We start from the raw sequence: 72,089 nt of genomic DNA, 5'->3' as shown, positions 1-72,089 counted from the left end.
AAAAGGTTATATATGATTTATTAATATAATATAAGTTATAATATATTAATATGAAATCATATGTGTTAATTAGTATTGATCAAGAATTAATTTGGAATTAATTTAATGATCAAAAGAGACTAATTTAATCTATGGGGACTAATTATGGTAATTAGTTATATTTATATGTGTTGGGCTTATGATCCATGTTGGACCAAGTTTATGTATGGATACAAAAAGAGTTAGGACAGATGAACCATGGATCATAACACCCATGGGTATGGATTTGGGTTATACCCTTGACCCTTGGAATCCAACATATAAATATGTTATTTCATGACCAAAAATGCTAACACTTGTACTTGGAGTTCATGGAGGTGTTGTTGGTGTGGAAGGAATTCTCTCTCAAGTTCCACCTTTGTTCATGATGTGTTGTGACTTCATTTGAGGCTTCCACATTATTGGGGCTAAGATCTTAAGGCCAAATACATCAAGACTTCAAGCTACACAAAATGTATGTCACCCTAACTAGTATCTTGTATGGTATATGAAAATTGCATGCTAGTTGTAGGATTAATACCTTGGAAACATCATTGCATGTATAATTAGTGAAAACATAGATCCAAGGTATTTAGGGTTGTATGTGCACCATATGATGTTATAGTATACAAAACCCATCAGTGGTATCAGAGCCTAGGCTTGGTTTTCAGTTATACTTGATGCAATGCTGTCAAAATCAAATTTTGGCTTTCTGGACTGTTGACTCGCCGAGTCCACTGGGGGGCCTCGCCGAGTCAAAGAGTAAAATCATCCTACTCGTCGAGTAGGTTCATACACTCGACGAGTAGGAGGCCCTGAGTGCAGATTTTCGACTTTTAAGGATGGAATTGGACTAGAATCATTACCCTGAGCTGTTTTTGAACTTATAAACCTGTTTTTGATGTGGTAATGATCATTCTAATCCAATTGAAAATATAATTGTCAAAAGTTTCATGTTTTGTATTAGTTTGATGGGTAGGCTAATTACATGAAAATTATTTGATTTGAATTGTCTTGATCATATGAGTTTAATCTAGATCATAGTTTTTATTGACATGTTTGTTTGTTTATTAGATGATCTTAATGGCCTTTAATGGATTCCATAACTTGTCCTCAAGTTATGGAAAACCAAAATCTTTCTTGTTAATGAGCTTTTAAAAGTCATGAGTTATGTATTTGAAGAGTTTTTTTTTCATAAATTGTTTTATGATATCCATAACTTGTCCTCAAGTTATGGATTTTCAAGATTCTTGTCATTAAAATCCATATTAAACACATATGTTAGAGATTCCAAAAGTTTTTGAATTGTTCAAAATTAGCCCTCAAGTTTTGGAATTTGTAAAGTTACCCCCCATGTATACTTTAATTCTAACCCTTAGAATTTTAAATAGTTTAAAGTTCAACCCTTATACTATTATAATATTATAGGTTTAATATATATATATATATATATATATATATATATATATATATATATATATGTATGTATGTATAAGAGTAAGTCAGTCTTACCGTTAGTAGGCCTCATTCACGAAGCCGGTCTATAATGGGGGGGGGGGGGGGTATAAGGTTACTGCCTATAAAATGGCAGTTTAATGGGTGTCCACTCTCACTCACCGCTTCCTTGACTGGTGGAGGGTCGTTAGCCGAACGGGTTTGAAAGGACATTATTTCTCCTTTCATTAAAAGTATAATGATAAATATAAAGTAACTAAACCTTATTAAATACCCAATATTAGTTACTTTAGGAAAATGTGAATATGGTGCTAACCCATGGAATTACACTTTGTACCTTACCAAGTCGTTGGTGGAGCGTGTGTGGTTAACCGATACTAACATGGACTAGTAAAAGTAGCAAAGGGTAACTTAATGTTTATCATAGATTGGTGGAGTGTGTGTGGTTAACCGACACATCGCTTAGGTGATAAAAATTAAGGGTACCAAGTTAATTTGCATGGTTATTCACACCTTGTTTGTGATCATCGGCATCCCAGTCACAAACTTGAGAAGGCACAATCGAGATTTAAACATGCGATTGAAAATTGTAATGAATCTCAAAGGATCTAGGTGTTTCAATCCAATTAAAACCTAGTACCTATTTCATTTTTCATGGTGGAAATTAGTGAATCGTCATTCGCCTACCTTCAAATATTTTATAGCTTGGATTACGACATCTCTCTTCCAATTTATAAAATATTGTATTGGGTCCCAGCCTTAATATTTCAGATTGGGTGTTATATGAAGGACATAAATCAAGTAACTTGAATTTCTCCCATTTTAGATGTCTGGTTCAGACAACTATGGTCTTTCCCAAATCCCTAGGAACCAACTTTCCTAATGAAGATGATGTCCCACGATTGGATCATGGAAATCATACTTCTCTTGCTCCACCTCCTCTAATTATTCTCCCTAACCCACAAGTTCTTGAAAAGTTCAAGTTCACTCAATCCCTATTGGCAAGCAAAGTCTATATGTTCTTTCATCTTGGAGAAGAAGTTACATATTGACAGGCTGGGAGATTTGGGTGTCGAATTCTCGAGGTAGCTGGCTGTGGACATGGTTCTTCAGTCACTTCCTGATGACAGATCACGTCATGACCCATATTGATCTTATCTATTTGCTTGTTGCTGCTGAATCAACAATGATTTAGGGCACTGGTAAAGCAAATTTGGTTGGAAGATCTACTTCCCAAACTTTCATGGACATTGACAATGGAAATATTGGAAGTCCAAAAAAGTCTTCTCTTCCCAATGGAAAGGGATCGGCCATAGTCAACCCGGTTGACCAAATGGTAAAGAGGAAGGCTAAGTCTGAGATAGTCCCATGTATAATTACCTAAGAGTCCATATGTTTCTATTGCCAAAGGAAGGGGCATTGGTTGCGAAGCTGCCCAAATTACCTGAAAGCTCATAAGAATGGTAACAGTCGACAAATTTGACTGTGCTTCAGATAAAGTCCATTATCTGACTCCATTAAGTTCCTATTTGGAGATTCTTATTACATGATGTGACTAGGTCACATTTTGATGTTTTGTAGAATCGAAGAAAGGAAGCTTAAAGGAAGACTAAAGTAATTATGATCGTGAAGAGATGGATTTCAATCGCGTGACCTGAAGATCAAAATTTTGAGCTGCTACTTAAGAGTTATGATATATTGCTTAGGAATAGATAAAAACATGTTTTTCATATGCATTTGCATTGTAAGGATAAGTTTTATTCCGCAAGTTTTAAAAAAAAAAGTTTTGATTTTGTTTATTTTAAATTTCCTTACAATGGCATTTGTGAAAAATTGTTGTTTATATGATTCCATTGATAGTAGCATTGTAAAATGGATTTGATTCTTTCGTTTGTGGTAGTGTCATAATTTACCAAATAACGAAAGATTTTCATCACCCAAGTTTCAGTTGGATAGAAACTTGGAATCATGCAACTTGTATTGTATGTTGAATGAGAATTTTCATCTTTGGGAAATTAAGACTAATGTCTTGTTCACATGTATATGTGAGTCAAGTGAAGGACTAGGAAATCGGGTACACTTGGTTGTGCGCTGATCAGGTCCACCACGAAGAACGATAAGGCTATTCATCATGATTTACTAAAGTTTAGTAAATATGGTTGTGCTTACAAGTTTAAGTATAATTCTGAAACATTGGAAAATTTTCAATGTATAGCAGGAGGAATGAGAAGAATCAAATTAGGCAGAAAGATAAAACTTTCTCCAATCTGAAAATATGGGAGAGTACTTTAGTATCGTGTTTTATGATTATCTTAGTGATTATGAAACCATTTCACAATTGATCCTCTAAGGACATCTTAGTGCATTCGTATGAATAAGAAGACGAATTGTGAATTATTGAAATGGTTAAATCAAAAGATGAATCATACTTCGTTCCAAAAACTGAGTCTTAGAGTAATACTCCAAGATTGTAACTTGAGTGATATAATTTTAAGAAGTTTTATAACACTTGTCAAATGTAGAGTAAAATGTTTTCTTACTCTAAAGACCAACTAAGACCAATTGTGTGCATTGTTTATCTTGATAAGTATCCACACTAACTCTTGAATATTTGTTTTGTCAAGGAATGGTTCTAGACAAGAGAATCTTATATGTCAAGAAGTCAGTGGGAGTCTTAAAGATCTTGAAAAGTTTCAAGAAACTAATCTAGAATAAAACCTGTTGTTTATCACTAGCACACGACTTGAGGTTTATAGCTTATCGTGTTGTCATATTCTTGTTTCTGTGCCCATTCCAGTTAAAGTTGACTATGCATATGAGTTCTCTGAGTTCTCAGTTGTTTGCATAACTACTTGGAAGCAATGGTAGGCCCTTGTGCTTCCAGGTGGCAAGAAGTTAAGATTGAACAAGTTCAGTCCATGAGAGTTTGGATTTGTCACTAACCTTATGACAAATTCACATGGATAGGAACACATACACCATAAAATCTAAGTGTCATAAGGTTTGTCTTCGATTCATGAAAATTATGGTGAGGAAACGCTTTCACTAAGTAGATTTTAACTAGATAGCAATTGTCATATTTGCATTCTCAAAGTTGTTAGTGAAGCGTGTGTGGTTAAACGACACCCTACATGGACTTGTGAGAAATGGTAAAGGTCTAAACAATTGAGACTATAATTACGACATCCTTTTTCATAGTTCTAAAAAATTATTTAGGCACACATGTGAGCTATCTAAGGAAAGGTGTATGATTTTGATAAAGTCTTATCAAAGCATCTTGTATCAGAAATCTAAACTTCGTTAAGAAAGTCAATAAAGTATTGATTTCTAGAAGTCCAGCTGATTTCTGGATACATGTCGAAGCTAGTGGGAGCATAAGTGTTATGCTAATAATTATCATGTTAGTGGGAGCATGATTATTATGTTAGGTATTGCAAGTTAGCAATGTTAATTATTGAAAACAAAAGTTTAATTTGCAAAATGTACTTTGCAGGGTTTGAAAAGTTGTTTTGCTATAACTAAGGGAGGAAATTATACGTCATTCTAATTCTAAAAGCTTAGATTGAGATTTTTAATAAAATTTAGTCAAGTATATATATATATATATATATATATATATATATATATATATATATATATATATATGAATGTTTTGTTGGAATGGTTCAACATAAGGAAATTCTATATATAGAAATGTTTATTGCGTTCTCAAAACTCGATTATGATTACGGCATCCCTCAACGTAGTCTGAATTGTGAGAACATGGAAAATAGAAACATTATAGCAAAAGTCTGGTCAAGTATCATGTGTTTATGTGAGACATTATGAATCGTATCCCATATGCTTCAGGTGTAGTATCGATTACATATGCTATAATATTTTCACGTGCTCCGAATTTTCCAAATGCCTAGTGCATTAAGAGGGAAAAAGGACTAGAACTGTATCTGACTAAAATGATTAAGCAATTGTCAAGGACAATTTGAGGTCTACCAAAGATTGGTTGCTCATGGACAATTGGAAGTATAGTGTTAATTTTGGAAGGACCATATTGACATATTCTGAAAGGAGGCAACTCTTGTTCATAAGTAATAGTCAAAATGGGAATGTGGAAATGTTTCTATAGGTGGAAGTTACTCATTAAATATGTGTAAGATTAGAAAACTTAATGCAAGAAGGATATTCAAAGGAATGTACTTTGAATTTGAGACTTCATTTCCATGGAATTACTCTCCATTGGAATACTTTGTAAATGTCTGTTGCCAAGTCTTTGTGACTTTTGTGCATAGTCATTACAAGAGGATCAATGCATATAAGTTTAGAATCTAACAGATTTCAGTAAATGGAAAAGAATATTGTATTCTTACATTTGCGGTAAGGATTTGGGATTATGAAATGAGCATCGTTGGAATCATGTTCAAATGGTCTATTTCACAAAGTAAGGATCATAGACAAACATAGTGTGCATACTTAGAGTATGGCATGACTATTGTTTGGACAAACATAGTGTGCATGTTTGGAGCATGGCATAACTATTGTTTCAGTTCAAGTATTAAGTTGATTATTCGAAACATTATACAATGAATAATGTGTAATCAATATGGAGATTAAATAAAAGGTGTTTTATTTATATTCATAAGTTCTGAGACCATATTGGATTCGATTATTCTTGTTTCACCTTGTGTGTTTTGACTTACCAAATAACTAGGTTATTCAAACTCTCCAAAGTCAATCATACTTTAGAAGTAGGTATGAATCAAGATTTTCATGAATTGGGCTTGTAGATGTCTAAAGTCTTTAGACATAGCAAAAGTTGTTGCAACATTCATGAGTGCTCCTGGAATGAGATTTGAGCATTGGATTAAACCCACGCTCATTTGAATCACTTCATGGATTTTATCATAAGTGATCATGAGATGATAATATCTTATATTCTTCAAACGGAGATGTGTGATTTGTAGTTGCGAGTTGGTTTCACATTGACATATGTAAATGCAACCAGTAACTTGGTTGTTATAAAACATATTGTGTGATTTGATGATTAAGTACAAGCGAGCATTTGGGTCGAAGTTTATCCATTCCTTTTACCCTTGGAGGGATAAAAGCGATATCTGTGGTCCCCTCGATGATTTAGTAATGACAAACGTACATGCTCAGCCGGGCCAGGACTAATTTGATTTGTTTAATTAGTTAGTCGTCAGAAATTGGAAATCAGGAAACAACAGATGGACATACAGAATGATTATAATCCATGTCTCAGTCCATACGATATGTAGAGTGGAGGAATATATGATCCCTTATCTAATAGACATGTCACTGACTAGGTTAGAGTTCGACAACGACTTTTAAGAGCTACGATTGCTAGTCGGGTTTTGGAGTCGTACTTGCAATAATAGTTTTAGACTTATCCAAGTGGGAGACTGTTGGATTAGATGTCTAAGCCCATAACTATTATTGATATGTACTTGACCCGAGAGTAGCATGGTCTATTTGGGTTGCATATCATCAGGACCATTTGTTAGGATGGACTCTTGAGAGAAGGTTATATATGATTTATTAATATAATATAGGTTATAATATGTTAATACGAAATCATATGTTTTAATTAGTATTGATCAAGAATTAATTTAGAATTAGTTTACTGATCAAAAGAGACTAATTTAAATCTATGGGGACTAATTATGGTAATTAGTTATATTTATATGTGTTGGGCTTATGATCTATGTTGGACCAAGTTTAATTATAGATACATAAAGAGTTGGGACGCATGAACCATGGATCATAACACCCATGGGTATGGATTTGGGTCATACCCATGACCCTTGGAATCCAACATATAAATATGTTATTTCATGACCAAAAACACTAAGACTTGTACATGGAGTTCATGGATGTGTTTTTGGTGTGGAAGGAATTCTCTCTCAAGTTCCACCTTTGTTAATGATGTGTTGTGACTTTAGTTGAGGCTTTCACACTATTGGGGCTAAACTCTTAAGGCCAAATACATCAAGACTTCAAGCTACACAAAAGGTATGTTACACTAAATAGTATCTTGTATGGTATATGAAATTCATGCTAGTTGTAGGCTTAATACCTTGGAAACATCTATAAGTAGTGAAAACATAGATCCAAGGTATTTAGGGTTGTATGTGCACCATAGGATGTTGTAGTATACAAAACCCATCATAAAATACATCATTGTACATTTATATAGTAACGCCAGATTCATCATCTGGTTTATATGTCAACTATCATATGTTACATATATCACTATAACACAATAATACTCACAATAATATACAATTTATTAATAGCACAATATAAATTGATATAATATGAAAAAAACACACACGCCAACAAAATCCAGTGTTAAAGTAGAGTTACTCGCCTAAGTAGTTGGTAAGCCTTACTCCTGATTTGGTCTTTGGCTTCCACTACTTCTTAACTTTTCACTTTTACAACACAAATTCACAATCCATTACGAGCTAAACTATATGAGAATTTGTTACTAATGTAACTTGGATAATTTTCACAAGGCTGATCATGTCGAGATATTGGATATGTTCTTCGATGCCACTAGTGAGCCTCACGGTGTTTCCTATGATACTCATCGAAAATCTAGTTAGATTCGCCCTAGGACTTGCATCCTGAAACAAGCCTTCGACGATGAAGTGAGTATTGATACAAAAATTTGGGTCAGATCCTTCGAGCAGAAGGAAACCGATTATATGTTTGTGCGTTGTGGGTGATAGAGATTTTGATCTTACTCTGGGATGTGTGTTAAGAGGTGTATATATAGGTGGGACCTTCTACCTTGGGGAGAAAGCAAATAAATGTACGTGAGGTGACTAGTGTAGCTCTTATCTTCGAAAGGAACAAACCTTATTATCTAACAAAACCATCATGAGAAGACCGAACTGAACCGTCATGAGAATACTAAACTAAACCATCATGAGAATACGAAACTGAACCATCATGAGAAGACTGAACCGAATCATCCTGATAAGACGTAACTGAATAATGTTTGGCAAAATGGACAAATCTGGTTGACCAAATGGCTGAACTTTGTTTGCTCGTACTCGAAAAAAAGGTCTGGGTGATATATATATATATATATATATATATATATATATATATATTGATTCATACATACATACATACATACATACATACATACATACATACATACATACATACATACATACATATCAATAAGACCCCCAAGTCTGAAGTAGCTGCGAGTAGATTTCCTATCCTACTTTATACTTATCCTATCACACATACACAACCGAATGTCTTCATTGAATTGTGTTAAGAGAAGAGACATAATCATGCCTTTTTTCTATAAGTTTATGTGAATGATATTAGAGTTGTGAGGTAGTCTATCCATGTTGTAATTTATTCGACATGCTTTTGTATGATCATGAAGTTTAAATAAATCAAAGGTGTTATATGTAACCAATAATCATTGATCACATTATCTTATAATTGGAACTATCCAATAAGTCACCCAAGTTTAAAGTGGGAGGAGTCGATGTTTAGTCCTACTTCAAACTTATATTATGATGAATTATAATGTGATTAAGGTTTTTGGTTAGTTACTATGCTAACTCTTAATTTTAATTTATTATTTAACAAATGACAAACATGTATGTTTTTATTGTATATGGGCCCATTAAGTGTTTACACTAATGTGTTTTTGGGATGGACGTCGTTTTGGTAGCTGTTGTTTACTGTCGATTCAAAAAGTATTGTTTCACTAAATCTTTCTTCAAAAAGTGTCATTTCGATAAATATCATCTTCGCGTTTTGTATGAATGTTGCAAAACAATAAACTAATGTTGGTTTACACATACTATCACCATTTATTTTTTATGGTTCCTATGAAGCACGATGTTCATTTACACAAGTATAATTCGACGATATTTGTCACATGTTGTATCGATAAATGTCATTTCGATAATTGTCCTTTTCAGTACATGTTGTTTTAATAAATTTATGACTTTAGGCGTAATCCGAGGTTATTCGATAAATTTTGTTTCGAAAAGTGTCATTTTGATAAATATCGTTTTTGCATTTTTTTATGAATGTTGCAAAGCAATAAACTGATGTTGGTTTACACATACTATCACCATTCGCTTTTTATGGTTCCTATGAAGCACGATGTTTACTTATACAAGTATAACTCGACGATATTCGTCACATGTATCGATAAATGTCATTTCGATAATTGTCCTTTTCAGTACATGTTGTTTTAATAAATTTATGACTTTGGGCGTAATCCGAGGTTATTCGATAAATTTTGTTTCGAAAAGTGTCATTTTGATAAATATCGTTTTTGCGTTTTATATAGATGTTGCAAAGCAATAAATGATGTTGGTTTACACACAATATTACCATTCAATTTTTATGGATTCTACAAAGCACATTTTTTGTTTAAACATGTGTAGTTCGTCGAACCATGTTGACCGAATGGTGAACCATTTTGGCCGAATGGCCAAACCATATTGATCGAACCATATTTGTCCGAACCATATTGGTAGAACCAAATTTGGCCGAACCATGTTTACTCGTACTCAGAAAAAATGTCTAATGACATATATATATATATATATATATATATATATATATATATATATATATATATATATATATATTCACCAAACAACATAAAACTCCATAATACAACTACTAAATAACTTAATCTCGTAAGTTGTTAGCTAAATCTCACATTTCTAACAATTCAACATTTTTGGGTTGATAACCCTCATTAACCAATATGTGGAATTCATCGTCACGTTTACAGCAGAGTTTGCAAGAGAAACATCTTATGAATTACAAAAACTAACTTTGGTTCTAATAACACTACATAATTACACTATAAGACACGATAACGTAATAACAGAATATAAGGATACTTAGCCCGATTGACAACATGTACCCTCACGTTTTAGTATCAACTCTGTGACCAACATCCCGAGAACTACATCACTCTAGCTCTCTTCTGAATCCATTTTCTCAAAACTCTTCAAATGAACCACACAACATCGTTTATATAGACGATACTACTAGTGAGTCGCACTACATCCCTCTATAACCACGCCAAATCTATGTAGACATTTAGAGGTGCCATGTGCCCTAATTACCTGCCACATGTCCTCTAATTTTTCCATGTGTCTCGCCCTCACTACAAATGTTTACCACAAGACACCTCAATGCGTTGCGACAAACTACACTCACACCACAACCTTGGTCGTGAACTAAGGTTGACCCTGACTTTGGCCACGATGCGTCGCACGTATACAAGGTCATGCTACACCTTTCCAAAAATAAAAGTCTACTTATAATAGTGTCACATATTCTCCCTCTACTCCACAATGATACATTATAACACCTTTTATACACACCTTCAAGAAAGATTCGTTCCTTATTTCTCCTACTTAGGATATAAACAAGTTACACCCTTTTAAATTACACATGTTATGAAAAATGGCTATTACAAGTTCTCCCATCCTTAAAGATATTCCATCACCGAAATCACCTTTAACGAATGAGATATTATTATTTAAACCTCATCATGAGCTTTTAAGTTATAATTACACCTCTGTCATACTCAAAGTGGATAGTACTCATTCCACTTACACTGTTAACGTCGTGATTATCAACGCACACCTTCACCATGATTCTAACTCCAATATAAACATCTTAAATCACACATTGTATCACCTTATATGTTTAACTGTTATGTCACATAACAAAATACCGTTCTAATAAACTACAACTTGAAATCACCCTAATTTTAAATCTAATATTCACTATTTAGTTCTTAACTAATAGTATTGTAACGTTGTGATTTTTCACTTCATTAAAAACAACATTTAACATACTATAGCAATGGAAGTTTTAATTTATTTATTAGAAAATATCACCAACGTTACTTAATCTAAATCTTTCAAAATCAACCCATCAAAACTAACGTTTGTAAAACTGATACGAAAGCATGTACCAAAAATCGGTGTAAAAGAAATCTTATCGATAAGTCTCAAACTGGTATCATCACTAAACGATAATATAACAAGTAACTACCCAAAGCAATCCCAACCTCACCAGGCCATCAATTCACGCTACCTGTACCAATGCAAGGCGAAAACAAAACGAAAAGAAAAAAGTGTCAACATCAGCACAATGAGTCAATCTCAAGCATATAGGTATGGAAACAAACATACTTCATACAATATGTTTACTCATGCAACCAATGCATACCAATCAACATTCATTGCTTAATATCATCAATATATAATGTACATATTAATCTGGACATTCTTCATCGTATTAATTATCATATAATTTACTTTGCATTAATTATTTTTAACGTCCCTTGCTAACTAGGGTCTATAACATCGCTAATCCCAAAAGAATGACCCTGTTTGCTATTAACATGACATGGCACCCAGTGTACCAAATGGGGCGCAAATCCCACCCGTAACAATGTCCCTGATTCTATGTGTTGACATACTATGTCTGTATATGTATGAGCACGGTGCATTGTCGTTCGCGGGTGGTACAATTGTACTTTCACATGAATACCCCCACCCAAACATTATGCTTGATGCGGTGTCTCCGAGTATCGAACATCACTCCAGTCTCGATACACCGGCATTCACCGATACCATGTGTCCAAATGGTTAACTAAAAAAACAATTCGACACCGTTTTTGGCTTCAGCTCTTTTATCCAACGATGTTCTTCGATTTCAACTTCCAATAGGGCACACACCTAAGTTTAGGTTACTATCGTTTTCTTCCCGATGTATGTATTCCCTTTTTTATTAATTAATTTTATAATTAATTAATTCACTCGCATAGGTCAGACACACACATCACCAATGCATATTAAGTTATCATGCTTGTATTCTAATTATTAATTCGAGCCATATTATATCACATGTCATACTACAAAGGTATATATTTAGTTTCACCACATAGCATCATATATAAGCATGTAAAGAAAATACAACTTTTAGCAATATACTTTCTAGCATGTATTTCTTAACTTTATACAATACATGTTATAACAAAATTTTGGCTTGCATAACTTCACATATTTGACACCAAATAAAGTCGTCACCACAACCATGAACCTACCATTCTTTTCATGCATAAATTAGCCATATTAAGGAGTCTAAGATACGAAAGCTCCCTCCCTAAATTCATTTGTTAATGCAATTCATCACAAATTTAGAACCCAAACATCACATAAAACTAAGATTATAACATCACCTATAATAATCTAGACTATACACTTGTACTAAAGCATGCAAAATTCCCATAAATGTACCTAAACAACCACAAGAATGACTCACCTCTAGTCCATGATGTCTAGGGTTATGAACAGAGGAGAAGCACCTTACATCAAGAAAATTAACACCCTAAAAGATTACACATGGAGCTTATCGGAATCAGCGCAAAAAAAAAAACAGTTCTAATTAGACTGAAATTGTTCCCTCACAGGTAAGGTGTCACGTTGTGGTCCGAGCATCAGGTCAGGACTTGGAACCAATCAACTCCTGTCACAACACCGTAGTAGCTAAGTGACCGCACCTCAGAGGGGTTGTCTGTTTCAAATCGGAAAGCCGATCATGTACCTTCTCAAATCTGGTTTGGCTTTGACTAAAGCCTCTTTTAGGGTGATTTTAACCCCTCAGAACCACTCAAATACATCCATGCTGATTAGAAGACTAGATGGACCAATCAATACTCCTAAACCAAGGATTTTGCATCATCCAAGGTTCGTTCAAGAGTATATCTTTAGAGGATAGAAATGAAAGCAAGAGGGTGTTTGATAGCTTCAGTGGAATCAAGCATTTTATAGAGATTAGATGAAGAAGAAAACAGTCCATTAGCACTGTGACAACCATCAAAACTCAGGTTAGGACTCATCTAGAACCTTGTCATGTCCATGCGTGTACATAACTTGGCTTTAGATGCAACAAGTTGAGCTAGATCGCAACTTAAAAGATCCCTTGGAAAAAGTAGTGAAACTTAGCTTGTACTAAGCAGTCACATTTATATGTGAATACTACAACTAGGTTGTAGAGTGCCAAAGTTCAATCTCAAAACTAAACACAAAAACCATGTTCGGAAGATCAAAGCTCAAGGGTATGTAGAACACCCTAATTTGTTTATCGGAACATATGGTGTGCTTAAATAGTTAGATAACTTATCAAACTCAATTCATTTAAATCATAATTTGATTTATTTATAAGTTGGAAATTATATCCACACATCATAATTTGAATTATGAGCCGAAAATATAATCTAAGGATTGTCTAATCCTACATTCATATGTTGTGAACCTTTATTTCATTTATTTGAAATATAAAAATTCGATTTTATAAAAATCAAATCATAAATTATCATTTTTATAACTTAATTCAAGATAATTCAAGTTTATGAATTTACTTCTAAAAACAAATAGTTCAATAAAAACCAAGAAATAAACTCTTGGAAGTTTATGAAAATACTTAGAGTTCATATAAAAATTAAAGCCAAATTTTTATAAAAGTTAAAGGAAGACTCTAAGAGGGTACCATTACCAAGAAAAGCCTCATAATAACCCTCTTTCCTCCTCAAAAATTCGGCCATACACAACCTCTTATTCACTCTCTCTCACTCATTACATCTTAGCCCTATATTGCAAAATTCGAGACCAAATTTTTCATGTTAATATGAGAGCATAAAAGGGATCTTAGAGACATATTCTCTAGGAGATATTTTTTCATTTTGGTTCTCATATGATAGTTCACATTACTAGAGTTTTGTGGACAATTTTGGTGGAGTATAGCCCCAAAGAGATGATGAGAGAGATGGTCTATCCAGAGAGACAAAATCTCACTTTCTCTCTTCCTTCTCTCTAGAAACCACACTTTATATCTCTACAAATAAGCCCCTCAACCACGAATTTTCAGCCTTATTTTGGGTGTCCTTGAAGTGCCATATCAAAGGGTAAGTGCTTATCATACACCTCTTGAAGATCCATAATATAATTTACAAGTTCTACGTACTTTCTCCTTCTAATTTTCGATTTCTAAGGCATGTTCTTGAAAAGAACCTTTGTTTGATCTTGATGATAGTAGATCACCACCAAAAACATGTTGCATGTTTTTTAAATGGTGATGATCCATGATCAAACCAAATTCAAGAGCAAATGTGAGCACATGCATGCCTTATCTAGCACCAAAAACTGATTTTTCAAAAGTTTAGTATCATTTATCTTGGTTTCATGTAAGATCAAATGGTTAGAAACAAGTATTTCTACATAATATATTTAATATAATGTTGTTTTGTCTCAATCTAAGCAAACCAAACCGATATCATTAGGTAAAATAGAAGTTTGAACTATGTTTTCATGAGTTTTACTCTTCAACATTCTGAGATTTGTTTACTCGACTTTAAAAGGTCATAAATCACTTATTTCTTGACCAAATCACAATATTTTTTTTCTTCTAAAAACTAGATCCTTGAGTTAAATATCGAACCCATTTGGCCTTACTATAAAACATTAAAAATCTGATTTTTTACGATTTTTACAAAAACGTTGCGCAAACAACACTTTTTCTATGATCACTAGTCTTGCATTACATGATCAAGGGTCTTAAAACCCACCCTAAATCTGGGTAAAAATATTTTAGAAACTTAACATATCCATAAAAGAATGCCTAAATTTCATCGATTATAATCCAATAGAATTTTGTACACAAATTCGTGAACTTTCAGTTACATTTAGAACTCATGCACTATACTTGCTACATATCCTAATTTGTAGATGTTGAATACCCCATTCATCTTAGAAATAATTCTGAGAAAAATTGTTTTATGCAAGTATGTGGTTTTAAGAGGTGTTCTGTAAAATCGCAAGTGCTTAAACAAAATCCTTATTTTTATATAAAAATAATGATTTAATGACCATAAATTTAAAATATTTTTTTTCAAAAGAGATAAAACTCTGATTTTTTTATTAATGTATTGACAAAATAAGAATTCCATGTAAATATTCAGATGATTTGGACATTGTTTGGTATTTTATCCATATTTTTCATTAAATTGGAGCATGAAGTTACGTATTCGGGTCATTGGACTAAAAGACGCTAACCAATATTTTTCACAACCTTGGGAATATTATGGGAGCCTATAAAAATTAAATTGAGAGTTTTAGAAACTGTTTTCCATATCTTTTGAGTTTTCTCTATTTTTTGGGCTTGAATTTACAATTAAATATCAAATGACCTTAAAAAATGTCTACAAAATTTTTGAACACCAATGCCCTTTGTTAGAACTAGAATTAAGTTTTTACAATTTTTTGAGTTCATTTTCATGTCTTTATGGATGTTTGGACGCAAGGTACCATGAATTCAATAATACCAATAATGAACCGAACAAATTTTGGGCACTTTGCGACACCACTAGATGGATAGGAAGATCTTAATTAATGGTTTAGTGAATTGTATCTCACTAAAAAACATTTGTTCCATAAAGCACTAGTAGAAATATATCTCTACAACACCAAGCTGCGAAGCTTGAGCCACAAACTCTCCCTAGTGAGTATTCATAACCCCCTTTTTATTATTTTCATGTTTTGAGGTGGAAATCATGCTACTGTCTTATGAGGTATCCATACTATTTTATGAACTTGTGAAACTTTGTTTTATGAACTTGTTGAACTCTATTTTGTGAACTTACTGAGCCTTGTTTTATGTAACACATATTCCAGGTATCATTTGATTTTCTTAAAGTTTTTAGGGTTTTGTACTGGGACTCGACGAGTTGGGGAGGCCAACTTGACGGGTAGAGATCAATTTTGGAAGCGGGACTTAGGGTCTACTCGACGAGTTGGAAGGCCCCAACTCGACGAGTAGACACTGTAAAGGAAAACCCTAATTTTCAGGGGTTTGTACCCTATTTAAAGAACTTATGGGTCATTTGTGGCCTCCCTCATCGTCCTATCTGTCCAGAGAGAAACCCTAGCCGCGCTTTAGAGCTTTGTTGAGCGTGTATGAGCTTTGGAGAGTGAATCTTGTGCTTTTTGGAAGGAAACCTGAAGGTTGAAGAGATTGAAGTGAGGAGAGGGATTTAGATTCGGCATCTATCTTGTGTTAGCATCCATTTGGAGGTAAAAAGTTGCTACCTTGATCTCTATTCGCTTAAATATCATTTCATGAAAGAATATGGTCACTTTTGGTGCAAAAGGGTGTTATACTCGGATTTGGACATGTCATGAGGACATGGTTCCAGATCTGGACACCTTTAGGTCTTCATGGACATAAAGTTGCTCCCTTTATCTAGTCTAGACCCTTCTCTATGTCCTAAACATTGTAGGAATCCTAGCTTTAGTGTTTTAGCCATTTGAGGCCATGCATGCACGTAAAGTTTGCAACTTTATGTGGTAATTCAGTCTTAAGGGACTGGATCTGTAGTTTAGAGGTTTGGATTCGACTGGAAGGACTGGTTATGTTGAGGCAAGGGGAAACTTCACGAGTTGCCCTGGAGACTCAATGAGTTGGAGTGGGTTTTCCTGTTTTTTGTCTACAGAGTAAAGTCGGCGAGTTGATAAGATAACTCGACAAGTTGGATCAGGTTTTCCCATTTTTGGTCTGATGAGTTCTGCGAGTTGATAAGACAACTCGACAAGTTGGTTAGGGTTTTCCCCCAATTTTCTAAACATTGGAGGAACTCGACGAGTTGCTAGACACACTCGACGACTTGGGTCAACATGGACTGTTGACCTTGACTTTGACTAGGGTTGACCATGTTTGACTTTGAGGGTATTTATGGTATTTCAGGCGTTTAACAAGTTAATCACATGATGGTTATCAGCAGTTGAGTTGGAGCTGTGCATTGAGACTTATTTGATCTTATCTTATCAGTTCAACATTTTTGAGAGGTGAGTCTTCTCACCATACCAACGGGTCGAAGGCACCAAGGCCAACCCATTTTATGATATGTGGTACACTATTCGAAGTAGTGTTATGTCGCATGTTTGCTGGTTATGTGCTAGGAGGTATGCTAGTTGTATATGTGGTATACTTGTATGGAAGACCATGGGAGAGCCCATGGCACTTGGATGTAAGACCATGTGGAGATCCCATTGCTTTCCTATTAAAGACCATGGGAGAGCCCATGACACTTGGATGTAAGACCATGTGGAGACCCATGGCTTTCCCATTAAAGACCATGGGGGAGCCCATGGCACTTAGGTGTAAGACCATCTGGGGAGCCCATGTCATCCTGGAGTAAGTCCCTGGAGGGGAGCCCACGACATCCCTATATGTTGTATGCATGGCTTATATGGTTTATGTAGCTTTTATAGCTAATATGGATTATGTGATTATGTGGATTGTGTGGGGTATGCTCTGGGGAATTCACTAAGTGTTAGCTTACAGTTTTCTTGTTTGTTTCACGTACTTCTGAGCCTAAGGGCAAGGGCAAGGCTTGATGGTGTGACAAGCATTCTCTCAGGCGTTTTTATGGGACACTCTGATATTTGAAATAAAATTGTTGATGTTATGAATTTGAAAAAAAAATTGTTCTTTAGATTTTGTGGTTTATTGGAAATGTTTTGATTATTTAAAAATGAAAAATTTCTTTTGAAAATTGGGTCGTTACAAGTTGGTATAAGAGCCTTGGTTTGAGGGATTTGGGCACACTCTCGGGTGTGTCAAGACTCAAATTAAGGAAATGGTAAAAAATGTATTCAAAAATCAAAAATTAAAAATTCTTAAAATGGAAAAGAGGAGAGTGCAATGCGTGTGATCGACCAAGCTCAAGTAAGTAGTTCCCCAATTTGTTAGCCATGTGATACTGATATTTGGATTATCATAGTCAAATGGATATTGCTATGTGTATGCTTTTAAAATTGTATACGGTTAGGAGCTTATAGCCTTAGAATGAATGATTTGGCCTTATTTCCTGTTCCTTGTCTGGTTGTCGTCCTAGGGTAGAATCTATTAATCGAAAGTCTATTTGATCTTGTTTTGTGTATAATTTTCATGCAGAAAGGCAACCTGTTATGATTGAGTTCTCGTTTGTTATGGATGGGGAAAATCTTAGGATAACCTAGGATTTGAACTTTGCGGTATCCTATGAGATATGTTTTGTTCTGGGACGAATTAGAGTCATCAGGTAGAGCCTTGGGGAAGGTACATGTAGGTGTGGCAGGTAGTATTTGGCTCGTACTACTGAAAGCACATGACGTGTACCCGAACCAATGATAGATATGGAGGGTCTAAGGAGAACCGTTATGGGAGGATCCCCTTTTTGGACATCCTGGTCATTATGTTTTATGATATTGCAGTTCAGTATGGTGGTGACACGATTTGGAGCAGGAAGATCAGGATCAGGATTCGGATCTGGGTCGGGTGATGGTACTGAGCCCATTGATGAGAGGCTATGCGAGCTCATTGCAGCCGAGGTTACGTGGGGAATCCTTGACACTAGCCCAGTGATTTTTGGGACGGTAAAGGAAGGGATGATGGAGATTATGGAGGAGAGGCTCAAGTCATTCAGATCTAAGGTTGCTGTGGGCCAAGCCGGGGCCCGAAATCCCTTTTTCTGGGAGTTCAAGGTATGCAGGGTGCCAGAGTTCTTTGGGGTCATGGATCCCATAGTTAGCTGATGTTGGGTGGTGGAAATAGAGAATGACGAACGCACGAGTTCCTGCCCTGATGCGACAAAGGTGGATTTTGCTTCATGTATGCTGAGGGATCAAGCCCAAGATTGATGGGGAGAGGTGACTAGCCAGGTGGGAGCAACCGGTGTGGCTGAGATGACGTGGGCAGTGTTTGTCAGTCGATTCGATTTGGAGTTTTAGCCACCTATTGAGGTGCAACGGTTAGTTAGGGAGTTTCATGAGCTCCAACAGACCACCGAGACTGTGTCAGAGATCACCGCCAAGTTTCAGGAACGAGCGATGTTCATCCCACAATATGCTATATACGAGGATATGAGAAGCACGAGGTATCATTCCATGCTGAGGGATGATATCCAAGAGTTTATGAGCTTTACAGGGTGCAAAACCCTAAACGAGATGGTGGTGAAGGCCCGTGAGCGGGAGATGGAGTTGGACTTCCGGACCAAGTGGAAGCTAGAGTAGGCACAGATAGCAGTAGGTTACGCTAAAAAGCCTAAGACCTCAGATTCTTCTAGTAGGGGCCAGAAGGGTTGTGGCCGGTGTGGAAAGTGTGATAAACCGCATAGTGGGGCTTGTCGGACGGCAGGCTCGGGATGCTACGCATGTAGCCAGTCAGGCCACGTGATCAGGGATTGCCCTAAGAAGGGCCTGATTTGTTTCCACTACAACTAGACCGGCCACAAACGGACCGATTGTCCGAGGTTGAAGGGAGGGGGAGGAGCAGCGACGGTGCCTGCACCCACCACACTAAGGATTACTGATGGCCGCCTAGATAAGGTGAATGCTCCAGCGGTTAAGAGTCGCGCATTTCAGTTGACCACCGAGGAGGCTTGGGCAGCGCCAGACGTTGTAGCTGGTACGTATTTTTATGTTCCTGATCTATACTTATTTGCATTGCTTATGTGTATATTTGTACTCATGAATAGGAAACTTTTTGGTCAATGGTATGTCGGATCACGTTCTATTTGATTCGGGTGCTACCTGATCGTTTGTATCTCTTATGCTTAGCAAGAAGTTTCGGGATGCGTGAGGGACTTTGGGTTCACCGATTGAGGTTGACATTGCGGATGACCGCACTGTGAGTGCTACGAGGGTGTATCAGGATTGTGTCCTGATAGTGCTTGGGGAGAGGTTTTGTGTTCATCTAGTCCCGATACCGCTGCGAGGGCTGAAGGTGAATGTTGGGATGGATTGGTTAGGAGCTAATGGGGCCATGATCGATTGCAAGTGCCAACTAGTGAGGGTTTGAACCCCAAGTAGGGGAGAACTGTTTATTCACGGAAAGAGGGCCTCATAGGGGCCAACCCTTTGTTCAGCTGCGAGGGATAGGTGATTGCTTCATCAAGGTTGTTCGGGATTTTTGGCTTATATCTCAGACACGAAGGTTGAGACCACGACGGATGTGGGAAGTGTACCGGCTGTACAGGAGTTTCGGGATGTCTTTCTTGGGGAATTACTTGGAGTGCCTCTAGAGAGGCAAGTAGAGTTTCGCATTGATTTGGTGTCGGGTGCCGCTCCGATAGCCAAGGCACCGTACCGGCTAGCTCCCCCCGAGATGCAGGAGCTATCTACGTAGCTTCAGGAGCCGCTAGACCGAGGGTTTATCGCTCCGAGTAGTTCCCGTGGGGAGAACCGATCTTGTTTGTGAAGAATAAGGATGGGTCACACATGATGTGTATTAATTATCGAGAGTTGAACAAGCTAACGGCGAAAAACCGTTATCCGCTCCCGAGGATAGACAATTTGTTCGATCAGCTGCAGGGTGAATCTTCATTTTCCAAGATTGATCTTCGGTCGAGGTACCATCAGATGAGGATTAAGGGTGAAGATATACCAAAGACAACCTTCAGGGCTCAGTACAGGCACTATGAGTTTGTGGTGATGCCATTCAGGCTCACCAATGCCCCAGCAGCATTCATGGATCTCATGAACAGGGTGTGTATGACGATGCTGGATCAGTAGGTGATCGTTTTTATTAATGATATATTGGTCTATTCTAAGACCAAGGAGCAGCATGAGCAGCATCTGAGGGATGTATTGGAGACATTGAGAATGGCAAGGCTTTATGCAAAGTTCTCAAAGTGTGATTTCTTGTTGCGAGAGGTGTAGTTTTTGGGGAACATCATCAAATAGGAGGGTATTTCGGTGGATCCAGACAAGGTTGAGGTAGTGATGCGGTGGAAAGTACCAAAGAATGCATCTGAGATTCGTACCTTCTTGGGTCTAGCAGGGTACTATCAAAGATTCATACAGGTTTTCTCCTAGATTGCGGTGCCTTTGACCCGCCTGACCAAGAAGAATGTGACATTACAATAGGGCCTGAATCAGCAGTTGGCTTTCGAGACCTTGAGACAGAGTTTATGTGAGGCTCTGATTCTCGTACTACCTGAGGGGCTAGATGATTTGGTAGTGTACTATGATTCATCGATCTCGGGGTTTGGCCCTATACTGATGCAGATACGGCATGTGATTGTGTACGCCTCGAGGGATTTGAAGCCTAAGGATGCGAACTACCTCACTCACGACCTGGAATTAGGGGCAATGGTGTTTGCCCTCAAGATTTGGAGGCATTATTTGTATGGAGTTTGGTTCACCATCTTCACTGACCACATATGTTTGAAGTATTTTATGGATTAGCAAAACCTAAACATACGACATAGGAGGTGGTTGGATGTACTGAAAGATTATGATTGCGAGATCTTTTACCATCTATGGAAGGCCAACATGGTGGACAATGCTTTGAGCCACAAGAAGGCAGGTTTCTCCGATCAGGAACGTTTGTTTGAGGATCACTGCTACATATGATCAAGAAGGCTAAAATGGAGGGTTTGAAGAAAGAGAACTAGAAGATAGAGCATATTCGGGGGCAATTTCCTATATTTGTATGGGATAGTTGGGGACTCTTGACACGGTGTGGCCGGGTGTGGGTACCGGTGATTGGGGGAGTGAGACAAAAGATATTGGAGGAGGCACATAAGTCTAAGTTCTCTATACATCCGGGAGCTACAAAAATGTATAGAGATATGAGGCTAAGCTACTGGTGACCCTGCATGAAGCAGGAGATCACGTGGTTTGTGGAGCGGTTCTTGACCTGCAGGAAGGTCAAGGCCAAACATTTGCGGACGCATGTCAAGGTTCAACCGCTACCCATTCCTATGTGGAAGTGGGAGAAGATCACCACGAACTTCATCACAAAGTTACTGAGGACAGTGAGGGGTGTGGATGCCATATGGGTGATTGTGGATAGGTTGACGAAGAGTGCCCACATTATTCCGATCTCCGAGAGCATCTCCGTTGAGAAATTATCGAATATTTATGTGCAAGAGGTGGAGGCTTGGCACGGGGTGCCAATGTCATTCGTCTCTGACAAGGATGTTCGATTTACATCTACATTCTGGAAGAAGTTCCACGAGGAACTGGGCACTCAGTTACATTTCAGCATGGCGTACCACCCCCAGACAGATAGCTAGAGTGATAAGACGATCTAGACACTCGAGGATATGCTTCGGGCATGCGTGTTGGATTTTGGAGGGATTGGGATACATACCTCCAACTTGCAGAGTTTTCATATAACAATAGTTATCATGCTAGTATCGACCGAACTCCGTTTGAGATGTTATATGGTCGGAGGTGTAGGACTTCTATTTGCTGGGTTGAGGTTGGACACCGAGTCATGGGGAGCACCAAGGTAGTGCTCAAGACAACCAAGTTGATTCAGCAGGTGTGCGACCGACTACGAGTCATACAGAGACGTTAGAAAAGCTATGCTGACCGACGTCGATCGGAGTTTGAGTTCCAGGTGGTGGACTTTGTTTTACTAAAAGTGTCGTCATGGAAGGGAGTCATCAGGTTCCAGCAGAGGTGCAAGTTAGGGCCCCGATATATTGGCCCGTTCAGGATTTCGGCCTGCATGGTCAAGGTGGCTTACCGTTTGGACCTATCGGACGAGCTCAACCAAATACACAACACCTTCCATATGTCTCAGCTTCGGAAATGTGTCACAGACGATGCCGCAATTATTTCCTTGGACGACATTCAAGTGGATGAGAGCTTGAACTATATTGAGAGGCCCATTGCGATTTTGGATAGGAAGATGAAGGTTCTTCAGAACAAGGAGGTGAAGTCAGTGAAGGTGCAATGGCAGCACCGAAAAGGCTCCGAATGGACTTGGGAGCCGTAAGAGGAGATGCGATATTACTACTTAGATTTTTTTGCATCCGTAGACTTCGAGGACGAAGTCTAGTTCAAGTGGGGGAGATTTGTAACACTTGTTCCATGTGTCATTTGATTTTCTCTAAGTTTTTTGGGTTTTATACTGTGACTCAATGAGTTGGAGAGCCCAACTCGACAAGTATAAATCGATTTTTGATGTGGGAGTTAGGGTCTACTTAACGAGATGGAAGGCCCCAACTCGACGAGCACACACTGTAAAGGAAAACCCTAATTTTCAAGGGTTTGTACCCAATTTAAGGAACTTATGGGTCATTGGTGGCCTCCCTCATCGTCCTATCTATCCAGAGAGAAACCCTAGCCGCACTTTAGTGATTTCTTGAGTTTGTGAGAAAATGATCCTATGACCCATGCATATGATCATGTATCATTTCCTTGAACATTTGGCCCCTAAAAGTTAACTTTAACCAAACAAAAAAGTAACTTAATAAGAAAACATAACAAAAACTATCCTTGGTGATGGAATGGAAAATTCAAGTCGGTACAATCCTCCCCTCCTTACGAGGATTCCTTCTTGGAATCAGAAACTGGAACATACATGCAAAGATAATGAGCCATCATATCGCCATCAAGTTCCTAAGTCATCTTAGTACCATGTTTGTTCTTCCACGAGATTTTCACAAGCTTCACTCTCTTCTTTCACAACTACTTGGTTTCACGTTCCAAAATTGTCTTATCTTCCTCCATCAAATGCTTTGATTCATAAGTGGCAAACATGGAACACATCATGGATTCCCTCTAGATCTTGTGGTAGCTCCAACATGTATGCTTGATCACCAATCTGCTCCATCACCACAAGTGGACCAATGTTGATCTCCTTCCAAGATGAGACTTTCAACATTACTCTCTCTCCCACCTCAAAGGTCTTTGGTTATTGCTTTTGATCAATATACATCTTTTTCCTTTCACGTGATACATTTAAACAGGCACGAGCTATCTTCACCTTATGCTCGGTAATTTGCACAATCTCCAAACTCGCAAGCTTCTTTTCTCTCGAATCCAATCAACACGCTAGAGTGTGACATTTCATGCCATAGAGCATCTTGTATGGTGACATGTCGATACTAGAATGGTAAGTGTTGTTTTAGGCAAACTCCACCAAAGGTAAATGAGTATCCTAACTCCCACCTTACTCGAGAGTTTTTATGGTCCTGTCGTTCTATGCATCGGTCTAAGGGTGATAGGCTGTACTCAAATGCACCCTCGTACCTAACTCCTCCTAAAGTTTTGGCCAGAATCTTGATGTAAATTGACTGTCACGATCAAGAATCATAGATAATGGCATGCCATGTTGCGTTATGATCTCTTCCACATACATTTTTTCATGTTTTTCTAGCTTCTGGTTCTCCTTGGTTGCCAAAAAGTGAGTGCTTTTTGTAAATCGATCCAAAATTACCTAAATCAAATTGTTGCCACGTGATGTTTTTGGTAGTTTCGTAACAAAATCCATCATGATCTTATCCTATTTCCACTCGGGAATCTCTAGTTGCTGTAACTCTATGTAGGGTTGCTGGTGATCAGCCTTGAGTTGAGCACAAGTCACACACTTTGACATGTACTTTGCTATCTCCTTCTTCACACTCGGCCACTAATAATTGGCTTACAAGTCTCGATACATCTTTTTCGTGCATGGGTGGATTGAATATTTCGATTTATGCGTGTCTCACAACAATGTGTCATGAACACCATCTACCTTAGGGACCTATAGTCACCCTTAAATGGTCCTGAGTTCTAGTCCGTCCTCTACCAAAAGTGCTCACTCCTTAACTATTATCTCACTCTTCACATGGTCTTAATTCAAACCTTGATCATGTGCAACTCGAATCTGTTCAAATATACTTCGAGAGTTTTTATGGTCCTGTCGTTCTGTGCATCGGTCTAAGGGTGATAGGCTGTACCCAAATGCACCCTCGTGCCTAACTCCTCCTGAAGTTTTGGCCAGAATCTTGATGTAAATTGACTGTCACGATCAAGAATCATAGATAATGGCATGCCATGTTGCGTTATGATCTCTTCCACATACATTTTTTCATGTTTTTCTAGCTCCTGGTTCTCCTTGGTTGCCAAAAAGTGAGTGCTTTTTGTAAACCGATCCAAAATTACCTAAATCAAATTGTTGCCACGTGATGTTTTTGGTAGTTTCGTAAAAAAATCCATCATGATCTTATCCTATTTCCACTAGGGAATCTCTAGTTGCTGTAACTCTATGTAGGGTTGCTGGTGATCAGCCTTGAGTTGAGCACAAGTCACACACTTTGACATGTACTTTGCTATCTCCTTCTTCACACTCGGCCACTAATAATTGGCTTACAAGTCTCGATACATCTTTTTCGTGCATGGGTGGATTGAATATTTCGATTTATGCGTGTCTCACAACAATGTGTCATGAACACCATCTACCTTAGGGACCTATAGTCACCCTTAAATGGTCCTGAGTTCTAGTCCGTCCTCTACCAAAAGTGCTCACTCCTTAACTATTATCTCACTCTTCACATGGTCTTATTTCAAACCTTGATCATGTGCAACTCGAATCTGTTCAAATATACATCGAGAGTTTTTATGGTCCTGTCGTTCTGTGCATCGGTCTAAGGGTGATAGGCTGTACCCAAATGCACCCTCGTACCTAACTCCTCCTGAAGTTTTGGCCAGAATCTTGATGTAAATTGACTGTCACGATCAAGAATCATAGATAATGGCATGCCATGTTGCGTTATGATCTCTTCCACATACATTTTTTCATGTTTTTCTAGCTCCTGGTTCTCCTTGGTTGCCAAAAAGTGAGTGCTTTTTGTAAACCGATCCAAAATTACCTAAATCAAATTGTTGCCACGTGATGTTTTTGGTAGTTTCGTAACAAAATCCATCATGATCTTATCCCATTTCCACTCGGGAATATCTAGTTGCTGTAACTCTATGTAGGGTTGCTGGTGATCAGCCTTGAGTTGAGCACAAGTCACACACTTTGACATGTACTTTGCTATCTCCTTCTTCACACTCGGCCATTAATTATTGGCTTACAAGTCTCGAGACATCTTTTTCGTGCATGGGTGGATTGAATATTTCGATCTATGCGTGTCTCACAACAATCTGTCATGAACACCATCTACCTTAGTGACCTATAGTCATCCTTAAATGGTCCTGAGTTCTAGTCCCTCCTCTACCAAAAGTGCTCACTCCTTAACTATTATCCCACTCTTCACATGGTCTTATTTCAAACCTTGATCATGTGCAACTCGAATCTGTTCAAATATATTCGATACTACATCCAACCCCATGGACTTCATGTGATAAGACATTCTTGGCTCCTTATGACTCAGAGTATCAACTACCATGTTTGCTTTTACCGGGTGGTAACTGATCTGGCAATTGTAATCTGCAAGCAACTCGAGCCATCATTGTTATCTCATATTTAATTCTTTCTGATTTTGAATATGTTGCAAGCTCTTACGATTATTATAAAGCGTGCTCTTCATCCCATACAAGTAATGTCATGATACCATGAGTTCAAATATGACAATCGCCAACTTTAAATCGTGTACCAAATAATTCAACTCGATGCTCTTCAGCTGTCGGGAAGCATAAGCGATCACATTCCAATGCTGCATAAGTACATAGCACAACCTTGAGATGTACATGTCTCTATAAACCACCAAGTCATCATTCCCCTCAGGAAGAGAAAGAATAAGAGCCCCACACAAAATATTCTTCAACGATTGAAATGCCTCCTCCTGCTTATCAACCCAAACAAATGGGTCTGCCTTTTTTGTAAACTTGGTCAGCAAAAGCGAATCTTTTAGAAATCATTAATAAATCTCCGGTAATACCCATCCAAATCCGGTTTTCAGAAGGAATCTTCGGCTTCGGCTACTCCCTGACTGCCACTATCTTCGACGGGTCCACTTTAATCCCGTCTGCCGCCAATAACATGTCCGTGAAACTGGACCCCCTCAACTAAAATTCACATTTGGAGAACTTTTTTTTTAAAAGTTTCTCCTTGCGCAAAGTGTCCAACACCTCTTGAAAATACCTTGAGAATAAACCAATATATCATCGATGAAGACTATAACCGATTTTTCTAAAAGTGGATGAGATAACCGATTCATTAGGTCCAGAGACACTACAAGCTCATTTATCAAACCGAATGGCATCACTAGAACCTCATAATGCACATACCATGTCCTAAAAGCGGTTTTAGGAACATCCCACTCACAGACCTGCATTTGATGATATCCAAAGCAAAAATCTATCTCCAAGAAGTGACTAGCTCCCTACAACTGATCAAAGAGATCATCATTCCTCGGGAGTGGGTACTTATTGTTCATAATCACTTTATTCAACTCTCTGTTGTTAATACACATTAGCATAGAGCCATTCTTTTTTCTTCACGAAGAGGACCGATGCTCCCCAAAGCAAGGAACTCGGTCTAATTAAACCTTGCTATAATGACACTTGCAGTTGAGGCCATATTTCCTTCATCTCTAAAGGAGCCAACCGATATGGTGCTCTAGCTATTGGATCTGTGCCAGGAACGAGGTTGATCTGTAACTTTACCTAACTTGGTAGTGGTAAAGCAGACAACTCGTCAGGGAAAACATCTCTAAAATCACTAACCATCTCCACATCATCAAGATCCACTGTCTTCCTTGATCTCTCTATCACATGAGCCAAGAAGGCCTCACATCCCTTCGTCAGACACTTACATGTCTTCATCGTATAAATAATCTGCATAGAACCTAGAGATTTTTGCCCATGAATAATAATAGAACCTGCCTCAGCTAGTGCAATACGAATGCACTTATCATAGCACAAGATCTCAGACTAAATGGCAGACAACCAATCCATTCCAAGGATAACGTCAAAGGACTTGATCCTGATCAAAATCAAAGTCATTGGGAAGGACTAACCATAAATTACGATTAAAAACCCATAAAATTTCTCTCGCACAAGAATAGAATTCCCTACAACTACATCAATTTCTAACATAGGACTCAATAAGCTACGAGGTATCACAAATTGAGCACAAAATGTAGGGGATAGAAACGATCTACTAGCACCAATATCAAATAGAACTGTAGCAGGAAAATCATTAACCAGAAAGGTTATAAGAATCACCTCATTATCACGTATGGCCTCATCCGCTGTAATCTAGAAAACATGAGCAACTACTTTAGGTGTCCCTATTTTCTGACTTGAACTGCCTATTGTAACTTTTGGGTTGGGGAAATGCTTAATCAAATTTTGCATCTCCTTGTAACTATAGAAGAGAGGCTCGGTACTCATACACATAGATATCTTGTGGACTAGTTTTCCACACCATCTGCAACTGATGGTAATGCTGCTACACTGACCCGTATGCGAAGACTGAAACTTTAGTAACTCGGCTTGTTGTTCTTTTTCCAACAAAAGTTATTCTTCTTCTTGTAGGAAATACTAACCCTCTCACTTTCTATTCTCCCTGTGCTTTGCAGTAGCATGACCCGGTGTAGAAAAATCATCCTCTACCTAAAGAGCCTCATCCATGGCATCCACTACAATGCTGTGCCGCCTCATTTTGGCTCAATACTCGGCTGGTAGTCGCTCAGCATAATGCTCCACCTGTTTAACATCATTAGGGCAGTAACCCTTCGAAAATTACAACTTCTCGGAGATCATGGTGTTATAATTTGCAATGGACATAGTCCTCTTCTCCAGTGCCAGGAACTCTTGCTCAATCCCAAATATTTTCCCTGGAGTGTAGAAGCAATCTTGTACCTTTCGATTAAAAATCTCCCATGTCATTACACTTAACGCATCCTCGGTGATAACTAGATCTATCACTTCTCACCAATCAAGAAAATCACCCTCCAACTTCAAAAGTTCATAGTTGACCTTCTATGACTTGGTAAAATTTCCTGAGAAGAAGATCTGATTAATCTTTAACAACCACTATATATACTCTATCAGGTATGCTCCTCCCTGGAAGGTAGGGTTTGCGGTCTGTGAATGTCTTGAATGAACTTCCCCGATGATCGAATTAATCCCTGGCAGGCTCCCCGCTCCACTTCCTGGTCATAGAGCGGCTCTTGGCTTCTTCCTTTTGTGGCTCCTCCTCATTCTTGCCCTCAGGTAGTAATAGTCTAGCAGCGTGCATGGACCAGTCCATTAGCTCCAACTCTCGATCATGCTTATGGAGTTCCTTCTGAAGATCCATGATAACAGCGACACTTTCAGTGTTGTGTGCATGTTAAGCATAAGAAATGAACCTCTAGCTATCCAAACCAAAGCAATTCCGAAGTCTTTCTAAATTCGAGGTGTGAAGAGCTCTGAAGTCGTTCTGAATCCGAGATGAAGATGTTTCTGAAGTATGAGTGTGTAGAAGCATTTAATGCTTTTTGTATTTAGTTGATGTAACAATTCTTAGGACCAAATCAAGTAAATCTTTTTTAAGTGTCAGAATTGCTAAACACTTAGTATTAACTAGTCCTTAGAATTTTTTCTCGGTTTGTACCATGTCTCTCCTTTACTATTTAAGGAGTAGATGTTTCATGTAATTTACACCAAGAATAGAAAGCAACCAATATTCTCTTCACATCAATTTCAAACTCTCTTACAAGTCAAATTTCTTTCACTTACATTCTACTTGTTCTAAAATCATCTTTACATTGATCACACTTAATCTTACTTACTTGAATACTTTGTTATATATAATCCTCAAGTCTCGACTGGTTTACCAGACCTGACTGGACCAAATTATTAGGAGCAAACATTGATCTCAAAGGATCATTCAAGGTTTGAGTTTTCAAACCTTGTCTGCGCATTGAATATTTTTATCACAATTGGTATCAGAGCTTGACTGGTTGTCCTTTGAGTCCATAAGAATATAATATAGTTGATCTGAGATTACCTTGGTATCTCAATGATTTTTGTGTCTGGGATAAAATTTCTTCTATATACCTCTTCTGCTCTAATACTTTAACTTCAATGGTTGCTCCTAATCCAACTCAACAAATATATTCAATGCAAATAGCAAATAGCATGGGTTGCTTTCTCGTTCCCCATTGCTAGTTGAAGAGTATGATCATTGGAAAGTTAGGATGAAAAGATTTTTACATGGAAAGGAAAAAGGTGAAGAAATATGAAGGTCTATGAAAGAAGGTCCTCATGTTCTGGTCAGACAAACGGTGAGAGATGTTGCTGAAACTCTCATGGGCCAAGAAGAACAACAACTAGCACCTCTTGCTGCTGTAGACATCAAAAAGTTGCATGCTGACCAGATTGTGTTTTTTGAGATGGTGTTTGGTGTTCCTCCATATCACTTTGAGCACATTAAGTTGTGCAAATATGCAAAAGAGATTTCAGACACTCTTTAGGACCTGTTCAAAGGTTCCGAGAATATGAAAGACAAATGTCTCACTTCGGTTGTCAATGATTTTGATACCTTCACCATTACTCCAGGTGAATCTGTAGCCTTGGCTTTAAATAAGTATCAAGTTGTTCTAAACAACATTACTGCACATGGTATAATCAGAAATCCTCTTGAGTACAATCTGAAGTTTATCAATAGCCTCGGAAAAGGCTGGGAAAACGTCAAGTCACGTCTTCAGAGTAATGGATCTCTAAAGAAGCTGAAGCTTTATCAACTCTTTGACGAACTACAAGGCCATGAAACTACTGTCACACAAACGTTAAGGGAACTATTAGTTGTGTTAACCCACTTATTTCTAACCAATTCATGTTAGATCTCTTAGGAGATTTTTGACCTGTTCCAACTGTTCAACCAATATTTCCTACTCCACATACTGTATCTGTTACGAGTCATTCAAAAAATCTTGATCTCGATCTAGCTGAGTATGAACTTCGCTTTCAACAAGAGTCTTCTCTATTGTACATGAAATACAATCATCCATGGAATCCCAGTCATAAACCTTATCAAAACCGATTCCAAACCCCTCACCAAAATAATCCTCAACCATTTCCCAAACCTTCAGAGAAAACACCTTCTTACAAACCCAACATCTCCTCATCAGGTCATCCCTCGGAATCCCATTAAATTACGAAGTCAGACAAACCTAAGATAGTTTTTCATAAGTGTGGACATGGTAATCATTTTTCCAAAGACTGTTTGGCTAAAACCTCTCAGAAACCGAAGGTCAAAGATTTTTTATACTATGCTCGCAGAGCTCAAGAGATGGCAGTAAGTGAGAAAGCTTTTATTACTACTGTGTCAAGAGATATTAAAGGGTATTGGTCTTCAGGAGATGAGGATGAAATGAGTACTGGAAGTAATATGTGTCTGGAAAGATAGTCGATCGAATGTAAAGAAGGCTACTAGTCATCAGGTTCAGAAGGAGACGATGAAAATGATGAGCAGAAGTTTTACTACATGATAACCAATGATCCACCAGGTAGGAGCATCATTCAGTAGGTATAATCTATGATTACTAAAATAATTTTGATTTATCCCTCTGTGAACCATATTTAACCCAAATCCAATCAGATATGACCATCATCCATATAGCCTATGAGTCTACCATAGAAGTAACTGAGAAGCTGGAGAGTGAACTTACTTGTCTTCGACTACGCTTTGAAGATCGAAGGCTTAAGATAGAATCACTACAAATAGATCTTGTAAAGTCTCAAGATGAATGTGTCATTTTAAAAGACAAATGTAAAATCATATTTTGTGAAAAAAATGTATTACTTTCTAATAACAAACGTCTTAATGCTAAAATTGATGCTTTAGATCATTTAATTGATATTATTGAAGCAAACGAACGGATAACACATAATTTTTGTCACCCATGGTCCAAAGCACCAGGCTTCGGAAGCGAGTTTCCAAAACTTGTTGTTCGTCCACTGAAGTAGTTGAAAAATCTAGCTTTTATGGGAGACGTTCCGAACCACAAACATTCAGATACCCCTTTCTCACCACTGTAGCCCCTTCCTGAGACTTCATAACAGTTCCAATCTTTGACTCCTGAGTTCCAACCTATAGTTGTCAAATGTACTTATTCCACGCCTCTTCCATCTATGATAACCCTGGACCTAAACTAGTCATCGGATTCATTCCATGAGATCATCTCTACTGTACTTCAAATTCCGAACATCGGTCCTCTGAACAATTGTATTGTTGAGGAAATAATTCAGGAGACAAATGGTGTCACACCTCGGCCGTCGGTAGAAACACCAGGTAGTGTAACGTCATTTTTCGTATCACAGTTATATAACATACATTGAACAATACTAAAGAAAATACATCCCTTTATTGATGATTGAAAGTTACATTAGTGTTTTCCTAATATTTATTACATAATATCCGACTATGACATACTTCATAATGAACAAAAAGATAATAGTAAAACTTCTCCTGTTCGAATACATACCAGCTTTTCAAGTTCCTGAAAACACATGCATTTTAAAAATACGTCAACATAAAGTTGGTGAGTCCACAGGTTTTGACTCCATAAAATAATACATTTTCACACATTCAAAAGTATAGTTTTGAAAGTATCATTTTGACTCTCCAACATTTAGTATGTATATTAGGTATAATAATATACTTATCAATTAAGTATTATACCTAAACATTTCTGAATCCTAAGGTATAAGTAGGGGAAAACTTATACTTAACATTAATACTTGTATACGACAAGGTATAATGTTTCTAACAATTTGCTACCATGAGTTTGTAACCACTGCTATGACATAATACCTCTGATAGAACACACTCATGATTTACCATGAGAAACAAACACACTCATGATTTACCATGAGAAACAACACCGTACGCTTCATCGACGCCGAAACAATAACAAATAAAAGGATAGTTCATCACTTGCTTTTGGTTGACTGTAGCTAAGAGTCACAAGTGGGGTGGTCAACCCGTATACTAATTATACACAACTTCGTCACTCACACGGGATTAACGGTTACAGTTCAGAGGATTTCCGCTAAGATCCCTAATCTTAGTTGATGAATACAATTACTCATGTAGACTTTGACGGCTTCCTATAGCTCTAACAACAAAAGCATATTCATGTCTAAAACCCTAAGTTACTATACTATGCTTTTAAACATTACTTCTAACTTCATAATATGTAGCCAGTATAACCGCTATATCTTGAAGTAAAACCAGGTTTTATCTTGACCTAAAACCAATAATAACAACATATAACGTTCCTAGTTTTATCTTGACATAAAACTATCAATAACAAAACCAAGTTTTATCTTAACATAAAACTAACAATAACAATATATAACATATCCAGTTTTGTCTTGACATAAAACTGTTAATAGCAACATACTTCATAACTTAACATATAGAACTTCTGAATATAACATCAGAACTATATCGCACACAACATATATATAGAATCCTAAGTATAACTGAAGATCTACATTAGTAAATTAACATACTAATACATTAGTAAATTAACATACTAATAAGTTGATATTAGTTGTATATATTCAAAATATTATATTTAGAACAACCATACCCCGGTTATCATAACTATATACTATCATATCGACATAATAATAACATATACATAATATCTAGCATGCGTTTTCCCCCGAAATAATAGAAAGTGGGGCCGTGAAACTCACCCTAGTAGCGTGATTTTATGTTATCTAAGCAAAACGGTCAGCGTGCAAGATCGTCGGGGCTCGAGATGCAAGATGGCCTCAGCAAAGGAGAGAAAGGGAAGAAGTTTTGGTGTAAGAATGGCTGAAGTCGGACCAGCTATTTATAGTAGGGATTTTAGTAACTCACGTCATGAGTTTCATAAGGCTCACGTCGTGAGTCTAGCATGTTCACCCCGTAGACTTGCCATTTGCGTCCCTAGCTTCGGAAGGTGGCCATGTGACTCCTCATGTCGTGAAAAACTCGTTGTTCACGTCGTGAGTTTGGATCCTATCCCCTCGCAGCCTCGTCACACACCTTCTAGATTCTGAGATATGGATAAATGACTTCTCACGTCGTGAGTAAACCCTTGTTCACATCGTGAGTTTATTTACGAGTACCACAACTCTCTTTTAGACTTAAATAGCTAATTATCAGTCTATATAAATTCCTCTTAATATAGAGATTTATAGTGTTTGGTTTATCATAACTTCTTCATGCGAAGTCAGATTCAGACGTTCTCTATATTTTTGGAATCGTATGGACGTATACTTTGATTTGTATCATAAAGATAGTTCATATTTGTATTAGATTTTATCATGAAATACATAATACATTTATCACATTACATGATTAGCATAATCACATGTGATTGTTATTGACCTAATTTTGACGGGTGTTACATTCTCCCCCCGTTAGAACAATTTTGTCCCGAAATTTATCTTGCGGATAAGGTTTTGTCAAATAGTTGGGGGTATTTTGCTTTCATCTGATCTTCACGTTCCCAAGTAAATTTAGGTCCTCGTAAAGAGTTCCATCGAACTTTCACTATGGGAATACGACTTTGCTTTAATCGTTTGACTTCTCGATCCATGATCTCAATAGGTTCTTCTACAAAGTTGAGTTTGGTATTGACTTGTATCTCGTTGAGAGGTACAACAAATGTGTCATCGGATAGACATATTTTGAGATTTGATACGTGAAAAACATCGTGTACATTACTTAGCTCTTGAGGCAACTTGAGTTGGTATGCGACAGAACCAATTCTTGCCAGAATTTCAAAAGGTCCTATATGTCGTGGGTTTAGTTTGCATCGCTTCCTAAATCGAATTATACCTTTCCAAGGAGAGACTTTCAACATTACTTTATCTCAAACTTGGAATTCTAAAGGCTTACGTCTTACGTCAGCATAGCTCTTTTGACGATCACGTGCAGCCTTTAATCGATCCTTAATTTGCACGATCTTTTCAGTTGTCTCGTGGATTATTTCTGGTCCAGTACATAAGGTATTGCCTATACATTCTCTGGCCATCTGCGTATCTCCAACTTCTGCCCAACACACTGGGGAGCGACATTTTCGTCCATAAAGAGCCTCAAACGGTGCAGCCTCGATGCTGGTGTGATGACTATTGTTGTAGGAAAACTCAATTAACGGTAAGTGAGTATCCCACACATTTCCAAAGTCTATTACACAGGCTCGGAGCATATCTTCTAAAGTCTGAATGGTTCTCTCACTCTGACCATCAGTCTGTGGATGGTAAACTGTACTCATGTCTAGACGTGTTCCTAAGGATTTTTGTAGAGATTGCCAAAATCATGAAGTGAATCTACTATCACGGTCAGAAATAATAGAATTTGGAACTCCATGCAATCTGACAATTTCCTTAAGATAAACTCTAGTCAGCTTCTCCATCTTATCGTTCTCCTTAATTGGTAAGAAATGGGCAGACTTAGTCAATCTATCAACTATTACCCAAATAGTGTCGAACCCACTAGGAGTTTTGGGTAACTTAGTGATGAAGTCCATTTCCATTCAGGTATTTCCGGTTGTTGAAGTAAACCTGAAGGCTTTTGATGTTCTGCCTTCACTCTAAAACAAGTCAAACATTTGCTCACATAAGTAGCAATTTCTGCCTTCATGTTTGGCCACCAATAATGTACTTTCAAATCCAAGTACATTTTTTCAGAGCCTGAATGCACGGAATATTTGGACTTGTGGGCTTCTTCTAAGACCAAGTCCCTGATTCCACCGAACTTAGGCGTCCAAATTCGCTTCATAAAGTGTCGTGTTCCATCATCTTTTTGTATAAGTTGCTTTTCCATTCCTCGCAAAGCTTCGTGCTTGATGTTTTCTTCTTTTAGAGCCTCAAGTTGAGCTTCTCTAATTTGTGCGATCAAGTTAGAATGGATCGTATATTTAATGCTCGTACCCGTCGGGGTTTAATATATTCTTTCCGGCTCAAGGCATCTGCTACCACGTTTGCTTTTCCGGGATGATAATGAATCTCACATTCGTAATCATTCAACAATTCAACCCATCTTCTTTGTCTCATATTAAGATCTTTTTGGTCGAATATGTGTTGGAGACTCTTGTCGTCGGTAAAAATAGTACACTTGGTACCGTATAAGTAATGTCTCCAAATTTTTAGTGCAAAAATTACAGCTCCCAATTCAAGATCATGGGTAGTGTAATTATTCTCATGCACCTTAAGTTGTCATAGGCGATAACTTTTCCTCTTTGCATCAACATACATCCAATCCTTGATCTGATGCATCGTAGTACACGACGAAATCTTTTGTCCCATCTGGAAGGGATACGATTGATGCATTACATAACATTTGCTTCAGTTTCTGAAAAGCAGTTTCTTGTTTGTCTTCCCAGTTGAACTTCGTATCCTTCTGGGTTAGTGTTGTAAGTGGTTTGGCTATTTTGGAGAAATTCTCTATGAATCTTCGGTAATAGCTAGCAAGTCCTAGGAATTGACGCGCCTCTGTTGGCGTCTTTGATGCTCCCCAATTCCTGATTGCTTCAACTTTGGATGGGTCAACATGAATCCATTCGTTGCTAACTACATGACCTAAAAATTGAACTTCTCTAATCTAAAACTCACATTTGGAGAATTTAGCGTACAACTTTTCTTTTCTTAGTAGTTCCAATATTATTTGCAGTTGTTGACCATGTTCTTCCTTGGTTCGTGAATATATCAATATATCATCGATAAATACGATCACGATTATCCAAGTATGGTTTTCAAACACGATTCATGAGATCCATAAACACTGTTGGGGCATTGGTTAATCCAAAAGACATAACTAAGAACTCATAATGCCCATAACGAGTTCTAAATGTTGTTTTTGGAATGTCGTCTTCTTGTACTCTGAGTTGATGGTATCCTGATCTAAGATCTATCTTTGAGTAGTAGCTAGATCCTTGCAGTTGATCGAATAAATCATCAATTCTCGAAATTGGATAACGATTCTTGATCGGTAGCTTGTTCAGCTCCCGATAATCAATACACATTCGAAAGGATCTGTCCTTCTTCTTGAAAAACAAGATTGGTGCTCCCCAAGGTGAAAAACCTGGTCGGATAAAGCCTTTGTCAAGAAGTTCTTGTAGTTGGCTAGACAATTCTTGCATTTCAGATGGAGCCAACCGATAAGGAGATTTTGCTACTGGTGTTGCTCCTGGAATTAAGTCGATTTGAAACTCAACTTGTCGGACGGGAGGTATTCCAGGTAGATCTTCAGGAAACACGTCAGGGAAATCACATACTTGAGGTATGTCCTTGATTTCTTTTGTCTTTCTCTTCCTATCTACAATGTGAGCTAAGAATGCGCTACATTTCTTATGTAGATATTTCTGGGTCTTAGTACAAGAGATGACTTTCAGGTTCTTCCCAGATTTATTGCCATAGATAATCAGAGCTTTGCCGTTTGGTAAGGGTAGTCGTATAGCTTTCTCATGACATAGAATTTCGGCGCGGTGTGAAGATAACCAATCCATGCCAATTATAACATCAAAACTACCGATAGGCATTAATTGGCATGAGGTTGACGTGAAAAAGGTAGTTATTAAGAGTTAACAGACAGTTTTCTAGGATTTCATGAGTTTTCTCAGTTTGACCATTAGCGATTTCTACTTCATAGATTTCTTTTAATATGCTAGACTTATGACTTAACAATTTTCTAAATGTTGGAGTTATAAAACTTCGATCTGCTCTAGAGTCAAAGAGTATAGAAGCATATAAATTATCTATAAGAAATGTACCAGATATGACCGAAGGGTCCTAGATAGCCTCTCTACTTCCAATCACAAACGCCCTGCCACGTCCTATGCCTCCTTGACTCCTTAACTTTGGACACTCTTTCTTGATATGTCCAACCTCCCCACACTCATAGCATCTTCTTTCTTCACCATGGCCTGTCCCATTATTGGTTTGTTAATCGACTGTTGCAGGTGTTGTGCTCCTGCAGTAACTAGAAGTATGCCCCTTTTTCTTGCACATCATGCAGACAAAACAGTCACCTGGATGATGACGGTTGCACTAATTTCACCATGAAGATTTTGGTTGAGTAGGTACTGTTGTTGTGGCTGCATAGTTGGTTGCCACTTCTTGTCTTTTCTCAGATGATTGTTTGGGATTCTTCCTATTAAACTTGCGCTTGTTTGTTCTAGATTTGGGAGACTCAGTCTTTGAGACCACTTATGTTCCTTGGATCTCTGTGAGGGTTAGCTGACGAGCTATCCTTTTGGTTCTGTCATAAGTCGTAGGCTTTGATGCGATCACCATGCCTTTGATTTGTGATGCTAAACCCTAAATATATCGCTAAATCTTTTTATATTCAGGGGTTACAAGTGTTGGACACATTACAGCAAGATCATTAAATCTAGCGGTATAAGCTTTTATCGTTGAACCCTTCATGGTTAGGGTCCATAGTTCTTGTTCCAGTTTATGTATCCCCTCCCTAGGACAATACTCCTCTACTAGCATCATTTTTAGCTCCTCCCATTTCATGGAATTTGTAGTATCAATTCCCATTGTATTCACATGGCTATTCCACCATGTAAGTGTTGCGTCAGCGAAAGTACTTGCTGCAAATCGTACTTTACAATCATCTGGACAAAAGCTTATTTGAAAGACAGATTCTGTCTTTTCTATCCACCTTGTCAAATTCACTACCCCTTCATTTCCATGAAAGATTTTTGGCCTGCAATTCATAAAATCTTTGTAGGTACATGTTCTAGCGGTCCCTACATGGCCTTCATTTCTAACTCCAGCTATTGTGACATTAGATAGATCCGTAGTAATTATTTGAGCTATGAGTTCTTCAAGTTGTATTGTACTTATTGAGGGGTTTATTTCTGGTGGTGGTTGTGGTTGTTGTGGTGCTGATGGTCGGTTAGGGTTTAGCCGATCACTCCTTCAAGGCATTTTGTTTTAGTTCCTATTATAAATAATAAGAATTTTTATGAGTTTTGTTAACCATTTAATACACGAGTACTAAATACTCTAGTTATTATTCATAGCGTAAAACATAATAGACAACATAATGATTACTGTAACATATGCATCATATTATTACTAGTGGTTACATTAGTTTATTAAGGTTTATAAGAGAAAAGTTTCTATAAACATTGCAAAATTTGCAAGGTTTTCAACATCCTTGCTATAAACTTTCCTCTTTTCGCTTTAACTAATCTGATTTTCTCTATTTACATAACCACTAGTTGTAGCTTATCTACCAGAAACCTAAGTGATGACCCAGCACGTCAGTGACATTAACCACTTGCTCTTCAAGTGCTTAAGTTCTCTGCTCAATACTTCCCGTGCGTTCTTCATTTCTTGAGGTTTGATTGTAGAGCTCTAACTCTGCAATCCTGGCATCGTGAGTAATCATGTCATTATAAGCAAAATTTATACGAAGATGGACATCCATCACCGATTCCTGATCTCGTGTCCTTTGTCCTTCTAGCCTTCGCACTCTTCCAAAGAGATGAGTAGCCCTCCCTTCGACAATTTCCATCTTATCTTCAATTTTCACACTTTTCACAAACAATTGAGATAAAGTGTTATCTTCAGAAGAATGTGGGAGATGTGGCCGAGATGACTGACCAGTCTCATACATCTTGGCAGCTTTTTCTTCCGCCACCTATCTATCAACTGTTTGTGCAATTTGTACAGGTTCATCTTGAACTCTATGACTTCCTGAAGATGTTGCCTTCTGACTCTTCTTAAGCTTTTGCCATATCGGTATAGATTTACGTGCAGTGCGTTTCATTTTTACTCCTCCTAGAACTTTACGGTAAAGAGTGTTCAGTGGTGGTAGAGATGATGCCACCGACTCTGTCTCCTCCATGGATTCGCTTTCTTCCATTGGTTCACTCTCTTCCCATTCGTTGGAGGGTAAAGGTGCTCCATCGTCAGAAGGTATTGGATGAAAGGTGGTTGGAGTTACAGGGTAGTAAGGATCTCCTACCATCATAGGGAATGAAAGTTCCTCTTGTTCATCCATATCCTCGATGATTATCCATTCTCGTGAATGTGCCATGTCGGATTCCTATACATTTTGGATCACCAAGAGTTTAGTCTATCAAATATTTTCCCCAAATTAAATAGTTCATATGATCTGATCATAATAAAATTTTAGTTGCACACCTACACCTAGTTGTGATAAGATCTATGCACATATAAACTTTAGTTGGAATATTTGATCTAAATCCTTGAGATCAAAAACATTCCGGGTATTAAGGTGTATTCTCATCGCGGGTCTGAGACTTTATATATGACTCTATATTCTTATTTATTATATTCACGCTTTTACTATTGTTTGTTACTTCAGGTCTATTTGATAAGGCCCTAGCCAGTCAGGACTGTCGAAAGGGCAGGATCATTTTAGGATATAGTCGTTCTGAAATCCAGCAACCCAAATCGACATGTCTATCCATGTCACCGCTCCCATAAGTAGTCCTTCAGTAGAATAATTAATAATACTTTTTATTTATAGGCTAAGGGATATACCTAAACCTAATAGAGTAAGCCCTAAACTATAGACATGCTTTCCTAAGAAGTACCAGTTCACAATAGTTAATAGCTCTGATACCAATCTGTCATACCCCGGCCGTCGGCAGAAACACCAGGTAGTGTAACGTCATTTTTCGTATCACAGTTATATAACATACATTGAACAATACTAAAGAAAATACATACCTTTATTGATGATTGAAAGTTACATTAGTGTTTTCCTAATATCTATTACATAATATCCGACTATGACATACTTCATAATGAACAAAAAAATAATAGTAAAACTTCTCCTGTTCGAATACATACCAACTTTTCAAGCTCCTGAAAACACATGCATTTTAAAAATACGTCAACATAAAGTTGGTGAGTCCACAGGTTTTGACTCCATAAAATAATACATTTTCACACATTCAAAAGTATAGTTTTGAAAGTATCATTTTGACTCTCCAACATTTAGTATGTATATTAGGTATAATAATATACTTATCAATTAAGCATTATACCTAAACATTTCTGAATCCTAAGGTATAAGTAGGGGAAAACTTATACTTAACATTAATACTTGTATACGATAAGGTATAATGTTTCTAACAATTTGCTACCATGAGCCTGTAACCGCTGCTATGACATAATACCTCTGATAGAACACACTCATGATTTACGATGAGAAACAAACACACTCATGATTTACCATGAGAAACAACACCGTACGCTTCATCGACGCCAGAACAATAACAAATAAATGGATAGTTCATCACTTGCTTTTGGTTGACTGTAGCTAAGAGTCACAAGTGGGGTGGTCAACCCGTATACTAATTATACACGACTTCCTCGCTCACACGAGATTAACGGTTATAGTTCAGAGGATTTTCGCTAAGATCCCCAATCTTAGTTGATGAATACAATTACTCATGTAGACTTTGACGGCTTCCTATAGCTCTAACAACAAAAGCATATTCATGTCTAAAACCCTAAGTTACTAGACTATGCTTTTAAACATTACTTCTAACTTCATAATATTTAGCCAGTATAACCGCTATATCTTGAAGTAAAACCAGGTTTTATCTTGACCTAAAACCAATAATAACAACATATGACGTTCCTAGTTTTATCTTGACATAAAACTATCAATAACAATACCAAGTTTTATCTTAACATAAAACTAACAATAACAATATATAACATATCCAGTTTTATCTTGACATAAAACTATTAATAGCAACATACTTCATAACTTAACATATAGAACTTCCGAATATAACATCGGAACTATATCGCACACAACATATATATAGAATCCTAAGTATAACTCAAGATCTACATTAGTAAATTAGCATACTAATACATTAGTAAATTAACATACTAATAAGTTGATATTAGTTGTATATATTCAAAATATTATATTTAGAACAACCATACCCCGGTTATCATAACTATATACTATCATATAGACATAATAATAACATATACATAATATCTAGCATGCGTTTTCCCCCGAAATAATATAAATTGGAGCCGTGAACTCACCCTAGTAACGTGATTTTATGTTATCTAAGCAAAATGGTCAGCGTGCGAGATCGTCGGGGCTCGGGATGCAAGATGGCCTCAGCAAAGGAGAGAAAGGGAAGAAGTTTTGGTGTAAGAATGGCTGAATTCGGACCAGCTATTTATAGTAGGGATTTTAAAAACTCATGTCGTGAGTTTCATAAGGCTCACGTCCTGAGTCTTGCATGTTCACCCCATAGAGTTGCCATTTGCGTCCCTAGCTTCGGAAGGTGGCCATTTGACTCCTCACGTCGTGAAAAACTCCTTGTTCCCGTCGTGAGTTTGGATCCTATCCCCTCACAGCCTCGTCACACACCTTCTAGATTCTGAGATATGGATAAATGACTTCTCACGTCGTGAGTAAACCCTTGTTCACGTCGTGAGTTTAGTTAGCTTAGGGTTTCTGAAAGCTGAATATTCTGAAGGCCATAACTTTTGCATACGAAATCCCTTTTGACGTTCTTTATATGCACGCGTAGGTATTTACGAGTACTACAACTCTCTTTTAGACTTAAATAGCTAATTCTAAGTCTATTTTAAATTCCTTTTATTATAGAGATTTATAGTGTTCGGTTTATCATAACTTCTTAATGCGAAGTCAGATTCAGACGTTCTCTATATTTTTGGAAACTTATGGACGTATACTTTGAGTTGTATCATAAAGAAAGTTCATAATGGTATTAGAGTTTATCATGAAATACATAGTACATTTATCACATTACATGATTAGCTTAATCACATTTGATTGTTATAGACCTAATATTGACGGGTGTTACAAATGGACATGAGTGTAATAAATCAGATTTTGTTTGGGCATCATTTCATAGTGACGTTGATGAAGAAATTGTATGTGACAATTTATCTAACTCGTGTGTATCTAATTCTGAAGGGATCTCAAAAACAACTCTTGTGCTAAATAAGCCTAAGTTTGACAATCCATCATCTGGGCAAACTTCCAAGCCATCATCTAAATTTCGGAAGAAACATTGGTTAAATAAGAAAGATATTCTTATCTCTAAGATAGAAGCCAAAAATGCCCTTAAGAAAGAATTTAGGTTAAGCCAAAATTCAAGCTTCATTGAGAGATCCGGAATGAAAGTGTCTTGGGAAGTTAGCCAAATCACTATGAATCATAACACCTTTGCACCTGTTAAGATTATTAAAAGGCCATCCAATTTTCCTAGTCCAGTTGTTCAAAATAAGTTTGTCAGTCCTAATAAAAAAAGTTACTATTGAGACTCATTCTATAAAAACTGACTCTCCTCGGATAGTTTCTTTTGTATTTATTGCTAAATCTAATGGTATAAATTTCAAACCAAAACAATCTCCAAAACCAAATGTTCCATCAAAAGCAGCAAGCAATGAACGAGTTGGTAAGAATGTTGTTGTTGAGAAATCCTCAAAAGATTCAAAATAAAATTTTTAGTGGAAAGTAAAAAAGGTTGAGAATGCATCTATAACTTCCGTCAACAAAGTGATTCCTACATCCCAAAAACTATTGTTCTGCCAAAAGCAGTGTCTAAACAACCTTTGGTTGAATATGATTTTTGCATAAATGGAAAGACCATGGCATTCTGTTTCTTTCCCAAAATTTCTCGAAACAAATCCTCCGAAATACCAGTTGCTCAAAAGTCACAATCCAGTGTCTAAAAAACCTTTGGTTGAATATGATTTTTGCATAAATGGAAAGACCATGGCATTCTGTTTGTCTCCCAAAATTTCTCGGAACAATTCCTCCGAAATACCAGTTGCTCAAAAGTCACAATCAAAGTCCAAAGCCCATGCCAAAGTCCCTAAATCTAACCCGGAGACTAAAAACTCCAAAACTCACTGATTTTGTAGGCACTCTATGCTTCTGAACAAGATACAATATGGTATATTGATAGTTCTTGTTCCATTAACATGACGGGCCATAAAGACTTTCTACATGATCTCAAGCTTTCTCCAAACGCTGGTTACGTGACGTATGACAACAACTCAAATTCACAAATGTGAGGTTATGCCAACCTCGCTAATGGCAATTTCTCTGTCTACAATGTGGCATATATAGCTGACCTCAAACACAACCTGATTAGTGTGGCTCAACTCACTGATGCAACCCGTAGAATTGAATTCTACAAAAACCATAGCTACGTCATGACAGAAGATCGGAAAGAATGTGTAATCAAATCAAATCGCACCAAAAACATGTATCCATTAGACATCGATATGATCATTTGAAAGCCTCAACTTTGTCTTCTCTCAAAGGCCATTCCTGATGTTAGTTGGTTATGGCATCTGAGGCTCGCTCATCTAAACTTCCGATATATGAATGATCTTGTTTTCGGTGAAATGGTTGGAGGTCCGCCATTCCTCAAATTCAAAAATGATCATCTCTATGTCGCAAGTGAATATGGGAAGCAATCCAAGAAATGTCAACTTGTAATAATTGAAATGTCAATTTTTGAACCATTAGAACTTTTGCATATCGATCTTTGTGGGCCCTCCACCGTAGAACGTCTGCATCACAAAAAGTATGGTCTTGTGATTGTTGATGACTACACAAGGTTCACCTGGGTCTTCTTCCTTAGGCTAAAATCTAAAACAGCCTCAGACTATATTAATTTCATCAAAGGAATTGAATTTCTTGTCAAACTTCTTGTTAGAAGAATCCGAAGTGACACTAGATCAGAATTCGCCAATGTCACCATTGAGAAATTCATCTCCGACAAAGGCATCGACCATAATTTCTCTACTCCTTACGCTTCTCAACAAAATGGTGTGGTTGAAAGAAGAAACCGAACTCTCGTTGAAGCCGATCGATCAATGTTGAACATTGCTAACGTACCTCTTTATCTCTGGGCTGAAGTTGTGTCCACTACATGCTTCACTCAAAACCAAAGAATCATTAATCTCCGTCTCAACATGACACCATATGAAGCCATGAATGGTTGCAATCCGAGTATGCTGTTCGTACATGTTTTCAGATGTAGATTCTTTATAAAAAACAACCGTGATCAGCTCACCGAGTTTCAACCCAAAGCCGATGAAGCAATCTTTTTGGGATACACAGCCAATCCAAAGCCTACAGAGTTCTGAATCGTCAAACTTGTGTTTTTGAAGAAAGCTTTCATGTCACTTTTAATGACAACTTTGTTTGGAATTCTGGCCTAACTCACGTTACAAATCATATCATATAGTTTGACGGTCCATCACCAGAATCTCTGAATTCTCAAATCATCCACGAAGTTGACTTCGAAAGCCTGTTCGGACGTTAGAAACCGCTCTTGACTCGGAATGTCAATCAAGACCTTCCACATCAAATGCAGCTCGAATTTCTCAAAACATTTCTGGTCCGACCCCTACCTTTCCTCCATTTGATTCCGAACCCTTTCAACCTCCTCAGGTTGAGTAGGAGAATGATCATCCTTCCCATGAATCAAATGTGGACGGATTGCAAGATGCAACAGATTAATTTGCTGAATATGACCCTATTCCGAACAACAACAAAGATGATGCTAACTTCTTTGTCTTTCCGAACGAAGACGACATTGACATATCCGATTCAGAAGTTCAGGGGTAGTACCATCTGATAGGTTTTGATCATAACAAACAATCCTATGTACGCATGCAAACCTAAATAATTTGATCAACATTTTCTTTAATTGAACATACACTTGAACAACAAAAACATAAAACCCTAGCATGCTACTATGATTTCAAAATTCACAACTTAGGGTAAGACTAATCATACCATGATCACTATATAGTTATAGCAATCGAAATCCTTGTGTTGTTGAAGCCTTGAGAGCAAGCGTCACAAATGTCATGCCTCTAATGGTTCACACCCAGCACTAGCTATGGAAGATGATTTAGAAAGAAGAGAGAGACTAGAAATTTTGTCCAGGTCTTCCAAAGAACTAGTTGGCCAAAAATCATATGGTTATGCCCTACTTATAATGCAGTTAGGAAACCCTAGATAAGCCCAAATCCAAGATTATATTAAACTAGATAATTATCCACTTTCGTGATTATCCATTAGGGATTATTCTAGATCCCTTAGGCTCCAAGAAATCGTCCCATCTCTTATGGATGATTCTAGATTGCGTTTTGCTCAACTATTGAAAAATTACAATTTAGTTAGTGCATTTTTATTAATCCCGAAATTAATTAGCATTTTTATCGTCCCAACAGTCTCCCACTTGGATAAGTCTAATAACTATAGTTGCCAATATAACTTCTAAAACTAATTAGCAAATTATAGCTCTTAAAGCCATTGTCGAACTCTAACCCAGTCAGTTACGTGTCCTAAGATAAGTGATCAAATATTCCTCCGTTCTACAAGATATCGTATAGACATGAGACATGGATTATAATCAATCTCTCTATCCAATATTTGTTTCCTGATTTCTGAGTTATGACGATCGAAATCAAACAACCAGTTAAACACATCAATTCAGTCCAGGCTTGGCCAAGCGCTTTAAATGTCATCATCAAATCATCGAGGGGCCCACATATATCGCTTTTCCCATTAGGAAAAAAGGTACGGATAAACTTCGACTTATATGCTTGTACTATTCATTCATCAAACCACGCATAACAATATGTTTTATAGCATCATGTTATTGATGTGTTTACACATTATTAATGCACAACCGACTTGTAATCAACAACTCATATATCTATGTTTCAAGAATATAGGATATTATCATCTCAGAATTACTCGTGATAAAATCCATGACGTAATTCTCTGAGCGTGGGTTTGTCTGATACTCAAAATCCCCATTTTCCAAGTACTCATGAACATTGCAGCAAAACCATTGCTATGTCTAATATCCATAGACAATCTAAGATTCAATTCATGACAGTCTTAATTTGCTACTTACTTTTAAAAGTACAATCGATTGTGGATGTTTGAATAATCCAATTATTCGGGAAGTAAAACATATAAAGTGAAACATAATAATAACCTAATTAACTATGGTATCAAAACTATTGAATATAAATAAAAACTCTTATTATTTAATCACCATATTAATTATACTTTTTTCATTGTATAATGTTTCGAGTAATCAACTAAACACTTGAATTAAATGTGACATCCCCATTTTTCACGACCAGAAAAGACCGATTTTGTTTTTGCTTTGTAAAAATCAAAGTACTTCTTTTCATAAAAATGTTGCGGAATTTGTTCCCAGAAAACCACGATAAATATGTTATCAAAACATTTTCGAAGAAACATATTTTATGCATTTTAAAACGTTTGGGATGTCATCGTCAATACAGAAACATAAGCATAAACGGAACTTACATTTATTTACACTAGTGATCTACATCTCTTTAATCTCTCAGTGTAATGTGACTTCATATCAACACCTGTGATATAAATAAACTGAGTGGGTCAGGTTGGGAAACCTGGTGAGTACATAGGATTTTCAACCCACAATAATATAATTATTATGTTTAAACAATCAAACAATCAACCTAATTACCCATCCCCGTTATCTTCTTTACTCTTAAGGATCTATCCTAAGAGTCATCTATCCTGCATTCGTTTATTCCGAAGTCTCTTGCTTCCAGGGTTATAGGACTGACACTAAATCTATAGCTGCCAATGCTCGTTCGTAAAGCACCAATTCCATAGTTATAGTTTATTCATCGGGTACTAAATCCATAGCTACCAGTGTTTATCTAATAGGTACTAAGTCCATAGCTACCAATTCCTAATAGGTACTAAGTCCATAGCTACCAGTGTTTGTCCAATAGCCACTAAGTCCATAGCTGTCAATGTTATTTGTTAGGCACTAAGTCTATAGCTGCCAATGTTTACTCACATCATCTTTTATCTCTCATCATTCATCTACCAATCTCATACCCAACATACTTGTATATTTAAAATACATATACAGTTCAAATCATTTAAAACATGTATAAAAATGTTCATCCAGCATAGACAACAAGTATTCAGATAATATGCACACATAGCGCATCGTTTATATAAAATACTTCATATCTATGTGTAAGATGAAAGTAACTATGCACTCACCTGAAAGGTGGTGACTCAGCACTCGGACAATGCTTCGATCCTCTCAAAACAATTTTCCTTCGATAAAATCTAGTATCAATACCACTAGGGTTTAGTCTAACGATAACCACGATAAATTAATAGTCTGACTATTATTACTATTATATAAGCGTTAAACGATACTTATATAACTCATAATAATAGCCCAAATAATTATTTTGAGGACCTAATAACATTACTATAATTATTTGAAAGCTATATTAAAAATTGCGTAAGCGTAGCTCACTTACAGCGGATTTCAAAGAAAACCGGGCTTTGCTCGGAGCAGCGTTTTGAAACTGAAAGACCCTTTTTCTCGGGACTCCGGGAGCTTCGGGGCTTCCTTCGGGTGCTAGGGGGTTTACCTAGGCTTAGGAGGGGGCTAGAGATCCTACAGAGAGAAAGAAGTTAGAGAGAGAAGTGATTTTGGTGCAAGAAAGTCGGCTGCCTTCGCTGCCTTTTTATAGCCTGCGAGGCCTCGGTACGATGGGTGTACCTCGGACCTATGCTGGGCGTCGTGCTTCGTTCGTACAACACGTGTTGTAGCTTAGGTGGGGAGACATGGCTTCTCCTGGACCGAGGGATGAAGCTTTATGCGGGGCGCAACTCCTTCCGACGCGGGGCATATTTCGCATTCTCAAGGCACCCTTCGGACTACGTGGGGCGTTCTCAGATTACACTGGGCGTAGTCCTCGCACCAGCTGTCCCCATCCGAAGCGAGGCGTGGGCAACAAGGAACGGATGAGATTTGGCCACGCCATCAATCCTGTATCATATTTCACAAATTCACTTTCCGGCTTCTAAAAATCTTAACTTTCGCACACGAGCTCCGTTTTCGACATTCTTTATTTCCACGCGTAGGCGGGAAGTACTCTACAACTTTCGTTTGGACTCCGTTGGCTAATTTTGAATTTATTTTAAAAGTTACATTATTAACAGGTCGGGATATGATTGGTCCGTTAAATTCTCATAACTTCTTCATCCGACATCCGTTTTCGCCCATCTTTTTCTCGTTACGCTACTCTTAACGAGATCTTCGATTCTCGTTTAGGTCATGTCGGCTAAAAACCGCTCGATCTATTATTCGAATTTCGGGCTGCACACTACTAATCCGAAACTTCGAAAAATCATAACTTCCTCATATGAAGTCAGATTTGGGCGTTCATTCTATGGACGCTCTCAGTTTAACGTATTCTACGACTTCTGTTTAGATCGCTAAGTCTAAATTTTGCTCTATCGTAAATTCACTATTTACATTTACCGGTATCGTGTCGGTTCCGTCGCGAAACTTCGATGGGTCATAACTTTTTCGTTATAACTCGGATTTTGGTTGTCTTTATTTGTACGGAAACCTTGTAACATATACTACAATTTGGTTAAGATTATTTATTCTAAATAATATTTTTCCGAAAAGTTATTTTCGACACTTATTGCCTCTAATTTTGACTAGCCCAGATCTACGGGCGTTACAATTATCTCCCCCTCAGGTTGATTATGTCCCGGAATCATCAATGAAACAGAGCTCATATAATGACTCCATACGTCATCTCTTCATCCTAGGTAATAATTATAACTTCTATATTCCTTTAAGTCTATCTCTTAGACTTATTGACTGTAAGTAGTACTCGATCGTGCATCTGCTTTCTATCTCAGGTTAGACTCCAAATTATGACATACCATCCTGTGATGCACGTTTAGACTCAGGTCTCTTATAGTTATATTCCAAAACAGACTATACCTTCCTTCATGTTCTAATGTGATATAATCACATTTTAAAAGGTAGCATTTCTAGCTACAAGCAACTTTTCATGATACCTCCACTAATCGCTTTTTATTCCAATCTTCCGCCCTAAGTCAGATGCTACATTGAACTTGATTTTCTAAACCACATAGCATACTCAACGTAGTCAGACTCAATTCGATATGACCACTAGGGTCGGAATATCAACAATCTTTTTAGTCATTACTGAAACGATGGTAACGACATACTTGAATAAAACTGTATCAATTACTAGCTTCTTGGTAACCTTGTGACTTTCCCAGTTCCAAGCGTGAGTCCTGTGCTTCCGGTAGTATATGCATCTACTACATTTCACACCTACTCATACTCGTCCCAAGTATTGTCTCACAGTTTTCCAAGTCACAATGCAAGAAAATCACATAACAGTTTAACACACCAGATATCAAAACGAACGCTTTATATTATTTCATGAAACAATTACATAGGTGTTCATGTTCACTCTAGACTATGCCTCTAATAGGCTACATCATACGATACTATGGCTACTGCATAACTTGATCTTCGGGTATGAAGTCCTCATTCTTGATTCCTCGCATGGTGTTCATGTTCACCCTAATACTATACTCAACATAATATGCGCTCAAACCTCACTACTAGGGGACATCACCTATCTCACAACTGATCCCATAGCTTTGCACAACTCACACCTCCATGGAACTTCCATCAGCCCCTGCAGCGCGAGTGTATGCTAGCCGCACATAACGCTGGACCCGATAGACTTCCGAATATCCATTCCTACCCTAAGGTCGAATCAGACATTCTCAGGCTATAAGATCTTGACTATACATAGCTGTGATGCATATACTAAACATCTACAATTATTATGTCAATTCCATATACAAGAAACCCTAGGCTAATAGGTATCATATAATCAGGCAAATCTATCATGCGATTCCTGAAGATCCCTAGCCTAGCACTAGCATGATGTTCTAACATATCAGAATATCAAATAACTGTATGGTATTTTTGGGGTTTACTTATAGGCTCCGGCTGATCGTACCCTCTGCATCCTCCATCCTTTATTTCGAAAACCATTTTTTTAAAAAACTTGCTTTCCGAAAATCTCCTTGATTTGAAACTACATTCACACGAGTGTTCCTCCAATTTACTCAAACCAAGGCTCTGATACCAAATTGTAACAACCATAAATTTTACGCCAAATTTAAACTTTTTCAATCATAAATAAAAATCAAACAACATCGTTTAAAAAAATGTTTTCAAATCAATATCCATCAGAGTGTCCCAAAATCATAACATAAGGATGAGGAGTGGTACGGTCACGCCTTCGCCTTGCCATGATCTCCTGAAGTACCTGAAACAATAAACTGAAAACTGTAACCCCGAGGGCTTAGTGAGCTACCCCCAGAATACCAATACCACACTAACAATGCCATATCAGTAACAATCAATCAATCAACATGCATACTGGGCCATCGGTCTGACTGGACCGCCCTACTGGGCCTACAGTCTATCTGAATCTATCTCAACCCTTCGTCACGACTGGTCCGCCACGTGGGCATGTAGTCTCCCCGGACCGCTCATAGGGTATGTTAGCCTTCAGCACAAAGCAGGACCGCCTCAACCCAACCTACAAGCAAATAACCATGTGCGCATAACTATCATATACTGGCATATACAAACCTCAAACATCTCTATCTCACTGATCATCAATCATAGAATTCTCTCGTAACTAGAGTACCAACCTAGCAGGTCACTAACATACCAATCCTTACGGATCATAAGAGCATAACATACTGTCTACCCTGATTCCAATCTAACAGATCATAACCACATGTAGCATACCATAACAATAACAACTAAAGGACCGGCCTTGGTGCCGTAGACCCTATCGATATAGTGAGGATAACTCACCTTTCTGATGTCGACTCAGAAGATAGACTCTAACTCTCGGATCACTTGACACAGGCTCCACCACCTATGATCATAGTATAATATACTCATAAGTCCTTAACCTTATAAGGTACTCCATAACCCACTAGTCAACCCCTGATCAAAGTCAAAGTCCTCAGTCAAGGTCAACAGTCCATGTTGACCCCAACTCGCCGAGTCCCTCCACTACTTGCCGGTTTCCTTAAAGCACATTCCAACTTGCCGAGTCATCGGGGTGACTCGTTGAGTTCCTTCGATTCTTGTTCAAACTTTAAGGCCACCCGTCGAGTTCCCTCTTGTAACTCGACGGATACTCACGCATACATATCCTAGGGAAAACTCATCCGACTCGCCGAGTTGTTCTTCAACTCGTCGAGTCTTATGGTAATCTTCATCAGACTCACCGAGTTGTTCATCCAACTCGTCGAGTTCACAGCCATCGTTATGTGACTCGCCGAGGCAACCTTGCGACTCGCCGAGTCCATTCAGTCCTTTTTCCATACATGTCTATTTTGAGCCATGCGGCGGCTCCAAATCACATATCCAAGCTTCTAGGGCATGATTTTCATGTAAAGTTGCAAACTTTACGTGCATGCATAGCTACAAAGGTTCTAAATGCCAAATCTAAGCTCTTAATGGGGGTTCATGCCTAAGAGGGGCCTCAATCAAGACCAATACAGCAACTTTATGATTCTAAATCTTAAGGAGGGTCCAGATCTGAAGTTACAACTTCAGATCTAGCCCATAGCCCACCTTATCAACCTCAAAATCCATGAAAACCCTCAAAACTCAACAAAAAGCAAAAAAGGGAAGTAAGGATGGCAACTTGATACCTCCAAGGGATGTTAGCTGAGGTAATTTTTGCTTCCCACACCTTCCTTGCTTCAATTCCTTTGCACTTCTTGCTTTTCTCTTCTAGCCAACCTTCTTTCCAAGCTTAAGACACACCAAAATGGAATACCACATGAATTAGGGTTTTTAAGGAGCTCTCAAAGACTGCAAAGAGGCCAAAGGAGGCTGAGGCTCCTTTAAATAGAGGTGCAAATCCCAGGATTTAGCGTTTCATCTGCCAGCTCCTACTTGTTGAGTCCCAATATGGACTCGTCGAGTAGGTCACTTAACATGCGATCCCACCTCGCTACTACTGGACGAGTAGGTCAACTAACTCATCGAGAAGAGCTTAACCCAATAAATCTTATTTAAACAATACATGAGAATCGGGGCGTTACATTGCCACACCCCCAAACCCTTCACTTAATCCAGAATAGGACAACATGGAATTAACCATTTCTTTCAAAGTCCTATTCTTCCTTTCAGCTACACCATTTTGTTGTGATGTATAAGGAGCTGTGGTTTGATGTATTATTCAAGTTGATTCAAAATAAACTGGATCATAATACTCACCACCTCTATTAGTACGCAAGATTTTTATTAATTCATTATTATGTAGTTCTACTTGTTGCTTATGGATTTTAAATTTATCAAGAGCTTCATCTTTTGAATGTAGAGAATAGACAAAAATATCTAGATGCATTATCAATAAAAGTAACAACATACTTTTTGTTTCCAAGGGAAGGTGTTGCATGGAAATCACATAAATCACTATGTATAAGATCCAGCACCTTGCTTTTCCTAACAACATCTTTGAAAGGTTTTCTAGTGATTTTAGTTAGCATGCATATTTTAGTTTTTTCATTATTTTGCATATCAAAACCAGGAATTAAACTCATTTTAGACATGTCTTAGTCTCTTGTAATGAATATGTCCTTGTCTAACATGCTATAATTCAGATTTATTAAAATTATTGCTAGTACTAGTAGAATCCATGCAAACAGAATTATCAATAGAAGGATAATTAATGTTAAGCCTAATCATTCCATTTCATACATATCTTGACAAGATATACTGGTCATTTTCTAACACTTATTTTTAATCACAATTATTTAATACAATTTCAAACACGAGATTCTTACGAATCCCTAGAACATATAAAACATTGTTCAAACACAAATATTTACCAGAAGTAAAATAAGTAAAACAGATCCTATGCCCTTGATTGGTTCAGTTGCAACATTTCCCATCTTCACAATAGATCCATCTTCAATTGGATGAAATTCCTTGAACAAATGTATATCTTTTCAAACATGACTTGTTGCTCCCATATCAACCCGCCATGCAACATTATCATCCTACACATAAAATGCTTTAGAAATCATAGAAATATAATTCTAAATATATTTAGAATTCTGCATGAAGACAGAAATTTGACCTTGTTCCTTTTCTAGATCCCTAGATCCACTTGGTCCAGCACCATCCTTGTTCACTTTACGAACACAAAAATCTTTCTTGAAGTGACCCGGTTTGTTACAATTCCAACAAACCACTTTAGCCTTCTTGTTGGAAGACTTGTCATCCTTTCCTTTAAGCTTGTTTTTCCATTATAATTCTTTTGATTCTTTGATCCTTCTCCATCCACCATGTTCACAGAAGAGGAACCAACTTGGTTCATGCCTTTGGGACAGTTATTAAGTTCTTGAGTTGTAACGCTCGATTCCTGTTATGTATTTTAATAAAGAATTATTCATTTTTGCTAAGGGACTCGACGAGTTTGAGGCCCCAAAATCGTCGAGTAGGAATGGGATTGTCGACGCGAGACTTGAAGTCTACTCGACGAGTCGAGAAGCCTCGACTCGACGAGTACGACTATCAGAGTGAAATCCTAATTTTCAGGGTTTTCACCTTATTTAAAGACCTTAACACCCCCATTATGGCCTCCCTCATCGGCTCCCGTAGTCCAGCAAACCCTAATTCGTGATCTTGAGCTTTGTGAGTATATGTGAGTGAAAAAGGAGTGATTCCTTGGTGTTTTCTTGAAGGAGAGAAAGCTAGAAGTGCTTGGTTGAAGGAATGAGCTTTGGATCCAGAGGAAGAACTTTATTTCCAGTTCATTTGAGTTATAAAGTCTATACCTTGTCTATTTGTTTACTAGATCTCTTCATGAGGTAGTTTAGGACCATTTGGACCATATTATGGACCCATTCATGGATGCAAGCATGTTTTGGAGTAATAACTTCATATCTAGAGTCTTTAAGGGACTCCATGGCATAAAGGTGCCAACTTATTGGCCATGGGAGTCCCATGCATCATATGAACCACTTATTTGGGCTTTTTGAGCTAAATAGCACATGCATGAATGTAACGTTTATAACTTTACGTGTTATATCGACCCTAGGAGACCAGATCTATGTTTTGGATGCATTAAGCCCGACTAAGAATGATTGTTTGGATTTGGACTTAGGGGGACTCGATGAGTCATTCATATGACTTGACAAGTTGGGTCATAGTCCCCCAAACTTTTCTGATACTGAGCAAACTCGTTGAGTCTAGAAAATGACTCAGCAAGTTGGATGTGTTTATGGATTTGAAGATCAATGAACTCGACGAGTCCATGGATGAACTCGGTGAGTTGAGAGTAAAATGTCCCAACTAATATGTGGAAGAACTCAATGAGTTCAAGGATGAACTCGGCGAGTTGAGAGCATAATGTCCCAATTAATATGAAGAGATGAGTTCAGTGATGAACTCGGCGAGTTATGAATGAAATGCCTCGACTTGTATGAAGTGGAACTCGACGGGTTCATGGAAGAACTCGACGAGTAGAATCGAGACTCAGGAGTTTTATGGACCCAGGAACTCGACGAGTTGATGGACCAACTCGGCAAGTTGAGTTAACCAGAATGTTGACTTGGACCCGAAGGTTGACTTTGACCAAAGTATTCACCTTTGACTTGACCATTGACATGAGTTTGACCAAAGTATTCACATGGTTAGCGAGGAAGGAATCCACATGGATCCATCCAAGATTAAAGCTATTGAGAACTGGTCAGCACCGAAGACGCCTACAAAAATTCGTCAATTTCTAGGCCTCGCTGGCTACTACCGCAGATTCATTCAGAACTTCTCTAGGATTGCGAAACCCCTTACAGCATTAACCCAGAAAAGGCGTGGCCTTTGACTGGGGAGAGAAACAGGAGAAGGCATTCCAAACCTTGAAAAGAGCCTTATGCACCGCACCAATATTGTCACTCCCCGATGGGACAGAAGATTTTGTAGTATAGTGCGATGCGTCCAATCAGGGGATCGGTTGTGTCCTGATGCAACTAGGTAAGGTCATTGCCTACGCCTCAAGACAGCTGAAGTCCCATGAAGTCAACTACACCACGCACGACCTTGAATTAGGAGCGGTTGTATTTGCTCTAAAGATTTGGAGACACTACCTGTATGGTACGAAGAGCACGATATACACTAACCACAAAAGCCTCCAACACATACTGAACTAGAAGGAGCTCAACATGAAACAAAGACGGTGGGTCGAGCTACTCAATGATTACGACTGCGAGATTCGTTATCACCCGGGAAAAGCCAATGTAGTAGCAGACGCCCTAAGTCGAAAGGAATATTTTGGTCGAAGAGTTAAGTCATTAACAATGACTATCCATTCGCATCTATCCGCACAGATTAAGGAAGCTCCGCTCGAAGCTTTGAAACCTGAGAACGTGGCGGGAGAATCCCTACAAGGAATGGAGAAGAACTTGTACATCAAGGGTGACGGAACCTTATATCCCATGGACCGAATCTGGACACCGCGATACGGTGGCTTCAAAGACTTGGTCATGAAAGAAGCACACAACACCCGATACTCCGTTCACCTAGGTTCGGACAAGATGTACCTGGATATCAAGGAGTTATATTGGTGGCCAAACATGAAAGCGGAGATCACTACCTTCATAGGCAAGTGTCTGACTTGTGCCAAGGTGAATGTCAAATATCAGAAACCCTCGGGTCTACTCCAGCAACCCGAGATACATGAGTGGAAATGGGAGATGATTTCTATGGATTTCATTACCAAATTACCCAAATCTCCGAGCGGGTACGATACTATTTGGTTAATTGTCGATCGATTGACAAAATCCGCCCATTTCCTGCCAATCAAAGAAACTTTCAAGATGGAAAGACTCACACGAATATACATCCAAGAAATTGTGCGTCTGCATGGTGTTCCTATATCTATTATCTCCGATAGAAACAGTAGGTTTACTTCAAGGTTTTGGCAATCACTACAAAAGGCCCTAGGGACGAGGCTGGACAAGAGTATAGCCTACCATCCGCAGACCGACGGACAAAGTGAGAGGACTATCCAAACCCTGGAAGATATGCTGCGAGCCATAGTGATCGACTTTGGTAAGGCATGGGATACCCACTTACCCCTTGTCGAGTTTTCCTACAACAACAGCTATCACACAAGCATCAAGGCAGCTCCATTCGAAGCCCTCTATGGCCGAAAGTGCAAATCCCCTCTATGTTAGGATGAGGTGGGTGACACTCAGTTAGCTAAAGGGCGAGTTCCTGACAGCGCTCTCACAGGTCCGGAAATCATTCGAGAAACGATCGAGAAGATCATCCAAATTCGTAAACAATTAAAAGCCGCTAGAGATCGACAGAAAAGCTATGCAGACAAACGAAGAAAACCTTTGGAATTCCAGGTAGGAGACCGAGTCCTTTTGAAAGTCTCACCCTGGAAGGGCACGATACGCTTTGGAAAGCATGGAAAGCTGAATCACAGGTACCCAGGGCCTTTCGAGATTCTCGCTAGAATCGGCCCCGTAGCTTAGAAACTCAATCTACCCTGTGAACTCAGTAACATACACCCTACCTTCCACGTCTCAAATTTGAAAGAGTGCCTATCCGACGAGACTCTGGTTGTCCCACTCGATGAGATCAAGATCAACGAGAGCCTCAACTTCGTGGAAGAACATGTGGAGATTATGAACCGAGAGGTCAAACGAACGAAACAAAGCCGCATCCTAATTGTGAAGGTCCGCTCGAACGCCAAGCGAGGACCGGAGTTCACCTGGTTGCGCGAGGATCAAATGAAACAAAAATACCCTCATCTTTTTGCTTAGTTATTATGTCATAACATAGTTACTTGAACACTAATTTCAGGACAAAATTCCCTCTAACGGGGGGATGATGTGACAACTCGAAATTTCTTTCTTGTACAAGAGACCAATTGAATCCAAGTTAGACTCATTTTGTTAGCTTTCAACACCGTTTAGGGTCTATTGGAGCATTCTAAACGTAATACAAATGAGGTGGGAACCTAGAAACAGGATAATGTAATGTGTATCAAGTAAAAATCGGGCCAAGCACTCCAAAACATGGAGTGTGCGGCCACCCACTTGAGTGTACGGCCACACACAGGTGTGTGTGGCCGCACACCTATTTCTAGCCACACACTCACCTCTATATATAGGGGAGGACCCCCTTTCATTCATTCTTTCCTCCTTTGGCTGCAATCTACTTCTCTCTCTAAAAATCTCATACAAAGAACAATCCAAGGGCCTCAAGAGCGTGAATCACCATATCAATCAACTTGTTACTGGTAAAACATCTAAATCTAAGCTCAAAACTCATAGTGTTCTTCATGTGTTCTTCATCCTATGAAGGAGTGCGGCCGCACACCTTCATGTGGTGACCGCACACCTTCATGTGGTGACCACACACCTTCATATGATCTAAGAACACCTCAAAAATCATCATTTTGGACACGAATTAGGAGTGTACAGTCGCACACTCCTGTGTACAGCCGCACACCCCCACTGTACGGCCGCATACTCAAGTGTGCAACCGCACACATACATTTGTTGAGCGTATTGACCATACACTCCCTTGTATGGTCATATACCACTCATATACAACCTTATATGATAGTAACACTTCATAATAAGTGTTTTTCTAGTCCCTAAAGAGGTCACAATACAATGAATAGTTATTTCAAACACTAATTATACACACACTAAAAGAGAATGTGAGACACTATATCTTTATACAGCACTTTACTGCTCCTTCACCGTGTAACCTTAGTCTCCTGGAGGGAGAGCGGGCTCTACGTGTATAGATTTATACCGGGCGGACACTCTCACATCCCGACTGCTAGCTACAGTCCAAGCCGACTAGGCCCAGGGATGACAACATGCTACTACACTATATATGACCTGGAGGGTCATGATACATTCAATCGCCTATCCGAAATGGTTACATACATATTCACATTTGGAACCCTAACATAACAAATTACGAATTAAAGGTAAAGTAGACCCCCCGATGTGTATTAAATACATATCAATACCTAGATTATGCGGTTATTTACCATTCAGTCGGCAGTAACACTGCTGGAACAATACATTATTTTCCCATTTACTTTGTTCAAATGAAGCCCAAACTATGATTTTATAATTAAGAGTCTAATTGGGAAACTTTTACACACTCAAAGGATCAAACCTACAAGTAACCAAGTCTTGGCAGAAGACTACTTTTATTAGAAAATATAGGATTTTCTAGAGATTCACACTAATTTCAAACTTGATAAAAACTTTCATGTCATACAATTGTAAACACTTTTATACAATGCCACTAAATTCTTATGAACTCACCAGCTTTATGCTGATACTCGTTTTCAAAATAACTTGTATTCTCAAGTCAAAAATAGACAGGTACTGATACAGGTTTTGAGAAGATGGAGCACATACAAGACTCCTCTTTAATTTTTTATTATACTTTTTGGTGTCTACAAACTATACAGAACACGCTTGTATTACAATTACTATAATAAAGAAGTGGATGTTGTTGCTTTTTTTTTTTACTATTATGCATTGTTATGATACTGTACATGACGTCCTCCACCCCAGAACGTTTTCCGTTGTTCTTGGTTTTGGGGTGTGACATCTATGTACTCTAATTCGCACGTTGAATCAGCTACGGTCTCCTGTTTGGAACTTTTCCATGTTACTACTCTTCCATTTAGGGTAAATACCCAGCCCGACTGAGAGCGGAAATTGTCTCTGTCAGTCTGAAAGTTGGCGTCACTATACCCTGTCACTCTCATGTCATCACTCCTACCTAGGGTAAGGACCCAGTCCTTAGTCCTCCGCAAGTACATAAGAATGTTCTTTACTGCTATCCAGTGAGTTCTACTAGGATTTCCTTGATATCGACTAACCATGCTCAAAGCAAAAGTCACATCAGGGCGAGTACATGTCATAGCATACATGATCGAGCCAACAATAGAAGCATATGGTACTCAACTCATTTCTGCTATTTGTGCATTGGTACTCGGACTCTGAGTCTTACTCAGTTTGGTATTGCTCTAGATAGGCAATTCTCCTTTCTTGGAATTCTCCATGTTGAAACGTTTCAACACCTTGTCGAAGGAGGTACTTTGACTAAGTGCTATTAGTCTTTTACTCCTATTTCTCAATATCCATATCTCTAGAATGTAAGCAGCTTCCCCAAGGTCCTTCATAGCAAAACACTTCCCAAGCTAAGACTTAACCTCCTGCAAGGTTGGAACGTCGTTTCCTATGAGAAGTATGTCATCCACATACAACACCAGAAATTTAAAGATTTGGAGACACTACCTGTATGGTACGAAGAGCACGATATACACTAACCACAAAAGCCTCCAACACATACTGAACTAGAAGGAGCTCAACATGAAACAAAGACGGTGGGTCGAGCTACTCAATGATTACGACTGCGAGATTCGTTATCACCCGGGAAAAGCCAATGTAGTAGCAGACGCCCTAAGTCGAAAGGAATATTTTGGTCGAAGAGTTAAGTCATTAACAATGACTATCCATTCGCATCTATCCGCACAGATTAAGGAAGCTCCGCTCGAAGCTTTGAAACCTGAGAACGTGGCGGGAGAATCCCTACAAGGAATGGAGAAGAACTTGTACATCAAGGGTGACGGAACCTTATATCCCATGGACCGAATCTGGACACCGCGATACGGTGGCTTCAAAGACTTGGTCATGAAAGAAGCACACAACACCCGATACTCCGTTCACCTAGGTTCGGACAAGATGTACCTGGATATCAAGGAGTTATATTGGTGGCCAAACATGAAAGCGGAGATCACTACCTTCATAGGCAAGTGTCTGACTTGTGCCAAGGTGAATGTCAAATATCAGAAACCCTCGGGTCTACTCCAGCAACCCGAGATACATGAGTGGAAATGGGAGATGATTTCTATGGATTTCATTACCAAATTACCCAAATCTCCGAGCGGGTACGATACTATTTGGTTAATTGTCGATCGATTGACAAAATCCGCCCATTTCCTGCCAATCAAAGAAACTTTCAAGATGGAAAGACTCACACGAATATACATCCAAGAAATTGTGCGTCTGCATGGTGTTCCTATATCTATTATCTCCGATAGAAACAGTAGGTTTACTTCAAGGTTTTGGCAATCACTACAAAAGGCCCTAGGGACGAGGCTGGACAAGAGTATAGCCTACCATCCGCAGACCGACGGACAAAGTGAGAGGACTATCCAAACCCTGGAAGATATGCTGCGAGCCATAGTGATCGACTTTGGTAAGGCATGGGATACCCACTTACCCCTTGTCGAGTTTTCCTACAACAACAGCTATCACACAAGCATCAAGGCAGCTCCATTCGAAGCCCTCTATGGCCGAAAGTGCAAATCCCCTCTATGTTAGGATGAGGTGGGTGACACTCAGTTAGCTAAAGGGCGAGTTCCTGACAGCGCTCTCACAGGTCCGGAAATCATTCGAGAAACGATCGAGAAGATCATCCAAATTCGTAAACAATTAAAAGCCGCTAGAGATCGACAGAAAAGCTATGCAGACAAACGAAGAAAACCTTTGGAATTCCAGGTAGGAGACCGAGTCCTTTTGAAAGTCTCACCCTGGAAGGGCACGATACGCTTTGGAAAGCATGGAAAGCTGAATCACAGGTACCCAGGGCCTTTCGAGATTCTCGCTAGAATCGGCCCCGTAGCTTAGAAACTCAATCTACCCTGTGAACTCAGTAACATACACCCTACCTTCCACGTCTCAAATTTGAAAGAGTGCCTATCCGACGAGACTCTGGTTGTCCCACTCGATGAGATCAAGATCAACGAGAGCCTCAACTTCGTGGAAGAACATGTGGAGATTATGAACCGAGAGGTCAAACGAACGAAACAAAGCCGCATCCTAATTGTGAAGGTCCGCTCGAACGCCAAGCGAGGACCGGAGTTCACCTGGTTGCGCGAGGATCAAATGAAACAAAAATACCCTCATCTTTTTGCTTAGTTATTATGTCATAACATAGTTACTTGAACACTAATTTCAGGACAAAATTCCCTCTAACGGGGGGATGATGTGACAACTCGAAATTTCTTTCTTGTACAAGAGACCAATTGAATCCAAGTTAGACTCATTTTGTTAGCTTTCAACACCGTTTAGGGTCTATTGGAGCATTCTAAACGTAATACAAATGAGGTGGGAACCTAGAAACAGGATAATGTAATGTGTATCAAGTAAAAATCGGGCCAAGCACTCCAAAACATGGAGTGTGCGGCCACCCACTTGAGTGTACGGCCACACACAGGTGTGTGTGGCCGCACACCTATTTCTAGCCACACACTCACCTCTATATATAGGGGAGGACCCCCTTTCATTCATTCTTTCCTCCTTTGGCTGCAATCTACTTCTCTCTCTAAAAATCTCATACAAAGAACAATCCAAGGGCCTCAAGAGCGTGAATCACCATATCAATCAACTTGTTACTGGTAAAACATCTAAATCTAAGCTCAAAACTCATAGTGTTCTTCATGTGTTCTTCATCCTATGAAGGAGTGCGGCCGCACACCTTCATGTGGTGACCGCACACCTTCATGTGGTGACCACACACCTTCATATGATCTAAGAACACCTCAAAAATCATCATTTTGGACACGAATTAGGAGTGTACAGTCGCACACTCCTGTGTACAGCCGCACACCCCCACTGTACGGCCGCATACTCAAGTGTGCAACCGCACACATACATTTGTTGAGCGTATTGACCATACACTCCCTTGTATGGTCATATACCACTCATATACAACCTTATATGATAGTAACACTTCATAATAAGTGTTTTTCTAGTCCCTAAAGAGGTCACAATACAATGAATAGTTATTTCAAACACTAATTATACACACACTAAAAGAGAATGTGAGACACTATATCTTTATACAGCACTTTACTGCTCCTTCACCGTGTAACCTTAGTCTCCTGGAGGGAGAGCGGGCTCTACGTGTATAGATTTATACCGGGCGGACACTCTCACATCCCGACTGCTAGCTACAGTCCAAGCCGACTAGGCCCAGGGATGACAACATGCTACTACACTATATATGACCTGGAGGGTCATGATACATTCAATCGCCTATCCGAAATGGTTACATACATATTCACATTTGGAACCCTAACATAACAAATTACGAATTAAAGGTAAAGTAGACCCCCCGATGTGTATTAAATACATATCAATACCTAGATTATGCGGTTATTTACCATTCAGTCGGCAGTAACACTGCTGGAACAATACATTATTTTCCCATTTACTTTGTTCAAATGAAGCCCAAACTATGATTTTATAATTAAGAGTCTAATTGGGAAACTTTTACACACTCAAAGGATCAAACCTACAAGTAACCAAGTCTTGGCAGAAGACTACTTTTATTAGAAAATATAGGATTTTCTAGAGATTCACACTAATTTCAAACTTGATAAAAACTTTCATGTCATACAATTGTAAACACTTTTATACAATGCCACTAAATTCTTATGAACTCACCAGCTTTATGCTGATACTCGTTTTCAAAATAACTTGTATTCTCAAGTCAAAAATAGACAGGTACTGATACAGGTTTTGAGAAGATGGAGCACATACAAGACTCCTCTTTAATTTTTTATTATACTTTTTGGTGTCTACAAACTATACAGAACACGCTTGTATTACAATTACTATAATAAAGAAGTGGATGTTGTTGCTTTTTTTTTTTACTATTATGCATTGTTATGATACTGTACATGACGTCCTCCACCCCAGAACGTTTTCCGTTGTTCTTGGTTTTGGGGTGTGACATCTATGTACTCTAATTCGCACGTTGAATCAGCTACGGTCTCCTGTTTGGAACTTTTCCATGTTACTACTCTTCCATTTAGGGTAAATACCCAGCCCGACTGAGAGCGGAAATTGTCTCTGTCAGTCTGAAAGTTGGCGTCACTATACCCTGTCACTCTCATGTCATCACTCCTACCTAGGGTAAGGACCCAGTCCTTAGTCCTCCGCAAGTACATAAGAATGTTCTTTACTGCTATCCAGTGAGTTCTACTAGGATTTCCTTGATATCGACTAACCATGCTCAAAGCAAAAGTCACATCAGGGCGAGTACATGTCATAGCATACATGATCGAGCCAACAATAGAAGCATATGGTACTCAACTCATTTCTGCTATTTGTGCATTGGTACTCGGACTCTGAGTCTTACTCAGTTTGGTATTGCTCTAGATAGGCAATTCTCCTTTCTTGGAATTCTCCATGTTGAAACGTTTCAACACCTTGTCGAAGTAGGTACTTTGACTAAGTGCTATTAGTCTTTTACTCCTATTTCTCAATATCCATATCTCTAGAATGTAAGCAGCTTCCCCAAGGTCCTTCATAGCAAAACACTTCCCAAGCTAAGACTTAACCTCCTGCAAGGTTGGAACGTCGTTTCCTATGAGAAGTATGTCATCCACATACAACACCAGAAATTTAACTATCCTCCCACTAGCTTTGACATATACGCAGGACTCATCCTCACTTCTCGAAAAACCAAAGTCTTTGAATTTCTCACAGAAACAAAGATTCCATCTGTGAGATGCTTGCTTTAATCCATAAATGGATTTCTCAAGCTTACACACTCTATTAGGGTACTTCGCATCTACAAAACCCTCTGGCTGACTCAGGTAAACATCCTTAGCCAACTTCCCATTAAGGAAAGTGGTTTTGACCTCCATCTGCCATATTTCATGATCATGAAACGCAGCTATGGCTAGCATAACCCTTATATACTTAATCTTCGCTACTGGTGAGAAGGTCTCGTCAATGTCAACTTCGGGAGTTTGAGTAAAGCCCTTCGCAACCAATCGTGCCTTATATGTGTGTACTTTCCCTTCCATTTCGGCCTTCATCTTGATGATGCATTTGTACCCAACCGTCTTACGACCTAGTACATTGTCAACTAAGTTCCAAACTTGATTGTCATACATGGACTGAATCTCGCTGTCCAGTGACTCTTTCCACTTAGCAGACTTGGGGCCCACCATGGCTTCCTTGTAGTTAGATGGCTCATCAAAATTTACCAGTGTACTATTACTGATAAACGTATCACCTTCCTCAGTCATATGAAAACCATAAAACTCCGATGCCATCCTAACTCGAGAGGAACGTCGAATTGGTAATGATTTGTCAACTGGTTCAACAGGAGTCTCATCCTCAGGTTGAGCGCTAGTGTTAGATGTTCCTGTTGGATTAGTGTCTAAGTCAATAACTATTTTCGTATATACTTGACCCGGTGGTGCATGGTCCTTTTGGGTTGCCTTCACCAAAGCAACTTGATTGGAGAAATAAATAGAGAGAGAGGTTATGATTTATTAATATGTTATAAGAATAATATATTAAAGGAGAAATCATATTTGTTTAATTAATATTGGTCAATAATTAATTAAGAATTAATTTTGTGATCAAGTGTAATTAATTAAAATAGAGGGGCTGAATTGTAATTATGTGATAGTTACAAAATAAGGTAAGGATTATCTTAAATATAGGGTGAACGAATTTAAGGTGATAATGCCTTAGAATTCGACTAGGATAAGGGTTTCTAAGACTTATCTTATGGTTGCTTGGTGGGCAAGCAACTAGATAAGGATAAGGACTAAAACCCTAATCTTTACACCTATATAAACCCCCTAAGGCCTTAGAATTCGTGCACTTGTTCCCAAGAAGTCCTAAGGACGAATTCCTACCTCTCTCCTCTCTCTTTATACCTTCTCCACTTGCTTATGGTGTTTGTAAGCCATTAGAGGAGTGACACTTGTGACTCTAAGCCTTCCAAAGTCAATTCAAGGAGGAATTGGGATTGTTATTACTACATAACAATCAAGGTAATATCTTAAACCTAATTATATGTTAATATTGATTTCGATATGCTAGAATTAGGGTTTATAGTCTTGGATTCAAAGCATGTACAATAGAGAAACCTAGATCCAAGCATTAGGGTTTGTATGAACACATAGGATGTCTTATGACCAAAACCCATCAGTCGTATCAGAGCCATGATTGGTTTCTATTGTATTGTTGCTTGATATGTTTGCAAAATCGTTTTTTTGGGCTTTCTTGCTGAGGAACTCGGCGAGTACCACAGTGTACTCGGCGAGTAGACCTCAACTCGGCGAGTACAGTGTGGTACTCGGCGAGTTCGAGCGTCAGACAGAGGTATATCCGGGATTTCTTGCTGTTTTTTCTTATAGATAGTTACCTTATCATGTTAGATCTATATTAATCCGATTATATGATATATTTGACTATATTCTTGATTTAATTGAAGATATTTATCAATTAATAAGATAATTGTTTCCTTATAAGATAATTGATTAATTATTTTGAGTAAATTGATAAATTGTTTTGCAAGAAATCATTAAATAAATCAAATATGGATAATTATGTGATTAAATGTTAATGTGAATTATTTGTTATTTGATCCTTGTTGTTATGAAAAGTTTCATATTTTGCCCTTGAGGTTTTATAGTTTAAATTTGAACCCAAAAGTTTTTGTAGTTTTGAAATTTAAATAGTTGAAACCATAATGTTTTGAAAAAAGGTTTCAAAACTTGCCCTCAAGTTTTGGAATTTAAATTTTGATTAAATAGTTTAATTTTGATGCATATTTAAATTCTAAACCCTAATGTGTCGAAATGTTTCAAAACTTGCCCTCAAGTTTTGGAATTTAAAAGTCGATTAAAAGTTTAATTAGGAATGTTAAATTCTAAAACTCTAGTATAGTTTTGAAAAAGTTCAAATCACACCCTTATGGTTTTGTTAATTAATTAAGGTGTATAATTAAAAGAAATTTAATAAATCCATAAAAGTTTAGGTTTACAATTTAATTGAATTAAAAGTATAATTGTTAAATTAGACCACCTAGTATTTTGAAAGTATAAAATACACCCTATAATATATATAACATTAAAGGTATAACATTATATATATATATGTATGAGTAAAAGTCAGTCTTACCGTTAGTAGGCCTCATTCACGAAGCTGGTCTATAAGGGGTGTTTAAGGAAATTGCCTATAAAATGGCGATTGAATGGGTATCCACTCTTACCCACCGCACTCTTGACTAGTGGAGGGTCATTAGCCGAACGGGTAGGATAGGACAAAACCTTTCATTATAAGTATAGTAAAGTAAAAAAGTAACTAAATGTTTTAAAAAATTCTCAATCTTAGTTACTTAGGCAAAAGTGAATTGATGCAATTCCATGAAATTACACTTTGTGCCCTTGCGAAGACGTTAGTGGAGCATGTGTGGTTTACCGGCACACTAAATGGTTCTAAGCAAAGGTAGCAAAGGGTGACTCAATGTTTGTCATAGTTCGGTGGAGCGTGTGTGGCACATCGAATAGGTGACTGTAACATGTGAGGGCACCATGTAAGTTTGCATGGTTATTCACACCTGCTTTGTGATCCTCGGCATCCCAGCCACAAACTAGAGGAGCATATCGAGATTTAAACATGCCATTGAAAGTTCAATGAATCTCAAAGGATCTAGGAGTTTTCATAGATTTAAAACTTAAATTTCTTTTTCGTTTTTCATGGTGGAAATTAGTGAATCGTCATTCACTTACCTTCAAATGTTCTGCAATTAGGGTTACGGCATCCCTCTCCCGAGTTGTAGAATATTGTGTTGGGTCCTAGCCTTAGTATTTCATTTGGGTGATTTACTAAGGACTCAATCTATCAACTAACTTGAATTCGTTTTTCTCCCGTTTTGTAGATGTCAAAGTTCGACAACTATGGTCTTCTCAAATCCCGTGGAACAAGCATTCCACATGAAGATGATATTCCACGATTCGATCGAGGAACAAGAAATCATGCTTCACTTCCTCTACCTCCTCCAATTATTCTCCCTAACCCACAAGTTCAAAGGCTTGAAAAGTTCAAGATCACTCAAGCCCTTTTGGCAAGTAAACATAAAGAAGGAAAGTCGATGTGTGCACACATCCTAGGGATGAAGTCACACATTGATAGGTTAAGAATGTTGGGATCCGTTGTCTATGAGGAAATGGCTGTTGATTGGGTTCTTCAGTCACTTCCCAACTTATATAGTGAGTTCGTAAGAGAGTACTATATGATGAACAACGACGTGACCCTTATAGATCTCACCTATATGCTTATTGCTGCTGAATCTGCAATGATTTGGCGCAATAGAAAAAGCAAAGTTGATTGGTGAATCTGCCTTCGAGACCTCTATGGATATAGACAATGGCAACGAAAGACATGCTATGATCGAAAAGTTTGATCATAAGAGAAAGGCGATGTCTGAAGTAGTTCTATGTCCTGTTCCAAAAGAGTCGATTTGCTTTTATTGCCAAGATTACAATTGATGTTTTTGTAGGATCGAAGAAAAGAAAGGAAGCTTAAGGGAAGAAGTGAGCAGAATCTAACCATGAAGGAATGGATTTCGATCGCGTTTCTCGAAGATTAGATTCTTGAGCTACTACTTAGAGTTAGAATTAGATTGCTAAGAAAGATGTATTAGCATAAGTTATTCAATGAGTTGCATTGTAAGGACAAATTTTTCCGCAATAAAATAAATTTTGATTTTAAATTTTATTTATTTATCCTTACAATGGCGTGTATGAAAAGAAATTGATGTTAAAATGTTTCTATTATTAGTAATACTGGATTTGGTTCTTATTATGTTATGGAAAGTCAAGAATTTACCAAATAGGGAGAGTTTCTCATCGCCCAAGTTTCAATTGGACAGAAACTTGGAATCATGCAACGTGGATCCACGATGAATGAGAAATTTCATATTTGGAAATTAGACTAATTCATTGACAAAGTGTCAAGTGAAGGACTAGGAGATCGAGTACACAAAGTTGTGTGTTGATCAAGTTCACCATAAGAGTAACAAATATATTCGTCATGATTTACTAAAGGTTTAGTAAATGTGATTATACTTACAAGATTAAGTGTAATTCTGAATTGATTAAAGGGTTTAGATCAATAGCAGAACGAATAAGAAGAATCAAGTAGGCAGAAAGATAAAAGTTTCTCCATTCTAAGAAGAAGGGAGAGTAGCTTTTATGCTTTATGATAGGTCTTAATGATTAAGAACCATATCTCAATTGATCCTCTAAGTGAGTCTTAGTACAATTGTATGTTTAAGAAGAGGAATCAAGGATTGAAGAAATAGTTAAATCAAGAAGTCAATCATACTTCATTCCAATAACAAAGTCTTAAAGTTAAGATTGTGACAATGAGTGAAAAGTATTAAGAAGGTTTATAGCATTCATCAAATATGGAAAAGTTGTGATGTCTTGGATAAGACAAAGACCAACTAGGACCAATTTATGAAATGTTTTGATAAAAACTACGCTAACTCTTGAATATTTGTTTGTCAAGAAATGGTTATTGACAAGAGAATCTTATATGTCAAGGAGTAAGTGGGAGTCTTAATGGTCTTGAAAGGTTTCAAGAACAAATCAAATAAACATTATCGATCATCACTAGCACACGAGTTGAGGTTTACAACCTATCGTGTTGACATTATTTTGTTTATGTGTCAATCCAATCGAGTTAATTATGCATGTGAGTCCTATGATTTCTCATTTGAATGCATAAAAGGCAAGGACCTTGATCAATGGAAAGTACATTGATAAGAAAAGGTGAGCTGCTTAACTACTTGGAAGACATGGTGGGCAGCTGTACTACCATAAGGCAAGAAATCAAGATTAAGGAAGTTCGGTCCATATGAGTTTGAATTTGTCGTAAACTTTGGTTTTAACAAATTCACATGGATAGGAACACATACACCGTTTAAAATCTAAGTGTCATAAGATTTCCTCCTTCATGAAAATGATTGTGAGGAAATGCTTTCACTAAGAAAGATTTTAAGAAGATAGTGATTGTAAAATTGCATTCTCGAATTCAATTATGGTTACGGTATCCCTTTCCATAATTTGAATTGTGAGGTTTGGCAATTAGTCTTAAGTGTTTAGACACATATATGAACTATCGAAGGAAAAGGTGTATAAGTTCAAGAAGCCTTGATAAAAGATTATCAAAGCACTAAGTATTAGAAACATGGACTTAAGAAATTCAATAGGTATTGTCTTTCTGGAAGTTAAGATGTTTAAGAATACATGTCGAAGCTAGTGGGAGCATAAGTGTTATGTTTTATAATAATCATCATGATAGTGGGAGCATAAATGCTATGATTGTATGATTATTAAGGCACGTATTGCAAGTTGGCAGTATTAATTATAGAAAACAAGAGTTATACCTTGCAAAGTAGTAAGGGTTGTAAGGTTGTTTTGCTATAATTAAGGGAGAGAATATTATGCTTCATTTCAAATCTAAAGGATTAGGTTGAGAAATGTTAATAAACTTAGTCAAGGGTACATAGTGTGTTCTTAAAATTTCGATTATGATTACGGCATTCCTCTTCACAATTCGAATTTTGAGAACATAGCAAATAAAACATTATGCTTCGTGTCCCATACGCTTCGAGTATAGGATCTATTGCAAATGCTTTAATATTTGACCATTCTAAAATTTTCCAAATGTCGAGCATATTTAGAGGGAAAAGGGACTAGAATTGGTTTTGACTAAAATAATTAAACAACTATCAAAGGACAATCCAAACTTCGACGAGGATTGGTCGCTTGTGAGTAGTTGGAAGTATAGTATTGGAAAATATGGAAATGTTTCCATATTGGATGGACCATATCGACATCATTACGAATAGATAAGATTCTATTAAGAATAAGTTGTTGATGCGGGCCCTAATGTAGAGGATCGGGCCCTTGCGTTCCTAGAGGCCCACGATCGTGTGACTAAAGGGGCTTCACGAAAATGGCCATAACTTTGGCTACGAATCTCCGTTTTGGGCCTACGACCAGTCAAATCGAAGCTTGGAGCAAGGAGCACGTCTAGATAAGATCCCAAAGGGGACTTACCTATTTTTAAGTCCATAAATCGCTTTCTAAATGGAGTTATGAGCAATTTTTGTTATTTTTCCTTAATTTTTGGGTTTTGTTTTTGGGTTTGTATTTGGCCCATGGACTTTTAGGGTTTCATTTTAATTTCTGCTTCTTATTTAACTGTTTTTGATGTAATTTGGATGGTCAATCATCAATTTTATGAACTTTCGATTTTCTCCCAAATTCTGTGTGTTAACCCAGATTTTGAAGCCAATCCCACGGTATTCGTAGAATCAACGTGGTTTTGAAGAGATTGTCCTGGCTATTCTTTTAGAATCAACAGGTTCATTCTTGGTTATCTTTGTGTTGTTTTTTTGTGCTGCATCAGTTGTCATATGGAAAATATGGAAGCGTGTCCATATTGGGAATTGAATATTGAAAATCTATGTCTAGATTAGAAACTTTTATGCAAAAGGATGTTTGAAGGAATGTACTTTGAGTGAGAAACATAATATCTAAGGAATTGTCTTGTAATAATCTCCGATATAGGACTTTGTAATATCATTGGCAATAGTCTTTGTGACTTTGGTGCAGTGACATTACGAAAGGATGTTTGCATAGAATGTTAGAATCTAGCATATTCTATAAATAACAAGAATTTGATATTCTTTAACTTATGAAAAATGGATTTGGAGTTGTGAAATGAGAAGGATTGGAAATGTGTTCTATGTGATCTATTTTACAAAGTAAGAACCATAGGTAAACATTGTGTGCATGCTAGGAGCATGGGACAAGTGTAATAATTCAAGTAAGAAGTTGATTACCCGAAACGACAAATAATGAGTAATCAATATGGTGATAAATAAAAGGCGTTTTATTTATACTCAAAGGTTTGAGGCCATATGGGATTAGTATTATTCTTGTGTT

This window comes from Lactuca serriola, chromosome 7, assembly GCF_051521515.1.
Source record: "Lactuca serriola cultivar US96UC23 chromosome 7, Lser_US96UC23_V15, whole genome shotgun sequence".
NCBI classification, from domain to species: domain Eukaryota; kingdom Viridiplantae; phylum Streptophyta; class Magnoliopsida; order Asterales; family Asteraceae; genus Lactuca; species Lactuca serriola.
Note: the sequence above shows the minus strand (reverse complement) of the source record.